Raw genomic sequence first — 72,089 nt, 5'->3', positions numbered from 1 at the left:
CTGGAGAAGACTCCTGCGAGTCCCTTGGACTGCAAGGCAAACAAACAAGTCAGGAGGAGATCAACCCTGACTGCTCTTTAGAAAGCCAGATCCTGAAAATGAAACTGAAATACTTTGGCCGCCTAATGAGAAGGAAGGACTCATTGGAGAAGACCCTAATACTGGGAAAGATTGAGGGCAAAAGAAGAATGGGACAAGAGAGAATGAGGTGGCTGGATGGAGTCACTAAAGCAGTAGGCGTGAGCTTAAATGGACTCTAGAGGATGGTAGAGGATAGGAAGGCCTGGAGGAACTTGTCCATGGGATCACGATGGGTCGGACACAACTTCGCAACTAACAACAATGTTAATATTGAACAAAATAAATTAATCAGAAGAATTCAGTCTTTTGCTTGACTTGAAAACTCTGTGGCAGGAACTTTTTCTACTTCTATGGATTTAATTGTAGTGACAGCTTCTTGAAGAGAAACAAATGAACTGAAAAAAGTAACTTAAACCCATAACAGCTGTAATTATCTAAAAAAAAAAGATAAGGGACCAAGGTTATACAACTGAAAGAATTAATTTTTTTAAAGAAACCCTTTAATATACAACTTTCATATATATATACTATAAAATATACAGTATTATAGTGCTTGACTTCTTTGTGTCTAAAAGTCAGTTTATTAAACTTCTCGTATTTTCTAGTACTGCTACTTGATATCAGTATAATAAAAGATTTTCACCAGGCACCACACAATTGGCTAAATTTGTATGTAGGCCAAAGATCACTCAGAAGATATATGGGATGTCATTTGATATGGGGAATATGTAAGCTATCCTATCTCTATGATACAAATAAAGCTCAAAGTCCTCCTCTCAAAGAAATCTCCAAATCCTAGTTTCTTCCAGCATTTGTGTTATCTTCTGGTTCAAATAAATCTCAGCATATGACCAGGCAAAGCCACCTAAATCACAACTGCCTCCTGAAGCTGATGAAATATAATCAGGGCTATCAATTGCTCTTTGTGAGCTATTATGAGGCCTGGCCTCAGGCCTGTTGCACTGAAAATTGTGCTTGCAGAAATGATTAAAAGGGTTAAAAAAAAACAGGAAGAGGTCTTTGAAATATTGTAGAGGCAAATCTTTTCCCAAATTGCAATATAGGAGTTTGTCAAAAGCAAGTCAATTTTGTTTAAACCCTTAGGAGAATTACCATATAGTTTTGCCCTAGTTATCAATAACTTTGAGCAATAATGTTGAGGTTCTAAATGGTTATATGTTTGATAGCTTTAGCTCAACTGAGAGCTTTAGCTCAAGTAAAACATGACATAATGAAGAAAGTTCTTAACTATGTTTTACAAGCAGAAATTCCAATGCTTAATTCTGCAGACAGGGACAGAATTTCCTGTCCAAACTGTAAATTGGTTGAAGCAATATTGAGCAAGTTGGAGCAATGAACTGCTTTATTTATTTAATTTATTTAATTTTGTCATAACAATATACACAAGCATAACAAGCATAACACAAAAGATTATATAATATATAAACATATATATGAGGAGAAACAAGATTATATAATATATAAACATATATATGAGGAGAAACAAGGTAGTATAAGCATATATATATAGGGGAAGAAACAATAGGACAGTAACAATAGGCACATTTGTGCTCTTATGCACGCCCCTTAGAGTCCTCTTAGGAATGTGGTGAGGTCAACAGTGGATAGATTTTTAATAAAACTTTTGGGGTTATGAGAAGAGACCACAAAGTCAGGTAATGCATTCCAAGCATAGATAATTCTGTTACAGAAATCGTGTTATCTGCAATCTAAACTGGTGCGGTTGACATTAAGTTTAAATCTGTTGGTAGCTCTTGTGTTATTGTAGTTGAAACTGAAGTAGTCATTGGCAGGAAGGACATTATAATGGATGATTCTATGAGCTAAACCCAGGTCCTGTCGAAGGCAACGAAGTTCCAAGTTTTCTAGACCCAGGATATCAAGCCTGGTGGAATAAGGTATTTTATTGGTTATGGAGGAGTGGAGAACTCTTCTCGTAAAATACCTTTGGACACGCTCAACTGTATTGATATCAGATATATATATATATATATATATAAAATATCAACTGCTTTGATATTAGGTAGCTTTATTTTCTCCTTATATTCAGTTCAACCATTCATGACTTGTTTGTTTATTCATGTCAAAAGCATTACAAATAAAATAAGGCATGCTATACAACATAAAATATAAAATACAAGATTAAAATATGTTAAACACATTTTGTCCAGAAACTAGCAACATTAATTGCATTCTATCATGCTGCCATGTCATGTGATGCAACATACAAAAAAATATGGCATATTTCACTTAATCCTCCAAAGAAAGATTGAAGGCAAACAAGGCCTAGGCAGAAGAAGAACATCATGGCTTCAAAATCTAAGGGATTGGTTTGGACAAAACTCTACAGCACTTTTTCGTGTGGCAGTTGATAAAAATAAGGTTGCCAAAATGATTGCCAACATCTGATGATGGATATGGCACAAGAAGAAGAATGCTTTCATGAAGTCTCAAGTATATATTTGACCAGTACACAAACGGCAGAAGGCACTGGATAGCCCCATTTGTTCAGGCCCCATTTGTTCTGGGTCTTGTTGTATCCATGTGTAGTCTATTCAATGATTTCCATACTTCCCAGCTTTCATCAGATCTAAGCGTCCACTCCTCCATTGATTCCATCCAGTTCGTTCTTTGTTGCTTTCCAGAGGTCCACTCTGCTTTCAAGTTTTTCAATGTGTTCCATCAACCTAAAAAAGTTTTTCCTGGGTTTTAATCTCTGATGAGCTGATTGTAGGCCATAGAGAGAGTTGTTTAGATATAGATGCTTTCAGCCTGTCTCTGTATGCTGCTGCTTCTCTGTGAACTGCAGGTGGGGCAATGCCAACTAAGTGGTAGTTCTTATTTACAGGTGTAAATTTAAGGCATCTGATAATAATTCTGCTAGCTTCATTCAGAGCAACTTGTACTTTGTCAGCATGTGCTGATTTATTCCAGACTGGGCAGAGGTATTCACCTGCTGAGTAGCAAAGAACCAGAGCTGTTGCATTAAAGGCCCTTGGTTCGGCACCCCAGGTAGAGCTCATTAATTTCCTCAGGATGTTGTTTTGTCCACTGACCTTCAGTGTAGTGTTAGTACACTACGCATGGTTGGGGCTTGGTATAATATCCTAATATTGGATCCTTCTAATATAGATAGAGTATCAGCAGCATCTTTAATTAAACTAACCATTGGTGAGCAAATATGCAAGCTCATTATAATGTAGAGGCTTTTTATTGGCTTTTGTGCAAAATTAGGTATTGTCCATTGTTTATCATTTCAAATATCTTTCTTAAGTTTTTCTTTTTTCAGAAAGGTAATTACTGTAGAAAAGCTATCTTTTCTATGAATTCCAACTTGCCTGCTAAAGAGCACATGAAATGTGCTATTTATTTGCACAAATATGTAACTCTAACTGCAAATAAAGTATTGCACAGAAGAAGAATGCTTCCATTTCTCTTATGCTCTTAATCTCAATAGTAGTTATATATCTGACTTTTTTTTTGAAAAAAAAGAAAGTTTGAAACTTAATTTTTTAAAAAGTTAACATACTCTTTATTCATAGTGTTTATATGTAGTGATTTTGGACATGGCAAACGAGAAGGAAGAAAATAGAACTCGAGCTTGGCTCTCGCCAGTTTAATTGTGACAGAGTGTACCAGTAGGATCTAGTGGGAACTTATTTTATTAGCACAGACTATATGAGATTACCAGCTAAGATGCTGAGGTAATACATTAGCAAGCTCTAGCAGGTGGTTGGGGTGTTCGCAAGGCTTTCACACTTGAATTGGAAATCTGTTTTGTGGCTGAGGTCATATAGCTCACATATTATTTAAATATGATTTAAATAAACCATTACATGGTACAGTATACTAAGTCACTCACTTATGCAGCTTAGAGGATTCCAAGGCACTGGATTTTGTGATATATATTTACTATCTTGGGGTCCTTGAATCTGTGCTGAATTATCATTTTTTGGCTGTCCTTGAGAAAGAAAAGGCTCAAGATTAAATGAGGTCCTATAGTTCAACAATTATCATTCTTCACTGCTAGTGAAAAATCTTTAAAGCTTTCTCCTCCTCGGATGCAAATTAACATCTTTTCTAAAACCAGCTTTGTCCTAGGAGCAGAAGGATGGAGGAGATCTCTTATTTGTTCAGTAGTTTAAAGATAGATGTAAGGAAAAAAAGTAGGATTTCCTGATGCAGGAACAGTTGCAACTGGCACACAGGATGTTTATGAACAAAACAGAATAATAGAGTTGGAAGGGACCTTGAAGGTCTTCTAGTCCAACCCCCTGCTCAGGCAGAAGACCCTACATCATTTCAAACAAATGGTTGTGTTCTATTTGCGAACAATGAAGAGGGTCCGAGGCTTGGCTTAATAACTATTTATTAGACAACTCTTAACAAACTCTCCCACTGGAGGCAACTGACAGGAACGAACAAAACGCTTCGCTTGACAGTTGCTTAAATATAGCTAGCTGTCAAGCTGTGGAACCAATCAAAGAAAACCCCCTTTCCCGCTCTTCACACTAGCCGTGCTTTAACCAATCAGCGGCGGCTAGCAACAGGCATGCTGTCCTCGGGTTGTATACCCGAGGACATAACACCCTTCACCCTCCGGATGGCGCATGCGTAATCTACGAGATATGCTTAGCGCCGTCGGATCTACCCTGATCGTCTTAGTTCCTGAGCCGCCGGTGCAGGAGTAGGAGGAGCCGGGCTGTTATCCGGCTCAGCGGGTGGAGGCTGCGCACGTGGATCGGGAGAAGGCCTGGGCGATGGTGGAGAAACGGGAACCGCAGGTAAGGCAGCCGGCGAGATTGCTACGGGATTTGAAATACATGTTGTGTCTGGCTAGGCCGCCGAGCCCCCGGAGAGATTGTCGGGTGTCGGAATAGCGATGTTTTGCTCTGGGCATGGGTCGGCCGGCACAGCTGATTTATATGGCGGCGCCACTGGCGTCCATCTCCCAGTTGGACCCTATAAGAATAGGGTCCGGTTAGTTGAATAATAGTGCCTGGGAGCCACCGGGTGTCAGCCCCAAAGTTTTCTGCATAGACCAGGTCCCCCACTCTGAAATTCCTATAGTTGGAATCTGAGTGCCTGGGTATATCGGAGGTGAAACTTGGATGCAAACGGTCTAGAGTGGTTCGTAAGCGCCGACCCATCAACATCTTGGCAGGGCTACAGTTGGTGTCTGGGCATGGGGTTGTATGTTGCGCCAATAAGTATTGGCATATCTTGTGGTGCCAGTTTGAGGGGCCCAGGCGGCTTAACGCTTCTTTAGCGGACCTAATGGCCCTTTCCGCCCAGCCATTTCCCACCGGGTGGAAAGGAGCTGTGGGCGCATGGTGGATGCCCAGCCGTGCCACGAACTGCTGAAAGTGCGCTGAGGTAAATTGGGCCCCATTGTCAGTGACGATGACATCGGGTAGTCCATGGGTGGCAAACAGGGTTTCCAGAACCCTGATGACGGCCCCTGCCGTGGGAGAGGGTGCCAGGGCAATGTCTACCCACTTCGAGTAGGCGTAGACTAGAATTAGAAAGGTTTGGCCTAAAAAAGGTCCCGCGAAGTCCACATGGACTCGCGCCCAAGGGGTTCTGGGCCTCTCCCAGTTCCTGACAGGGGCGGTGGCTGGCGCTGGTCTAGAGGCTTGGCACTGGGGGCATTTTGCCACCCAGGCCTCGATCTCCTGATCCATCCCCGGCCACCAAACGTAACTGCACCCTGGAGCCTTCATTCTCACAATTCCCGGGTGGGCGTCATGCAAACAAGTCAAGATGCGCTTACGCAAGTCGGGGGGGGCACTACTACCCGATTCCCCCACAACAGGCACCCCTTAAGGACAGATAGTTCTTGCTGCCGGTGGGAGTATGGAAGGAATTCGGGAGTTACTGGCCCTCGCGGCCATCCCCTTTTCACCCAATCGATGACCTTAGACAGGATTGAGTCCCTAGCAGAAAGACCTCCTATATCGGCAGCAGAGATAGGAACGTCCAAGTCCTCAACAAGGAGGACAGGGACGTCGGGGCTGGGTCACCATCTGTCATACGCAGGGGGCACAGCGGCTAAGCGCGTCCACATGCCCTATAGATTTCCCGGGCTTATACAACAGCTGGTAGGAATAGGCGGCAAGGAATTCCACCCAGCGGGACATGCGTGGGGATAGGATTTGGGGGGTTTGGCGGTCGCCTGCCAGCAACCCCAACAATGGTTTATGGTCGGTTACAAGATAAAAAAACCGACCATAAAGGTAGTCGTGGAATCTTCTGATTCCAGCTACCGCGGCTAGGACCTCCCGATCGAGTTGGCTATAGTTTTGTTCGGGAGAGGATAAGGTGCGCGAATAGAACGCGATGGGGGCTTCGGAGCCATCAGGAAGAAGATGGCTCAGAATGGCGCCCATGCCATAGGGGGAGGCATCACATGTCAATGACAGTGGCAGGCAGGGATCATACTGCACGAGAACAGCCGCCGAAGTAAGGGCATCTTTGACAGCCCGAAATGAGGCAGTCGCAGCATGGTCCCATCGCCACGGGGCTTTGGAATTTAACAGCTTATGAAGGGGTTCGGCTAACGTGGCCTTATGGGGCACAAAGATGGCATAAAAATTAAGGAGCCCCAAGAAAGCTTGAAGCTCTGCCTTGTTAGAAGGTGTTGGGGCATTCCTGATTGCATCTACCTTAGAGGGTGCAGGGTGGATTCCTAAAGAATCCACCAAAAATCCCAAGAATTCTACCTGCGGAACCCCAATATGGCACTTCTCTCTCTTTAGCTTTAGACCCGCAGCCCGGAAACGGCTAAGGACGGCCCTCAAGCGTTCGACGAGTTCTGACCAGTCCCTGGCTGAGATCAGAATGTCGTCAAAATAGGGCACAACCCCCGGAAGACCTTGGAGCAATCGCTCCATTAAGCCTTGAAATAGTCCGGGGGCTATGCTGACCCCGAACTGCAGGCGGTTACACTTAAAAGCACCCTGGTGGGTGACAATCGCCTGAGCCATGGCGGTTGGCTCATCCACCGGGAGCTGCTGATACGCCTGGACGAGGTCCAGTTTAGCAAATATTCGGCCTTGCCCCAATGAGTGGAGGAGATGTTGTACAACTGGGACTGGGTACGGATTATCCTGCAGAGTTCTATTTATGGTGCATTTGTAGTCAGCACAGATCCTAATGGATCCGTCCGGCTTCAATGGGATCACAATGGGGGTTTCCCAAGTAGAATAATCTATAGGTTCAAGGACTCCTTGGGCAATAAGTTTATCCAGCTCTTTGTCCACCCTGGGACGGAGCGCTAGTGGCACCCTCCGCGGCTTAAGGCACCTGGATCTGAGGGTCCAAATTAAATGAAATAGGGCGACCAGTATATTTGCCCAGATGGCCATCAAACACATCCCCAAACTCAGAAAAAATATTGGCTGGAGTATCCAGGACATTAGCATGGACTCCGGACACATCAAGATGCAGGGCAGCAAACCAATCCAACCCCAAGAGGCTTGGAAAGTTGTCCCTGACCACAATGAGAGGTAATTTTCCCGAGAAGGACCCATGGGCGACCCGAAAAACCCCGCATCCCACAGTAGGAATTCGTCTGCCCTGATAGTCCCTTAAGGAGATCTGACAGGGCTGAAGGCAACGTTTGGAGATGTCGGGCAGCAACTTCCGCAGCTTCGGCCACGAGATAAGTGATCTAGAGGAGCCGGTGTCAACTTCCATCGTAATTGGCACGTCTTCTAGATGGACCCTGAGGAAGATCTTTTGGGTGGGAATACCAGAGGAGGTGTGGTTGACGTCAATTGTTGCAACATCGTTCCGCTTGGGGGCAGCATGGCGTTCATTGCGGCGGCTTGGCATTCTCCTGGCACCACGTCTCGGCGCGGGCGGGGTCGAATATGTGCTTGGGGCGGGGAGTGATGCCCGGCAGACTCTCGATAGGTGACCCAACTTTCTCGCCTTTCTTAAATCTGTCTTAAATCTGCAATTCGAGCGGTTGTGGTTTCCATCACACCCGAGGCACATCCCCGGTTGTCCCTTCAAATCGCGATTCCACTCATTCCTTCGAGCTGCATTGAGGCGGCGCACACCTTCATCATCATCGGACGGCACTTTGCCATCCGAGTCTTCATGGTGGACTGATAGCAGCTTGATGGCAGCAGTGGCTCCGACATGGAACCGCTGGATTTCTGCTGACGACCGTTCCGACATTTCAGAGACTCGCGCCTCATCGATAGCCACCTGGAGCGTCAGTTCAGAGTGGGCTAGCAGACAGCGCTGTAACCGCAGATCCCTGAGCCCTGTAATCAACTGGTCTAGCAGCATGTCTTCCAAATCATGGAACTCGCACTGCATCGCGCAGGGACGCTATGAAGTCATTAATAGACTCACCCTCACCCTGGAACCGCTGTCTGAAAACGTGTCGCCGTGCCACGCGGGAGGGTTTCGGGGAGTAGTGGGCTTGTAGTTTCTCCAATAGTGTGTCCCAAGGAACGGAGGACACTGCTTGTGGGGCGGTGAGAGCCCTAGCCATCGCAAAGACGTGACAGCCACAAGAGCTGAGGAAATAACCACGCTTCCTGGCGCTCGAGAGATCAGATAAATTGTTTGCCTGCAGGAAGCATTCAAAGCACTCTAAATATGCTTCCCAGGCTTCATTAGCAGGCTCAAAAGGCGAGAAAGTTGGAATCGTGGTTGTCATTTTGGCAGATCTGTTCCTACCACCAATACAGAGACCGTCGCCTCACACAGAGCTCCACTCCTCGTCGCCAGTGTTCTATTTGCGAACAATGAAAAGGGTCCGAGGCTTGGCTTAATAACTATTTATTAGACAACTCTTAACAAACTCTCCCACTGGAGGCAACTGACAGGAACGAACAAAACAGAATGGAGTTCTGTTTCCCCTGCTGTCAACAATTTGGAGGTCTGATGGACTCCCAGCTTCAGCTCAAGGAGCAAATGGCATCTGTGGCCAGAGTGGCTTTTACACATTTACATGGAGGAGAGAAGCAACCTAGAACTAAGAGAAATTTCCTGACAGTTAGAACATTTAACCAGTGGACTGACTTGCCACCATAAGCTGTGAATGCTCCAATACTGGAAGTTTTAAAGAAGAGATTGGACAACCTGTTATGTCCTCGGGGATACGACCCAAGGAAAGCATGCCTGTTGCTAGCCGCTGCTGATTGGTTAAAGCGAGTTTGACATCCTTGGAATAGAGTGAAACTGAAACTCTCCAACTCTCTCTACTAAATCAGAGTAGAGAGAGTTGGAGAGATTCAGTTTCACTCTATTCCAAGGATGTCAAACTCACATCATCACGGCAGGGTCACATGACATATCAGGACTTTCCCCCTTTGCTAAATTGGGCATGGGCGTGGCCAACAGATGACGAATCTGGCCCGCAGGCTGGGAGTCTGACAGCCCTCCTCTATTCCTCCTCATGCAGGCACCGACAACTTCCAGGTGTCATGTTAGTATTTTTATTACATTGCCTGTTTGGCAAAAAACTAAGATACATAGCTAGGCATTATTAGGATACTATTGGCGCTTGAAACAGATGGCCTTTCCCAGCTGTTTTATATAGATGTTAAAAACAAGTGAGAAGAATGGAGAGCATTAGGACATTCCACTGAATGGAAGTCTTTGGTCAGATATTTGATCCCCTTAGAAAAAAACCACCACCAAAGAACACTGCCCCACTCAGAACTGGTCCAAAAGTATGCCATGGTTGATGACAGCAAAAGCCATTGAGAAGTCAAAGATGACAAGAAATGTTGCACTTTCCTGACACTGTTATTCAAAAAGTCATCAACAAATAAAACCAATACAGTTCTATGCAAAAAGCTGATTATCGTAACTCCACATAATCTGCTTCTTCTGGAATCCTTTTAACTTGCTCCACATTTGAACTCCACCATTTCAACTGCCTGTTTAAAGTTTTGAAAGATGCAAACTTTGAATAAATTTTTGTTACATACTGTAAGATACTAGAATTCTATCAATGGGAATATAAAATAAAATTGATGGCAGAAGGACATAGCTGACAACTTTTATTATTTTTATCAGAAAGAGTAAAAGTAAACAAAAGAATCCATGGTATTGAATGCTGTAAGACTGACAATATTCGGAATTGTGTACAAATGATCAACATATTGCTGAAATGTATAATTTTTAATTGAAATTTGAAACAGACCAAGTGAAAAAATGTGTGATAAACTGAGCTAAAGTTTTTAATTGCAATATATCCGAATAAGAGAATCACAATGTAACTAAAGTAAATGATAAATATATCATTTTATTTATAAGTGCTGTAAAGAAGATCAGAAGCTACCTTCTTTATGTATATTTTTCTTTCCTTTCTTTTTGCACTTTAACTTTCTATTTTAACTTTCTTTTTATTTTTTTTCTTCTTTCTCTACTTTAGCTTGTATTAATTTTTAATCTTATTTTTAATACTTTTAATATTTTTTAAACTTTTAAATAAAATTATATTTCAAAAAATCATTTTGTACCAACCATATCCATTTATACATCATCATCATCATCATCATCATCATCATCATCATCATAATAATAATAATATCAGAGTTGGAAGGGACCTTGGAGGTCTTCTAGTCCAACCCCCTGCCCAGGCAGGAAACCCTACACCATTTCAGACAAATGGCTATCCAACATTTTCTTTAAAATTTCCAGTGTTGGAGCATTTACAACTTCTGCAGGCAAGTTGTTCCACTGATTAATTGTTCTAACTTATATCCTTACCAAAAAAGGAGACTTAGAAACTGGTCTAAAGTTGTTCAAAGTTGTATCATGTTATGACCTCTTGAGCAGGATTCTTTCAGATCCAATGGAAACACCCCTTCACCAAAAGAAACTCTGACTATTGGTCAGGTCTAATCTTCTGCCCTATTTGGAAATCCTAAACTAGCCACAAGATCCCAGGATGTAGCTGAGGAGTTGAATACTGTAGGATACTACCTATTATAGAAAGTACTGTTCACTTCTTTGAGAATCCTAGATGACTTCACATGATATAGAAGTCATTTGCACTGACAATGAGCAGCTAGAATCCAAGTTCACTCAGATCTGGATGGCTTTATCTGCTCAACTGCTACAAGAATTCTTTATAGTAGCCTTATTCTCCTTTTGTAGGATGGAATGTGTCACTTGGCTGATGACATTCCATCAGCCAAGTAATAGAAGCAGCAAAATATTTATTTAATTTACTATATCATCATTGTGTATGTTCAAATGTGAACATGTAACAAGGACCGTTTCAAACGACCATTTGAAATGAGTTTTCCTACAATAGCAGTTTAAGCATCTCGTTACTGCTGTTTCACCTTCCTAAATACTTCAGAGAATGAAAAAACTATACAGCTTCTCAAAAAGAGAGGAGAGGCTGCTGCAACCCACAGTTGCTCCAAAGGCATGGCTGTCCTCCTCTTTAAGCAGGAAGCCATGGTCTCACATGAACTGACCATGAATCCTTGAAAATTTCAAGGAGCCTAGGACAGAATAATCTAACTCTAATAGATTCTTCCTTGCTGAAGAGGTGTCTATGCCCGATGGAACTCCACAACTATCAAAATGTGATCCGTCCATAGCCAGGCTAAGATCAATGCGTCCCACTGTTAAATCACATTGTATCTTTCCTAAAAGATACTAGATACTAGGAACTGTGTTCCTGTCAAACAGGCAACAAGTGGTCAAAATAGGCAGCGCCCTATCAAATCCTGCACCTGTTAATAGCGGTGTCCCCCAAGGCAGCATTCTAGGACCAACACTCTTCATATTATACATAAATGATCATATTATAAGTAACTGCGTTCTCTTCGCCGATGATGTTAAATTATTTAACACTACCAACAATGCTGTTACCTTTCAAAAAGATCTTGACTTTGTGTCGGAATGGTCAAAAAATTGGCAACTCCAAATCTCAACCAACAAATGCTCTGTCTTACACATTGGCAAAAAGAATCAGAACACAAAATGCAAGCTAGGTGGACATGACCTTGTAGATGATCTCACTCTGTCAAGGACCTTGGAGTACTCATATCAAATGATCTAAGTGCCAAAGCCCACTATAACAACATCACCAAAAAGGCATTAAGAGTTGTAAACCTAATCTTGAGTAGCTTCTTCTCCGGTAAGATTACACTACTAATCAGAGCATACAAAACATTTGCTAGACCAATTCTCGAATACAGCTCATCTGTCTGGAACCCAAACTGCATATCGGACATTAATACAATTGAGCGCGTCCAGAAATATTTCACAAGAAGAGTCCTCTACTCCTCTGCTCGCAACAAAATACCTTATGCCACCAGACTTGAAATTCTGGGTTTAGAAAATTTAGAACTACGCCGCCTTTGGTATGACCTGAACATAGCTCATAAAATCATCCTTCTGCAATGTCCTTCTTGTCAATGACTCCTTCAACCATAACAATACATGAGCACACAATAGATTCAAACTTAAAGTGAACCACTCCAATCTTGATTGCAGAAAATATGACTTTAGTAACAGTTGTTAATGCCTAGAATGCACTACCAGACTCTGTGGTCTCAACCTCAAATGCCCAAAACTTTAACCTAAGACTGCCTACTGTTGACCTCACCCCATTTCTAAGAGATCTGTAAGGGGAGTGCATAAGAGCACCAGCGTGCATACTGTCCCTGTCCTAATGTTCCCTTTGATTATATTCATTTCATGTATTCAATTCATGCTTATATATATTATTTAATATGTATTTGACAAAATAATATATGTATAAATATAAATATAGATCCAATATGTGATCCTCCCCTCACCACCTAAAGTGTGTGTAGTTGCTCAATAATTTAGGTAGGTCTATTGTTGTCAGAGTGGCCATGAATTCTTGGGCAACTCCAAACCTCTCATTAAGGAAAGACATATTGAGCTCCCAAACCTATGAGACTGAAAAATTTCACTCCTATCCCATAAAAATTAAACAGACCTGACAGGATGCCAATGTGGAGCATGGAGAGCAATACATACGCTACAAACAGATATGCAAACAAAGTCTCTGCAGAGTAGGTCCTGTAGAAACTCATGGATAGTTGCTGCATTACATACACACACCATCACCTCTTGGTATCCTTTGGCTAGGCAGACCTTTGAAAGATGGCACACCTCCGCATCATGTTTCAGTGATGCAGGCCAGTTCTTCCCTCCAATCCATAATTAAATTAAGTCATGGATGAAAACAATTTCATTACAAATGAATTTTGCATTGAATAGTAACTGGTTAAGAAATACAAATATACTTGAAGAAATGTACATAATAAAATATGCATGAAACATAAAACAAATGTTTGTTCAGACTTTTGTTAAAATTGCAAATACATTATACTTTAACATTTTTGAGTTATTGTAGAATACTGCTTGGAAGCCTGTGATAAACAATAGTTTTTATGATAGAGCAACAGTGGTTAATGTGATGTTCCAACCCCATTTTGATGACCCACAAAATTATATCACATAAATTTGGTATCAACTAGACTTTTGGTGGGGCAATTTTTTGGCATTGGGAAGGAAATGTTAGGCAATAAGATTTAACATACTTATTTTCTGTTAAAGAACTTCCTTCCTTCTCAAAAACTGAAAATCAAAGTTTAATCTTCAGTTTTCTCCTCCTGGGATGACTTTCTATGATTGATCATGCCCCATTGCCCTTGGAAGCCATAAAAAATGCTCACTTCTAATAGAACTTTTGATATCACTTGATTTACTCTATAAATGGTCCCAGCACAGCTCCTATTTTGTAGTACATTACTTTAGCCATGATGAAACTCAACAGGCTATACCTAAACGGCCTATTAACATGCAGCTTTTCTGCACAAGATTTACAACTCCAGCCCTGCAAATAGTGTGAATTAATTATCTATTTGCATAAGCCTAACTATTCGGGTCCAATAAATTCAGTATTTTCAGATATTGAGGAAGTATTACTCCAAGGGCTCCAATCACAATTGGCATAACACCATTGTCTCAGTGTTCAATCTCGAAATCCTGGAGTGTCAGGGTTTTTTTTTAAATCGCTTTTCTTGAATATTAGCATCACCCAATATAGCAACATCAATGAACAGACTTGCTTCTTTCAATTACTATTATATCAGGCATGTTATGGTGCCTGTGTTTCTGGATTTAAGGTCCCATAAAATCTTAAGCCACTCATTTTCAAAACTTTCTCAACTTTCTCAGTGGTTCTAAACATAACAGAAAACAGAAAACAGAATTGGAAGGTACCTTGAAGGTCTTCTAATCCAACCACCAGTAGATTTTATACTATTTCAGACAAATGGTTGTCCAATCTCTTCTTAAAAATCCCCAGTGATAGAGCACAACTATTGCAAGCAAGCTGATCCACTGGTGAATTGTTCTGTAAGGAAATTTCTCCTTTTTTTTTTTTTTTTTTTTTTTTTTTTTATTCAAAAAGTTTTTATTAGTCAAAAAAGGTTTATACAAATACATATCAGGTATGGTAAATTTTCATTTTTCTTATCTAAAATAAGAATTTTACTCAAATTTTTTAACACATACAACAGCCATAAGGCAAGCAGGTGACACGAAGTAGCTAAGTTTGCAAATTTTAAATACGTAATAAAGAAGAGTCAAGAATAAACAGAATATCGTACAAAAGAGAATAAGGAAAACCAACACAATCCCAAATATCTTTATCACTTCCTAGTTTTGGATCTCAGAACTCTGGGTTCAGCCTGACCCAACTCCAGGGCCGCAACAGCGGCAGCCGCTTCAGCCCCATGATCTATAACCTCCCCTTCTTCAATTCCTGGGTCATCTGATTCCAGGAAGGCTTTGTGTTCCTCCACATAGGCCGTAGCCTCCGCAATTGTACTGATTTTTTTCGTAATGCCCTCCCGGAAAATCATCAATCCTCTGGCATCAGCCATCTGAAGCCCACTCCTTCTGGTACAATTTGCTTGACAAAAATAATATTTCTTTCTTTTTCACGCACCTGTCTGGGAATCTGCCTCAGAATGGCTATCTCCTGCCCCTGTAAATCAGTGCCCCACTCCTATGTTTTCTAAGAATTTCATCTCTCGTCTCTCTTCTCACAAATTTGACATGAACCTCTCTGGGAACTGCATGCGTGCGTGCATATTGCAATTAACTCTATAAACTCGATCCACATCCCAATTCATGAAATCAACACCTCTCCCAAGAAATTCTCCCAACAATTTAGTCACAACATCTCTCAAGTCTTCTTGGTCCACTTCTTCCAAATTTTGAAACCTAAGGAAATAAGACATTTTATCCATCTGTAGTCCAAGCACAGCATTGCCTGTCGTCTCCTCTCTTTTCTGCACTGCCCGCATCTCACCCTCCAAACCTTCCACTTTCTGCTTGTTTTCTGCTGAAACTTGTTGAGTATCCTTTAAATCCTTTTGGATAGTCACAATTTCTGCTCTTATTTCATCCAATTTCTTGTCCATATTAGATAACTTTTCCAAAATTCTCTCCATCTCTCCAGCAGTTGGTCTCTGACCTTTTGCCATTAAGGAAAAAAAAATACAAAATCCTCAGGCAGGCACGGTATCCTTGTAATTTCCTCCGGATCCACCAGGGGGCACTCACAGGAGCAACGAGTCCAGAGTACAGTTAGTCAACCAGGAAGCCGAAGGGAAGTGATGTCATCAAAATTCTCATAGGAAATTTCTCCTTATTTCTAGGTTGACTCTCTCCTTGATTAGTTTCTATCTATTGTTCTGCCTTCAGAATTTTTGAAGAATAGGTTGGCCTCTTCTTCTTTGTGACAGATATTGGAAGATTGTTATCATGCCCCCTCCCAGTCCTTTTCATTAAACTAGATCCAATTCCTGCAATCATTTTTCATGTTTTAGCCTCCAGTCCCCTAATCATCTTTGTTGCTCTTCTCAGCATTCTTTCTAGAATCTTAAATCTTTTTTATATCATGGCAACCAAACTGGATGCAATATTCCCACTGTGGTTTTATCAGGGTATCATAAAGTGGTACTAATAATTCATGTGATCTTGATTTTTATCCCTCTGTTAATGCAGCCTATCCTCTTCCCTCATTTAACTCCAAACCTCTGGCAGTTTCCAGTGAATAATTTTGCCAACTAGGTCATGACACTGTTTATAGTCAGTTTGTGAATATTTGTTGTAGCTACTGATCAAATGGTCAATTGTCTCATCCTTTTTACTACAGAGGCGACATTTACTGTTCTTTGTTACATGATGAATTTTTACTTTCATGCAATCAGTCAGCAGAAATTATTCTTGAATCACTAAAATAAAGCCTCTAGTATTTTTCTTTAATGCTCCTGATCTTAACCAGATCCATGTGAGGTTTTTATCAGCTTTTCCTTCCATATCCTTCAATTATTGACTATGCACTGTTTTTTCTTCCAATTAACAAATCAGTTTTCAATTACAATTTTCTAATTCCTGCTCTTCCCCAGAGCATGGGCTGCCTCAGGGATAAGAGAGGCCCTGGCGGGCCTAGCACATGCCCAGGCCCGTGCTGCAACACTTCCTTAGCTCCCACGTGGCCTGTTCCTGCCCCAATAGGCGCCCACTTCCCATTTCACGAGGTCCCATACCTTCTGTTATGCATTTGAATTCTTGGAAGGAAATCTGGGTGGGAAAAAGCACATTTCTAATTGGCTGGTGCCTTAGCCCAAACGCTATATATGTTCTCCTATTCCAGTTGCTGGGTTCTCACAATAAACTTAAGAGCTGTTGTTACTGAAGTCCTGTCTCCTGCCTTCTTATTTTGCGAACTCAACATTGGCAACAAAGTTGGGATAAGGCTGCCAGAGAGACCAGAAAAGAGCTGAATTGGATTTAGCTATCAAATCCAGCCAGTTAGGGTGACTATGATAGGAAGACGCCGAACATGTCTACCTACACGCCGCCATCGCCATTCGACCCAGCCAGAGAGAAGAGGGGGTCATACATGGCTCAATTTGAGTGTTTCCTTGAGGCCAACGATTTCCAAGGCCTCTCTGATAATCGAAAGAGGGCATTCTTTCTAAGCCACTGTGGACTGGAGGTTTTTGACACTGCTGAAGCCCTCTCCGAGCCGACGCCTGTCCAGTCTGTGCTGTGGCAAGTACTGCAAGCAACACTCTGAGCACACTATGCCCCAATGCCATCGAAATTTGTGCAACGATACGTGTTTCGCCAGAGAATCCAACGTGAGGGCAAGCCGATCAGTGTCTACATGACTGCCCTGAGAAAATCAGCCATGCACTATGAGTCCCGAGACCTCGAGGATGCGCTCATAGAGCAACTAATTTGTGGAGTGAGAGACATTCGATTAAGAAGCGACTTCTCGCCAAAACAAACCTAACGCTCCACTCAGCCCTGGATGAAGCCAGGGCTCACAAACTATCCTCCAAAGCTGCTGAGACACTGCAGAGACACTGCAGAGAATCGCTATGACCGATAATGCATCAAAAACAGTGCCAGTACATAGCAAGGAAGCCAAACCCGAGAGTGACGGCGAGATCGAAGAAGTATTCCAAACTGAGAAACTGGAACAAAATGAGAGAGCGAGAGCTGTGCTAGTTGCGGGGGAGCCCATCAGAGACAATCCTGTTGTTTTAAGGACGTCATCTGTAGACGTTGTGAAAAGAAGGGGCACCTAGCATGCATATACAGAGCCATGCAGCCAAGTTGCCAACAGCACAGAGTGGAATTCAAGCCAGACAATCTGCAGCATTTCAAAACCGAAGAGCTTCCATTGGTCCAGCCCAAAAGAGCATGAAATTGAATCAAACCACCGTAAGATTAGGGCAATCTTCTGCCAGCCCAGAGATGGAAATCTTCACAATTGCATACATCGAAGACGTTCCATATAAAATGGAAGTCGACACCAGGTCATCGATCACCATCATGTCCTGGGACAAATTGATCACAGCCATCCTGCACATTGCAAAGGGTCAGCTCAAACCTCAAAGACGGTGAATCCAAGATTATCAGGGAAACCAAATTCCCATAAAAGGAATTGCAACAGTTCGGGTCATCTATGGCCAGCACAAAAGACGCTGTGAAAGGACACTGTGAAAGGACACCTTCCCAGCCTCCTGGGTCTTGATTGGTTCCGGGTCCTGGGCATGGGAGTCTCCAGAGTCCACATCATCGGGTGCAATCTGAAGGAAGAGCTACTGCAGGAGTTCCATGACGTGTTTAAAGACAGCCTGGGCAAGTATGTGGGGACCCCTATTTTGTTTAACTTAGATCCTGCAATTGTCCCAATACGACTAAAGGCTAGGAGGATCCCATTTGTCCTTAAACTGAAAATCGACAAAGAACTTGATAAATTAGTGCAACAGGATCAGGGAATTCTCAATAGGCTCCCCAGTATTCGCAAGAAACTATGGGGAGGGACAATTCTTGATATTACAGGCCCAAAGTCATACAAAATTGACATGGGCGATGGGAGAGACTGGAGAAGGCATGTTGACCAGATTCGAAACAGATTGGCAGCCAAAACAGAGTTCCAACAAACAAAGCAACCAGGCCCTGACTACCCTCTGTTTACACCAACAGCTAACTCAAGCCGAGATTGGTCGGGGGACTTATCTGAAAGTTGTGAGGTCCAGCGACGCCCTCCAGTCCTACCAGAAGTCACCGAAGAAAAGTCCGCCCATAATCCAGGTCAGAAAGGCCAATTGGAGGAGCTGGGAGGAACAGAGAGTCCCTCCGACTAGCTCGACTCCCCACCTAGAAATGAGTTGCGCAAGTCAACCAGGCACAGGGAATGCCCTGGTTACCTGCGTGACTACATATGTAAATAGTTTGTAAATTTTAGCTAAATGTGTTCTTGGAAGGGAAGAGTGTTATGTATTTGAATTCTTGGAGGAAAATTTGGGCAGGAAAAAGCATGTTTCTAATTGGCTGCTGCCTCAGTCCAAATGCTATGTACGGAGGACTGTTCTTCTATTCCAGTTGCTGGGTTTTCATAATAAACTTAAGAGCTGTTGTTACATAAGTCCTGTCTTCTGCCTCCTTATTTCGCAAACTCAACACCTTCCTCCCCAATCCCCATGACGGAGAGCTACCTTTTTGGTAGAGCAGCCACTCTGCTTTGCAGCCTTCCCAAATCACGTTCATGAAGGAGACCTGGCCAATCTGCACTTTGGCCTCTCTATAAAGTAAGGAGGCTGCATGTCATCATTCTGGAAGTAGATACCATTTCGGAGCAGCTACAATTTTCTGCCCCTGCAGCAGTCATAACTTCAGGCAGGAGTTGTAACTCCCTTCATTTGATGCCATTGTAATTGCAAACATTTATTTAATCTAATTAATTAATTAATTAATTAATTAATTAATTAATTAATTAATTAGTAAAAACATTGAAACAGTAAAAAAAAAAATAAGTACAGCAATTTCAATTGAAAGATGGTGGAAGAGTTGCTGAATGAATGATTGTAAGTCAAAGTCTACCTGTTTTATTATTGATCAGTTCAGGGAATTTTCCAGACAATGTAGAATACAGGCAAGACACTAGTTTGAGACTAAATGACTCCTTTTTTGCATTCAACAACATGCATTGGGTCACATTAAGGCTTTTCTTTAGAGAAAACTGCACTAACTGAAGCAATATAATTACTTTTGTGATTATGTCAGAAGTTGCAGACATTTAAATATTGGATTGTCTTCTGTCACAACATGATTAGATTTTGAGGCAATCAGTACAAAGTGGAACTTGGTTAAGATAGTTCCCAAAATAAGAAAGAATAGTGATTTTTAAAATCTTCCTTAAAGAATATGTCATCTAGAATAGAATAGAATAGAATAGAATAGAATTTTATTTTATTTTTTATTTTTTTTATTGGCCAAGTGTGATTGGACACACAAGGAATTTGTCTTGGTGCATATGCTCTCCGTGTACATAAAAAAAAAAAGATACGTTCATCAAGGTACAACATTTACAACACAATTGATGATCAATATATCAATATAAATCATAAGGATTGCCAGCAACAAGTTATAGTCATACAGTCATAAGTGGAAAGAGATTGGCGATGGGAACTATGAGACGATTAATAGTAGTGCAGATTCAGTAAATAGTCTGACAGTGTTGAGGGAATTATTTGTTTAGCAGAGTGATGGCCTTCGGGAAAAAACTGTTCTTGTGTCTAGTTGTTCTGGTGTGCAGTGCTCTATAGCGTCGTTTTGAGGGTAGGAGTTGAAACAGTTTATGTCCAGGATGCGAGGGATCTGCAAATATTTTCACGGCCCACTTCTTGATTCGTGCAGTATACAGGTCCTCAATGGAAGGCAGGTTGGTAGCAATTATTTTTTCTGCAGTTCTAATTATCCTCTGAAGTCTGTGTTTTTCTTGTTGGGTTGCAGAACCGAACCAGATAGTTATAGAGGTGCAAATGACAGACTCAATAATTCCTCTGTAGAATTGGATCAGCAGCTCCTTGGGCAGTTTGAGCTTACTGAGCTTACAAAGTTCACTGTGGCTTAATCAGAGATATCTTTAAAATTGCAGCCATGTAGAAGAAACCTCATAGATAATAGAATAGAATAGAATTTTATTGGCCAAGTGTGATTGGACACACAAGGAATTTGTCTTGGTGCATATGCTCTCAGTGTACATAAAAGAAAAGATACGTTCATCAAGGTACAACATTTACAACACAATTGATGATCAATATATCAACATAAATCATAAGGATTGCCAGCAACAAGTTATAGTCATACAGTCATAAGTGGAAAGAGATTGGTGATGGGAACTATGAAACGATTAATAGTAGTGCAGATTCAGTAAATAGTCTGACAGTGTTGAAGGAATTATTTGTTTAGCAGTGATGGCCTTCGGGAAAAAACTGTTCTTGTGTCTAGTTGTTCTGGTGTGCAGTGCTCTATAACGTCGTTTTGAGGGTAGGAGCTGAAACAGTTTATGTCCAGGATGCGAGGGATCTGCAAATATTTTCACGGCCCTCTTCTTGATTTGTGCAGTATACAGGTCCTCAATGGAAGGCAAGTTGGTAGCAATTATTTTTTCTGCAGTTCTAATTATCCTCTGAAGTCTGTGTTTTTCTTGTTGGGTTGCAGAACCGAACCAGACAGTTATAGAGGTGCAAATGACAGACTCAATAATTCCTCTGTAGAATTGGATCAGCAGCTCCTTGGGCAGTTTGAGCTTACTGAGTTGGCGCAGAAAGAACATTCTTTGTTGTCCTTTTTTAATGATGTTTTTGATGTTAGCTGTCCATTTGAGATCTTGCGATATGATAGAACCCAGAAATTTGAAGGTTTCTACTGTTGATACTGTGTTGTCAAGTATTGTGAGAGGTGGAAGTATGGAAGGGTTTTTCCTAAAGTCTACCACCATTTCTACAGTTTTGTGTGTGTTCAGTTCCAGATTGTTTTGGTTGCACCACAAGGCTAGTCGTTCGACCTCTCGTCTATATGCGGATTCGTCATTGTCTCTATGTGGGAGATATACTTCAAATTCTTTTAGAAACATGGTTGGTGCATCTAGAAAATGAAAATAAAAATTTTCTACAGTGGAACTATTCCACACTGACTTTGTTGACAATGCACCAGGAGTTTATTCACCTAGAATTAAAATGTGACAGAACTTATTTAATTCCCCATAAATCAAGGACCATTTATCGAAAACATATTTGATTTCCAATTGTTATTATATTTGTCCTGATCCTTTCAAATGGTATATATTTGTCTGCTTTACTGTATCCATTAAACTCCTATCCTTTAGGATTCCTTGTCTATTTTAATAATCACGTTGTGGTCTGTCAGCAGCCTATAGAGCTGGCAACCGAGTTGGACAGCGATGAGGCTGAGGTGAGGCCAGGGCCACCGAGAAGTGAGGTGTGGACTCCAGAGCCTCCAGAGACTGATAATAGTGAGGCAGAGGAATAGGAGGAGCCTGTTCCTAATGCACGCATGAGAAGAGCTGCCAGAAAACAAGAGCCGTTCAAGCAAAAAGGACAACTCGGGAGTATGGCCAAGAGATGATTGGCCCCTCCCATAAGGCTTAAAATAGACCAGCACTGACGTTTGAGCTTTGCCGGAAAACAACATTGGTAGCTTCGTCTTCTGCTTCCTCTATGTCTTGCCTTTATTTTTGTGACTTGTGAACGTTTGCCAAGAAACGCCTTTGGCAGTTTTCCTAATTGGACCAAGGTTTGCGAGAGAACTGAGGAATTTGTGTTGGGAGGCATTTGTTTTAATTTGAGTTGAACGACGCTGGGAATGAAGTAATTCTCAGATGTTTGAATAAAGTTTGTTTTTTCATCGACTGAGTTTCTTACTACCTACCTGGGCCTGGGTCACAACAAATGAGTTCAATCCTCTGAACAATAGAACTGAATAACTGAAGGGCAAAACTTAAGGATTCTTCAAAGTAATAAAGAATAACTTTATTTAACTTTCATATCATTTCATTTCTCTGTCTTCATTAATTATTCAATTTTAAAAATAACAACATGAACTCATGAGTTGATTTGCATTTAAGGCAGGTTGTGTTAGAATGCTAAAATATGCATGTATTATAGATTTGGGGGGGCATTTTGTTAAATTTTAATTTTAAATTAAAAACACTAAATGCTTTTTTTCCTTATAGACATGCACATGCACATCTACAAATTCTTGATATTAATGTATAGATTCCTATAGCTCCAAAAATAATTTGTATTTTCTGAAGATATATGTTTACTGTCAAGTACTTTGAAATAATTGAAGTAGAAAACTGAGTTATTATAAAAGCAAACCTCAATTTAGCTTTTGGGTTGCTTTTATTGGGACACTGTTGTTAGCTTCCAATTGCTCGTTTATCAAAACTTTAAAAAGTATTTAATTCTTTAGTTATAGAATCATTTCTAATGAGAATTTTAAAAATGCTTGCCATAAGCATGGATGAATCCCACAGTTAAAATCCACTAATTTATTTTCCATTTTTAAAAGCCAACTTTTCCTTCCCTTTTGAAGGCATTAGAGTAACTCTGGTTTTCAAAAGCGTCCTTTCTAACCTATTTTGTAGCTTTTATCTTTTAATTTTTATTATTTCTTTAAGAAAAAAATAAAACTTTTTCATAAATTAACTTTCATATTTTAACCCAAAAGTTTAAATGTGACTCTGCAGATAAATTGAAATTACATCAAGAAACCATTCAAACAGGAGGAAAGAACACTTTTTAAAGACAGAAAAGTAGAAGAACATATGAATAACAACTGATGAAGGGAAGTTGAACATTCTACAAGCATCAGCTGTTTAAAAGTCCTTGCAGCATATATGAACTATAAATGGCATAGCCATTGAAACCCTTTAAGCCAAAATATCACATTGGTTTAGAAATTATAATTGCTTGATGTCACCGAATCTTATGCAGTAAAACTTCCAGCTGGGTTTTGCCAGATGTGACCTATATTGTTTGTCATGAATGCCATTTAATATTTGACCTTAATTATAACATCTTCTGTACATAAATGAAGGTTTCCCACCTGGGTTACTATACTCACACATCTTTGTTTTATTGAATTTACAGATCTGATTGGCTGTGGGATCTATGCAAACTGCCATTAAAGGTAGTTCTCAACCTTCAGCCACTGGGAACAGAATTTCTGATGCTAAGCAAAGTGGTTGTTAAGTAAGTGATGCCGGATTTTATGACTTTTCTTGCCATGGTTAAGTGAATACTGCATCTGTTAAGTGAATCATGAGGTCATTAAGGGAAGCTGGTTTCCCCCATTGACGTGCCCTATGGAAGCTGGCTGGGAAGGTAGGAAATGGCGATCACATGACCAAGGATGCTGCAACCGTCATAAATACATGCCAGTTACCAAGCACCTGAACTTGGCCATGGGAATGCTACAATGGCTGTAAGTGCAAGGATCAGCCCAAAGTCAATGGCTTTCAATGTCATGGTAACTTCGATCACTACATGGCTGTAAGTTGAGGACTATCTATATAGAGGTTGTTTAGCTCTCATTATTCACCATTATGCAACAGCAAGCATGGATGCTTGCAATGGGTTAGACCTGAAACTGTTTTAAAACAATGCAACTTCCAATGATAGACAATGGCACCAGCACATATAAGAAATCTGAAATACTCATTTTATTAGATTCATATAGCTGCTTATCTCCATACATGATTCTGGGCAACAATCAAAGTTAAATGGATGGGCTGTAACTTTGAATGGCTGCTAAACAAATGGTTTTTAAGTTGAGGACTACCTGTGTCAAAGTAGAGAGCTGGAAGAGTTTTTTTAGACAATTAAATCCAATCCCCATTTTAGTGTCAAATTATAAATCAAAGCATTCCAAGCAAAGGTCTCTGCCTGTCTCTGTCTGAAGACATGCACAGCCCCATTCACTGTCTTGGGGCCCTCTCTCAAAATTCTCTTACTATTAGGAAATTTTAATGAAAATCACAAAACGTCTACATTTTTAGTTATTTTCTTAATATTTAAAGTTATATTTTAGGGTGAAGGTTTTATTAGACTCCTCACTGATTGGTTTAAAATACAGAATATGTACATTAAGCTTTATAGAGTTATTTTTAATTTGATCAAACAATTACACCCCTCAATCTCATTTGCCACTCTAGAAAATAGAAAAGATGAAGACAAATGACGAATGAATAAGTAAACATAAATACCATGTTTATTTTACCTGAAAATAAGACCAGGTCTTATATTAATTTTTGCTCCAAAAGACGCATTAGGGCTTATTTTCTGGTTAGGTCTTATTTGGGGGGAAATACGATACCAAATGCATCCATCTGGCTGGCAATCTTAACTCTGGCTTATTTTGGAGGTAGGGCTTATATTAAGAGCATCCTGAAAAATCAGGCTAGGATTTATTTTCCGGTTGGGTCCTATTTTCAGGGAAACAGGGTAAATTTAGTAAAGACATGTTAGGGGAAAACAACATGACTAACTATAAAATCTTATACTGTAAAATATCCAGCAGGGAATGGATCACAATCATGTTGCTCCAGGGCTTGTTGGTGAAACTGATTTTCAAGGGTTGAATAAAACACCACAGGATTGGAACCATATGGATCTCTTCATTTCTATTACTCTTGAGGGCTTGAATTGAACAATAAAGAGGCATGTTTCTGAGGTTCTACAAGATAGCATTCTTAACTGAGAGGACATCGTATGAGTTTGCCAGATCTCATGTTTGCTTCTCATATCTGTATTGCATGCAATACACACAATTCTCAAAATAAATGCAGCATACAAATAAAATGATAACTTGTTATTGGAAAATAATGGTTATAATAAACTTTTTCAATTTATTACAGGCCAGAGACCAGAACAAATAAAAATTCTCAGTAGATATACAATTAAAAATTCTAGTATAAAATAATAAATAACAACTAAAATCTATAATAAAGTCCAGTCTGTCAATTATACATGGCCTAACTATACTACAATTACAATCCATACACTGTGTGGCCCATTGTACATTCAACGCTAAAAGAGAAAGGGGTTATAATAAACTCATCACTGTTGCATTTCTAAAGACTGGAATGGTACAGGATCGGAGCTGCTTCCTAATAAAGTGTTGAACCTAAATTAGAGCAAGAAAATGTTGACAGAAATACTTGCTTCTATTGATGCAATTTTGTCATTGGCAGGAGTATAATATTCATTGTCTCTCCCTTTTTTCTGTTATGAAGTTAATGGGTGGTTTAAAATACAAAATGGGTACATTACACTTTGTGGTGGCTTATGTGCTTACTGTATTATGCATTTGGGAAGAAAAAAGTAAAAATGAAAATCAGTATAATCAGCTGTTTGACAGCAAGTGGTTTTGCTACCAAATTTCAGCAACATAATCCAGAGGGTTCTTTGAGGTGGGTTTTTCCCCCCCCTTTTGCTTTGCAAAATGGAGATTAAGATTCATAAGAATGTTGCAGATCACCAATTCCTGGTATTAAAGGATAGGAGATGCTGATCTTGGTGCTGACTTCATTGTCCCTGGGCCAAGATCAAGATATGAGATGTTTAGGTCTCACAGTAAATAATTAAAAGTGCTAAAGTAGTTATGGAATTCCTTAATCAGCAAAATGGGGTGGCACTACCCCAAACAGACCCTGTGCGTAATCTAGGAGTTTTCCTAGACTCACGACTCCTGCTTAAAGAGCAGGTGGTGGTCATGGCCAGAAGGGCCTTTGTGCAACTGCTGGTTGTGCGCTAGTTATGCCTTTTCCTGGACCATCAGTCCCTGTTCACAATCACTCATGCCCTAGTCACTTCCCGTCTTGACATTGCAACATGCTCTACATGGGGCTGCCCTTGAAGAGTATCCGGAAGCTCCAGTTGGTGCAAAATGCAGTGGCCTGGGTAGTTTTGTGCAGACCCTGGTATGCAAATGTATCACCTCTCCTGTGAGAGCTGCACTGGTTGCCAATTTGCTTCCGGGTGCAATTCAAGGTGCTGGTTGTCGCCTTTAAAGCCCTTCATAGCTTGGGATCAGGTTATCTGAGGGACTGTCTCTTGCTGGTTGCCATCAGAGTGAGGAGCTAGGGAATGTTGTGGGTCCCATCCCCGAGGGAGATACATCTGGTAGGACCCAGAGGGCCTTCTCCATCGTGGCTCCCTCTCTCTGGAACATCATTCCCCCAGAGATTAGAATGGCCCCTGCTCTAATACTCTTCTAGAAGGCGCTGAAGACCTGGTTCTGCCAGAGGGCCTGGGGAACCAAAACCCAATGGCTCGTGTAATCTGCAGTCACTGGGACGGGGGATGGGAGATGGGGGTGATTTTGTTATATTGCACACAGGCGCCTAACTTGCTTGTGCACAGCGTTCAAAATACAGCAATTTGAAGCTCAGCTGCTTACCTTCTAAGGCAGCCCCGTATGTAGAACACCAGAGGCACAGAAATTAGCTGTGCTGCATGAATCAGCTGAGCTAGAAAGAAGGAAATATAGGACAGGATAAGGCGGGTGCGGGTGGGCGGGGCCAGTTCACCCAAACTGGTCTAAACCAGCAGCAGCCCACCACTGTCTGTAACAGGCATGAAATCTAAATTTTTTTTGCCACCGGTTCTGTGGGCATGGCCTGGTGGGCATGTGACTGGGTGGGCGTGGCCAACATGACAACACTCATGTCTGGCTTTCTTTCTTTCTTTCTCTCTCTCTCTCACACACAACACACACACACCTGGTTTGAGCAGCGGCTGCTGCAGGAGAAGGAAGAAAGTGTCCCCAGTCATGGGCTGGATGCAGGCAGCGGGACCCGAGGCGGACGGGAAGTCAAGGGGCCTGGGGGATTACTGGGAAGGCAGCATGTAAGGCACTTAAGCATGGTAGGGCTTCAGGGAAGGGAGTACTACTCCATCTCTTCCTCCTCGCCAGCAGCATTCACTCGGTCAATCTCCCTGCAAACTTGGCCGATGCTTCCACACCTCCGCATGCTTCCTTTCCTTTCCCTCCCCCCATGACCTTCCCACACCTGCTCAGCATCTGGTTCTGCAATAAGGCAGCCATGGGAATCACCAACCCATCGGTGGGCACTGGGAGCCCAAGAGGGGAAAGCTGCATTTACGAGAAGGGGGACGGTCCTCCCTTGTTTATGGAGCTCGACTTTGCCAGACTCTTCTCTTCTCTGCCCACTCTTAACACCGCCAATGCCGATGCTGCTGGGAAACCAGCTGGACGCGGCCGAATGAGGCTTGCTGTCTTGCCACACTTACTAGAAAGTGCCTAGGATCCAGGCTACGGTCAGGATCACAATGGTATTAGCCCAGATCCATCTCATTGCAGGACCTCAGGACTGCCTTGGAGCTCCGAGTCAGCTGAAAAAAGGTTAGTTCTTGAGGAGACGAGAAATGAGAATGTATCATTTCTCGTTGGCAATTCCCACAGCTGCCTTACTGCAGAACCAGATGCTGTGCAGGTGTGGGGAGGTCATGGGGGAGGAAAGAAAAGAAAGCATGCCGAGTTTGCAGGGAGATTGGCCGAGTGGATGCTGCTGGAGAGGAGGAAGAGATGGAGTAGTAAAGCAGTGGGGGGGCAGCATACTCCCTTCCCCGAAGCCCTGCCATGCTTGACTGCCTTCCACGGGGGCTTCCGCTTTCCTGCCTTTGCAAGCTGGCCACCGGGATGCCGGAAGGAAGTTGGAAGGCAGGCAAGCATAGCAGGACTGCGAGCTATGGATCGGTTTGGGGGCGTGGCCAGCCAGCCATTGCTCCCGGTTCGGTGAACCAGCCCCAATCTTTGCTACCTACTCCCCAATCCAGTCCGGTAGCATTTCACCCCTGGTCTGTAAGCTGCCTTGAGTCGCCATGGCGAATAGGCAGCAATATAAATTCAATAACTAAAGAAATAAATAAAATAAATAAAAGAGTGTATTATTAATAAGTAGAGTAGATCTCTTAATAATGTCCATTAGATCACTGAAGGATTCTGAATTTGCAGTTGTTTAAAATTGATCTTATTTTAAATTATGCTACTAAAATGATATCTGAGAGTAGAAGAATAGTGTGTATGTGAACATACAAAGGATGGGTATGCATTTATAACTTTAAAGAGCCTGGAATATCCATTCTATATCAGGATGGTCATAAGTCAAAGCACCCACTTGACCGGCTCAATTTTTTGACATTTCTTGTGGCAATCATTCAGTGAACACAAGGCTGTAAAGCAAATGTCATGATTGTTAAGTGAACCCATTATGTGCAATAGGAATTTTTGCCAAAAACCAGAAGCAAATGCTGGTTTCCAGCAAAAACTGTTGTGAATTGTGATCATGTGACCATGGGATGCTGTGGGGCAGTTGCCAAGCACCCAAAATGCAATCAAATATTGGTAGGGGGGGCAGAGGGCCATCAGAATTTTGAATCTGCATTGTAAATATCTTTGGGAGGGGGGGCTTCGTTGCTAAGTTGAAGACTATCTCCATATATCCTAATGATAGTATTATGAACATTTCCCCCCCTGTAATTCTAGGCCAATTTTGTTAAGGGACTGTTTTGCCTTTCTGTTGGGTTTTTGGTGCTCTCTGAAGTTGGCAGCTTACCTGCACAACAGGTAACATCATCAGAGCAAGGGAAAAGTGAGTGTTGGTGGCTGTTTATATATATGACCTTGCCCTGGAAACCTTGGCGGGGGTATGGCTTCCTCCTTGATGATGCCTTGATTAGATTTCCTTCCTTATTGTTTATCTGGTGCTATTTCCTGCTTCTCTGGGTGTTAGGTGCTGGAGGGCATGTGTTGAAGGCTGTTTCCTTCCTCCCTAAACTTTTGGTTGTGTCTTTTAAATAGCATCTCTATGTGTTTATTGATGTTTGGCTTCTTATCATAGAAAAAGACCATTATTTCTAATAGAGGAAAGACATTCAGAAAATATAGTTATAGCATGAAATAACCACACAAAATGAATACAACCAAAGGGAACATTGGGACAGGAATGGTAGGCACACTGGTGCCCTTATATCCAAGAGCATAACCAATTCTGGTCTTGAGAGGCAGGGCAAGCTGTTTTTTGAATCTTGAATTTGTCTGTCTAATGTCAGACAGAGTCTCTATCTTAAGTGCATTGAAACCTTATTCATCTATATCACATCTCACCTGATACGGATGCATAAACAAAAAAATATCAGAATCAAACTTACTGACTGAGAACTTTACAACTTCTTGGAAAGTATTTGGTGTAAAAATTACAAAAATTGTGAAACATCAGGAAGTTTGACTGAGACATGGAAAATAGAAAAATATATAGGTGGCTTTATCTTTTTTCAAGTATTCCTTAACTATTTTTAATGAGAAATTGATCATAAGAGATATGTATTGCAGCTGCAGACTCCTACCCCAAATTTCATTATAAGCAATCAAGAACATCTTTATAACACAAAAAACTGCACCACAAAAAGGTTTGAAGATATTTGGGCTGGAAACATTCGGAAAACCGCTGGATGATTGTATAGAGAAAAGTAGCAACAAGGGTTTTTTTGTACTTTTGATAAGTTAACCCTATTGTAATAATAAGATAATAACAACACACTGAAGTCAAGGCTACATCATGACAGTGAAATCCAAACATAGAGAGGAAATAACACTTGAGCAATTAACACCTGAGAAATTCCAACTATTATATAGATAGCTGAAATAGTGGACTGGACTCAAGCAGAATTAAAATCCCTGAATAGGAAGATCAGAAAACTAATGACAATGAATCATGCCCTTCATCCACATAACAATGTTGATAGACTCTACTTACTGAGGAGTGTAGGCGGGCATGGAATATTACAAGTATGCCAGATTGTTGAAGAAAGAAAATAAAAGCATTGGAATAATACCTAAGGACAGTACAAAAGAAGTAATGAAGTTACTACACCATGAAACTTACTGAATACCAAATAGACCAAAGTGGCCTATAAAAGACCAAATGAGAAAATGAACAGACAAGGCAAGGCAAGTACATTAAAAAAACAACAACCAGCACACAACATAGATAACAATTCCTGGCCCTGATTAAGAGGAGAAAAATTGAATAATCGGAAAAAGGGGCTAATTTTGGCTCCACAAGCCCAAGCCCAAGCCCAAGCCCCACCAGTCAATTGCAAAAGGCAGTATGGAACAGGTTACATCCTGTGACTTTTAACATTAGTAAACAACATCTGTTTTTTCCAGATTCTTGGGAAAGATTCAATTGGAAGACAAAATTCCAAATCCAGTCTAAATATTTGGCTGACTCTGTGACTATATTGCTTATCCCAGGTCCTTGGAAAGGACTTGATAGGTAGACAAAAATGCCAAATTAAACCTAAATTGATGGCTGACCATGCAACAAACTATACTTAATACATTAAACTTGTGTGCCACCTAACACTTAGTGACTCTGGGCAGCGTACAAGAAACAAAGGAATTACAATAAACTATAAGGGGGGAAAAGATTTTGAATAAAGTGAGGAGACTTATTTTTCCTCATCAAAGATCTGGGTGAAAAGCCAGATTTTTCTAATCAGAAAAGTGGAGGTTATCCAGAACTTGGTATGAACCTTGTCTTTTATTTTGTTAATTAATTAATTATTTTGTTTATTTTGTTAACTAAAAGGCTGTATTATATGAAAGCCAGGGTGGTATGGTACTTAAGGTAGTGGACTAGGCCTGGAGACACCTAGTTTCAAGTGTATCTTCAGTCATGGAAATTCATTGGGCGATTACCTTACCAGGCTGTTTGTATGGGTATGAAACGAAGGAAGATTCCAATGTAACCTTTCTTGATTTCCTGGGAAAAAAGTGAGATGTAAATCAAACAAAGTAAGTAAATAAATCAAGCAAACAAACCAGAATCCTGGATAATGTTAAAAGAAATGCTCTTTTAAGGTACCAATATAATTTATATATTATTATATGAGTTAGTCAGTGGTGGGTTGCTACTGGTTCACCCCGGATCAGGTGAACCGGTAACAGCAGCGGCAGGAGGCTCCGCCCACCTGCCTGGATGCTTCTAGCATGTGCAGAAGCTTCTGCAGATGCACAGAAGGATTGCGCATGAGCGCGCACATGCCCATGAGCAAACCGGTAGCGACGGGTTTTGAAACCCGCCCCTCCTTACAGTATAATGTCAAACTGGCGATTGTTACTACAGTGGAATCACCACAGTACTATCAATAACAATTCTAGGAGACAATGCTAATACGTTGTTTTAAACAGGGTACTGTTTTTCCCTATCATTCTATATTCCTCAAGAGTTTTATCTTGTATATAGATTGTGTATAAAAGCACCACTGAACCCATGTGCAATATACCGATTGAGTATAGATTTTTAAAAAGGGCAGCTGAGTCTTTCCTTTAAATGCATATGATTCCACAAGTATATAGATTTTGTTGGATATGCTAAACTTCTTATCAAATTACAGTACTTGAAGCAGCATTTGTTTTATTATCAGCTTGCTCTTACTTTTAAGACTAAGAAAAAAGGGCTTTTAGACTCTGAAATAGATTGTCATTTTGTGTGTAATCATTACAAGCCTTAAGAAAATCAGGAAGGCCTATATATTTTTGTCCGCTTTTTCCTCAGATATGTACCTTATTACATTAGTTTTGAATTTGGTATACTGTAAGGAAGGATGGAATTTATTAACTTTATTAGTTGTTTCATTATTAGGAATATTTTTTTAAAGAAAAGCAGTCTAGAAATATTTTTAAAACCTACAAAAGGGACCAGTCTTTTTCATAACCAATAGCTAAATATAAGATTAACTTCTCTGTTTTAGTGGAAATCCCATTCAGAAAATAGCAATGAACAGGATGGGAAAAAGTGTTATATTCTGTGAGCAACAGAAATAGACTTTACTTAGTCAAAACATGTAAGAGCTAATCAATAAACAAGTAGTAAGAGTGTATAACTATATTAAGATTTTAAAAAGTGTGTTGCTATTTCCATATTTTAAATCCTTACCCCACTTCAGCTTTGATGACCGTAGAGCCGTGATGGCGAACCTATGGCACACGTGCCCGAAGTGGCACATGCAACCATCTGCATGTAAGGCTGTACACCGCCCTGAGTCCTTCGGGAGAAGGGTGGTATAAAAAATAAATAAATAAATAAATAAATAAATAAATAAATAAATAAATAAATAAATAAATCTCGCCTGGCAGGTGCAGCATCACCCATTCGTCTTCCGAGTTTCTGGTACGCATGTGTGTGCGATGATCAGCTGGCCTTTTTGCATGCGGCAGTGTTGGAAACTAGAAGTGCATGCATGGCAGAAACCCGAAAGAGTAGCTGACTAAAACCGAAAGTTTATTTTCGGGCGGGCGCATGTGCCCTGGGCAGCTCCTCTTCCAGTTGAAGCCCAGGCACACATGTGCAAAACGCAAGTGTGCACGGGCGCTCCCTTTTTGGCATTTGGTGCCAAAAAGGTTCACCATCCTGAGAATCTCCCAACCTGAGAATCAAAGCTGAAATGTGCAAATAAATCAATGTTCCTAAATACATTCTCTGATTCAAAACAATTGTTTGGGAGTCCTACTCCTGAAATTGTGGATTTCTGAAATAATCAGCCCAAGCATTCTGAATGAGATGTAAATCACTACAGGTAAATTTATGTGAATTTGCTGCCAAATGCAGCTAATGTATGTGAGGTTGGGATGTTAAAAAAAACTCCAACCCCCAAGAACTAAACAGTTTTTAGTTCAGAAAGGAAGTGTGTGTGTGTGTGTGTATGTGTGAATTAACTGAGCTGAATTAAGATCTATTTCGAATTATTTTCAATCCGAGCCGTGCCCTGAATGATATCTACACTTGAAAGTAAAAAAAAATCTAGTCTTCCAATAGGGGTTACTTCCTTGTTTAGTTAACAATACGCCTAAGCACGCCTACCCAGAAGTAAGCGTTCATCAATTTAATCGGGCTTATTTCAGAATAAGTGCGAATAGTATTGCATCTTTAATTTTGCACCCTGATTTGTCTAATATTGACACGCATTCATATATGGCCTTGACATCGCCTGGTTTTCATCCTCGCTACATTCCAGCCCGAAGAATGCAGGCGATTGAAGATCTCCGGGACAAAAGACAAATGCACACGTGAGTTCCCTTTTCTTTGCCTTGGCATGAATGGCGAAACTAGCGTCCTCAGGGAGTAAGGTGGGACCAACCGCAAGCTCAGTCAGAAGGCAGCGAAAGAGTTAAGGGGGGGAGGAGCTTGCTTCGCGCGCTCCCGCCCGATCAACTAGACTAGAGAAGCTTTCGCGCGCTCTTTGCTTCGGCAGCAGCAACAGTAGGACGGGCTACTGCGCGCGCAAAAGACCCCGACTGGCGGGTACCCGTTTCCACCGTGTGCGCCTCTCGACAGGCAGAGAGGTTTTGCGGGCGCGCGCTGCCGGGAGTTTCATGTCATTAGATGGGGCTGAGGCGGAGCGGCGGCGTCCACTGAAGAGAAGGAGGCTGTGGGTGCGCGTGCGAGCGAAAGGAGAGGCGAGGCCAGCCAGCAAGCCCAGCGGGCCAACCCACCGGTAACTGCCGGTAACTGCCCACCTTCGTAGCTCTGGAGAGAGGCTTTTGGGGCAAGCGAGTGCCCTCCCCCCTTTTTTTTCCTACGCGGGGGTCGGTAGGAAGAGGGGGAGCAAAAGGTCCTGTCGTGGCGCACCCTGTGTGAGTACCGTGCCTCTGTGTATGGAAGAGGGCGGAGAAGAACCGGGCAAGGCTCTTGTGGGACGGGAACTGGTTCCCGGCGAGGAGCCTACCCCGTGACTCTCGCTTTAGCCTGCCTTGGAGCGAAACTGGTGGCGGCCTCTTTGGGCGTTTTATGGTAGGGGATTAAGGCTCATGCAGGTATTTTACTCGTGGCTCGTAATGGGGCATTTTGCTTCTTTCTCCACCTCTTCCGTGTCCCTTCTCCTCCCAACTCTGGGCTGTCTTTTTTCTTGCCCAGATTATCTCCCAGGGGGATAATCTTTGTTTCCCGCTCGGGATTATCTCCTCGACCTCTGCGGGATTATTCTTCTTTCTCCCCGCCTCTTTTCGCAAAATTTAGGGGCGGTGCGCGAACAGATCGCCCCCTCCCCTTTACTTCAGCGATTATTGCGCGCGCTCTCCCCAAAATAGGGGTCCGTCTTTCCATTTCGGATGAAAAACACATATTCTGGTTCTTATCTCGGATCCCTTTCCTTGTTGCCTGTAGCTGCAGTCCGCATTCAGTTGAGTAAAGGAAAAAAAGGTGGTGGCGCTGATTGAAGAGCTGGGTGGGTTGTAATTGCCTCGGTAGTGCTGTCACCTCGCTACATTTGGAGCTGGGAGGGCGGGAGGCAGGAGAAGCGCAAGGATTGGCCGCGAGAAGGGCGATTTTTTGGGGGAGAAGATAGGTAAGTGTTGAAGTCTGCCAAATGCAGGAAAAACGTACCGTCGCACTTCACCCTTGATAGTAAAATAGCCATTTGGACTGCTAGAAGCGAAACGAACAAGGAATCGCACGATGTTCTTTGGCATCATTTTTTATTCACGTCCATTGTTACGAAACTCAAGACTACCTCTTTATTTTTGGATTCAAACTCTAGAAACGTCTTAGTGCTTTCTGCATCAGAATAATTGAGAGAGTTTACTGAAACTCAACATGTGAATGAAAGACTGCCTGGGTGTCATTTGTTGTTAGTAGGGGGTCAGTCCTGAATAGAATGGACTGTACTTTATGGCTTCCAGCCAACTGGTCACTACTATTGCTGAAGGGGGGGCATTGTTTCAATTATTGCTGTGATGACACAGTGTATATAGGATAATCTTTAACTCATGACAGAGCAAGTGGTAGTAATCTGCTAGTGTCATCAACAGCCTTTTGCTTTCACCTTTTGGAGGTAAGCACCAGGAATTTGCCTGCTGGTACTGCAGAGTTTGTAATCAATTCTGCAGTACAGGGTTACATCCATCAATTAAAGTTCATTTTATTTGACTTTGGGAAGAGAGGGGCCTTAGGCAACTATAAATAGACCTTTGGACTAGGCTGTAATCAGTAGAGGAAGACAAGTAAATTCTAGTAACACTGTATCTGTGTCTTGCAGAGATGACTGTCATAATGTTTCTACCTTGAGTCCTGACTTAGATGCATGTTATAAGTTATTTTAAAGGACAAGCTATTATTTGGCGATTTCTCTGAAAATTCCTCAGTTAAAACCCTTTTTCAACAATTTTAACCAGATTTGGGAATTACAGACAGGATCAAAATCTGAATTTGGTGCATTCAAAATCTTGAAAAAAGCATATCAATGAGAGAAACTCTAGAATATTCAGTACATACTGCAGCCATCTGTTCATTTTTCACCTCTCTTGTTTACAACTTGTGGCTGTTCAAAATTATCCATTTATGTGAACTCTTTACAGCAGAAAGATTTTGTGCCTTGAATCATAGTAGAGATAACGTACTTTATTATGCTATTCTTTGTATTCATAGTTCAATATTTTGGTACTTAATTGACTATCAAATTATTTAAAATTTTAGTGTTATGTGTTGATTTTCAATTAGAATTATAGCTTGGATTAAGACGGATTTTAGTAGTTACAGTAGTTAACATAAAGATAGATGAAACTTTGAAGAAATTGATTTGGTTGTGTGCATTCATTTGCAATTGTAAAAATTTTAGATGCCAAAAACTCTCATGTGTTTTGCAAAAAATGAAGAAAAGGGTTTTTTTTTGTCCTGTATTGATAATATGTTGATTTTGTGTTTTCCTTAATGTCCTCTTTCTTTTCACTAAAAGAAATGACTATGTGGAAGAAATAGCAATGTCTTGCTTGTTAGCCCTAATGCCTCTAATTAAGTGTGTTGGAACTTTTGCCAATGGATTGCAGTGTTAGATGTGCAATTATGCAAGAGATTTAACACTATTTTAAGGTCTGGGTTTTTTGGAAATATTTTTTTTTTGGAATTTTTATGAAATAGAAAGTATCTGTTCTTAAGTATTATGACCATGAAAGGACAAATAGAAAATGGCTCAGTTTCATTAAGCTAGCTGTATGTAGAAAGAAATCAAATTTCCCATCGTGTAATTATAGTTAATGTTCAGAATCCACTGTTACATTTGGATAAGAATTAAATCATTGCACAAATGAATAGTTCCCAGCATGTTATTAATATGCAGCTGTTGATTGCTACCAAAATAATAAGCAAGGCTTATAAAGGGAAGATAAAATTTTGTATATGAATATATGGTATAGTGTATACATATTCAAATAATTTTCTTGACAACTGTATGGACGTCATTTACCATTCTTCCATGTAGCCACCACTGATTTTAAAAAGTTAAATGTCTGGGATCTGGTTAATATTTTGATGGGAAATCATCAGTAAATCCCAAGATGCAGACCACATTCTGAAGCTGTAAACATTTTTGAAAGGCATAATGGTAATCCACTTGTGCCAGAAAATTACATGGTTGCTTTCATGACATCACTAGAAATCAAACTAAACTCGAAGGACACTAATAAACACTAAACTTACAACCATTTGTTTAGTAATAATTCAAATTTACAACAGCACTGGAAAAAATATTCAAGACTGTCCCTTATATTTAGAATCATTACTGCATCCCCATAGTCAAAATCCAGGTGCTTGGCAACTGGCATGTATTTATGATGATTGCAGTATCCTGGTGTCATGTGATCATCATTTGCAACCTTCCCAACCAGGTTTGGCTAAAGTCAATGTGGGAAGGTGGAATTGCTTAACAACCATATAATTCACTTGACAGTTGTGGTAATTTGCTTAACCATGGGTAAATGGTTGTAAAATTGAGTGTGACTCACTTAGCAAGTACCTTACTTAGAAGTGGAAATTTTGATCCCAATTGTGTGTCTAAGTCAAAGAATACCTGTAGATACATCAATTCTAGTTCTCAGTTTCTGTGGCCTTGATTTGCCCTTTACAGAGACATCTGAGGGAAGGGCCAGCAACATAACAATGGTGGTACAACCTGGTGATAAAATCTCTGCCCCTTTTAGATATCTATTGCATACATATTAAAAGGGGCAGGGGGTTGCATGCTGTATCTCATCCACTATTTAGCCTCCTTGGCTTTCTGCCATATATACACCTGACTTCATGTCTGCTTTTACATTGTAATTCTGTCCTATATATGATGTCATGTATAAATAGAAGAACATGGTATTTCTTTTGAGATACTTTCATGAGTTGCTATCAGGAAGGAGCGCAGAGAAAAAGGAGTTGATTCTCTAATCTGCTTCTTGATGTCATCTGGTTCATCAACTGCTCATACATTACTAAGTAAGAATCACTAAGTAGGAGAAAACCTACTTCAACATGCTTTCCCCAGATTTTAATACCAGTATTGTTTTATCATCTCATGATATCTTTTACTAGTAAAAAGTTTAGGCTAGTGGAACTATATTGATGATAGGAACAAAAGTTTGGTTTCCCCAAGACTCTGCATTAGTCTTTACAGAAGGAAGAGGTTTAGTCTTTACAGGGGAGAAGAGCCCTGGGAAGGAGGCAATGGCAAACCACTGAAGAACTTCACTAAGAAAATGTTGATGAAGATTCTCAGTCATCCAGTTACAGTTGTCTGTAGATTGAGTCATGGCAACTGGACTTCTTTTTTGCCAAAAAACCTGCAAGGACCAGCCCAGGCAGCTGTCAAGAGTCAACACTTAAATTGAAGGGAATAACAACAACAAAAAGTATCAATGTGTTGTAGCATAGAGAGAGACATTTGAGGTAAAACATCTCTCTCTTTCCCCAAAATTCACATTTATACTTTAAAAAGAAAAGAAAATGACTACAGCTGTGAAGCAATATTGTGCTTATAGAAATGAATGTGAGCAAAGACTGGCATCTTTGTACAGGTAGACCTCGGTGAGTAATAGTAATTGGGACGAGGAACTCGGTTGCTAAGCAACATGGTCATAAAGTCCAATGTCGCATGTCTATTCTGACCTACAACAGTTGCAGTCATTAGGCGAATCCATGTGGTTAATAGGGGCAACATCACATGATTGCCACTTGTAATCTACCGATGGCTTCCCCATTGATTTTATTTGTTGAAAGCTAGTAGTGAAGATTACAAATAGTCACAAATAGCAGTATAACAGGGTTTAAAGGGATCTTAGCGGTTTTCTAGTCCAACTACCTGCTCAGGCAAGAAACCCTATATCATTTCAGACAAATGGTTGTCCAATCTCTTCTTAATAGCAAATGGTGATTGTGAAATGCTGCAACCCTTGTAATTGTGAGTCAATTACTAAGCCACGATTAGTGATCACGTGACTGTGGGGACACTGTGACAGCCATAATTTCAAGGATAAATTTTCTTGTTCAAGATTGTAATAACTAAATAGTTTGCTGCATAAATGATTGTTAATGAAAGATTAAGTCTAGAGATCTGCATGTTGGCATTGTAAGTAACAAATAATGCCACTGTGGTACTTTTATTAGTGTTATTCTTCTACAAACCTACAATTATATAGTGCAGTGGTATCTAGGTACTCATTGTTAATTGATTCTGGGAGGTGCAACGTGTTTCAAAAACAATGAGTATTGGACCAATTTTTCTCAAAAGGAATAATGTAGTGAGTCACAAGGCAGCTGACACCAACATGTTCAAGGTTGTGTGTTGAGTCCCAAACAAATGATGAGTATCGGGACAAAAATTTTGGATCAGACATGTTGAGTACCAAATTCGATGATTTTCAAAGCAATTGAGTTCCAACATACTACCATATGTATTTGATTTTATGTTTCAGGTTTACAACATTTTTAAAATATAGTTACTTAGTCTAGAAATTGAAATAATAAATAAATAATAAATAAATAATTACTTCACATTTGTGAATTTTGTGCAGATATGCTAACACAGAGAACTATATTAATGTAGTTAATCTATGCATCTTGAAGATGTTCCAATAAGCTGCTAGTGTTAATAAAATTAATTGATATGATAATTTTATAATTTATTTAAAAGAAGCCATTATAAATTTTTACCAATTCTAAATATATTTACTTGCATACATGATATGTTTCAACAGAATATCAAATGAGCATACTTAAGAGAAAATCCTTAGATTAAGTGTTGGTTTAACATTTTTGTCTGTCAAACATCCATTTAAAGATAAAGAAAAGAATTATGATCTATAAATGAGTAATGTCCATTGTGTCTTGTTCATGAATTTCCCAAATAACTAATTTTGGAAGGAAGAATTATTTGAAAATATATGAGATATGTGATCACCATTTGCAATCTTCTCAGCTGTTCCAATAAGCAAAGGAACTGGAGGAAGCTGGATTCACTTAACAAACCTGTTATTCACTTAATAACTGCAGTGATTCACTTAATCATGATTAAAAAGGTTGTAAAATTGGGCACAACTCACTTAACTGCCTTGCTGAGCAATGGAAATTCTGGTCCCAACTGTAGTCATAAGTTGGATTTATTCTGTGCATGTTTTCATTTGTTTGCCTACAAACCATCTATACAGATCTAGGGTTAGTCTGCCTGCATTTAATTTAAAGCAATTGTATAGCTATCCTAGTCAAGATAAAGTAGAAAATCCGTATTACTTAGTAGCTATGTTTATAAGAATATTGTCTGATAATTTTGCATGGTTGGCTTGGAAAAAACTACCAAACCATGATTTGTTCTGTATATAGGGAATAGAAACAATAAATGATTGCAAGGAACAATTTATCTGAGAAAACTTTTCCTGTAAAGCATTGTAGCAAACTTTGAGGAGCAAATTGGTTATTCACTGTTTAAGCAAATGCAAAACTGAGAAACAAAGATATCTCAAAGCTTGTTAAGGGAATAAAGTATATTCTATTGTTATATAGAAAATGTTGATGTAGGAGAAGAACAGGCAGAGCTAAGGGAGCAGAGTTAAGTGCATGAACTCTATGGGAATGTAGCATGGAGGAATTTCCAATGTCTGTTGATTTAAAACAAACAACTGGAAATTGGCAGGTGGTGCTTTGTGTCCAGGGCTTGAGTCCTTAGGGTATATAGAAATCCACTTTTTAGTTATGCTACTGATTTGTGTTCACATTGCTTGACTGCCCTGTATTTTAAATTTTGTAATGTGTACAATTGTTTTTATTACGTTTTAACTGTTTGCTGCTCAAAGTCACCTTTTGAGATAAGTGGCCATATAAATTGGATAAATAAGTAAATCTCTCCAAATTTGCTTGATCACAGTGCATTCACATAACACAATAATCTAGAAAAAATGTGGCCAGTGGTTTTCAGAATATGGCAATAGATGTGATCAGTGTATTATTTATTAATAATTAAGAAACCAGCTTGTCATTTGGTGGAATGGGAAATAAAATACAAATAGAGGTTACGTTCTTCCTTCTATTTTGCTGATTGAAATAATTTTACCAATTTTCAGGTTTATGTACTTAGCAATCTTTGGATGAATTTTCACATCCAGTGGTAAGTCTGGGAGTATTATTTTCCCTTTCATTATTTTCTGTGTCTGCTACAGAGAGCAAATTAGCATTCATGAACTGCTTTGGTAAGTATTTGCAAAACAGACTAAAGGAGATTGAAAAAGCTGCAATGATGCATAGTATGGCTACTGTTCTATTTCTATTTTCTTCCTCATTATTATTATCTTTGATATAACTTACATTTTTTATAAAAAAGTTATTTCTACGAAGCAGAGAAAGAGTAAGTCATGTAGTTTCCCCAAAAAATAACCTTTATGACAAAAAAAAAACCCAGTTGTAAAGGCAACTTTAGATTTTCTCATGTGCAATGTAAAGATGTGTGGATCAGTAAACATCATGACTATTTCATTATTCCCTCTGATGGAAAACAGGTTAATCTGTTGATTTATTGTATGTTTCTTAGTTATGTATTTGTGTATGTTTCCATTCTTCTAATTGTGGACTATTTGTCCTCCTTATTTTTTGCATGCTACTCACAGCTGCTGTCCTTCACATTATCCCCATATGCCTATCAACATGGAAATGAAGTACTGTATTGCCATTCAAATCATTGGGGCTTCAGCTACATCCATTATTTTAAACTACAGATAAGGTCAGACCCAAGCACAAAGCAACAAAATCCAATCAAGTCCAATCCTTTATTTCAGGGTGGATAAAAATAGATTATTTTTTTAAATAAAAAAATTGATTTTTAAACTTTAAATCAGATTTTTTATTTTTATCAAATTTATTTTAATAAAATGCTTTTGGAGTAAAAATCTAAAGATACTTTTCTATTTAAGATACATTAATAATTTAGTTTATTCAGCATGAAATGGAGCTTAGTTATGTAGCATGAGGTGGTAAAGGTAAAGGTTCCTCCTGCATATATGTGCTAGCCGTTCCTGACTCTAGGAGGCGATGCTCATCTCTGTTTCAAAGCCAGCACTGTCCGAAGAAATCTCCGTGGTCATGTGGCTGGCATGACTAAATGCCAAAGGTGCCTGGGATACTGTTACCTTCTCACCAAAGGTGGTCCCTATTTTCTACTTGCATTTTTTACATGCTTTCAAACGGCTAGGTTGGCAGAAGCTGGGACAAGTAACGGGAGCTCAACCCATTACGCGGCATTAGGGATTTGAACCACTGAACTGCTGACCTTTCCATCGACAAGGTCAGAGTCTTAGTCACTGAGCCACCCCGTCCCTTGCATGAGGCTGTATATTCTGCAATATTTACATTTTTGATAAACTCGTTTGGTGAATCCAAGCTCTGCAGGCTGAGATAACGTGCACTGCATTGATGCATTCACACAATTTCACAATAACGAGATAAATCATAAAACCAAGTTCAGGAATATTCCTTTATCCCATTGTTTTGCAAATCTATGTACACTAGAAACTGTATAACTGTTTGAAGAGAAATACATCTGTACCACCAGGCTCTTAAGTGTGAGGAGGAAGGGCAAGCAACAAAAATGAAAGTGAAACATTCTAAGAAGCTTATAAATATAATATTAAAGAGCACATGTCATTTCAGATCCATCATGACAGAGCCTGTTAGTGGACATCCACTCACCTGCTGCCTGCCACGTTTCTCATCACCTTGTATCACTGACGCATCACCAGCCATCCCCATTAAAGTGATTGGGACTATTGGTGAATCAACAGCAGATCAGAGGAGAAGCCATTGCCAGACAGAGATGACAGTTGCTCTTTAAAAATTGTGATTTAAATCGAGTTGATTTAAATCAACTCGATTTAAATCAAATCCACCCTGCTTTATTTGCTTAAACCTAATGGACAGAATCTTTGAAAACTGCATCTATAACCTTCTAGCCTACTAGGTACATCTTGAGAGATTCTAGGGTAGCCCGAACCTCATCCCCACTGCCTTATCCAGCTTAGGGCTGTGTAGTCTCTTAATTTGGACACCCTCCCCACCCCACCCCGGGAAAGTTCTGTGTTGCCAAAACTCCCTCCCCCACCATCAGCTGCTTCTCCAGGTGCACATTTCATTTATTTATTCATTTATTTATTTATTTTATTTATCAAATTTTTATACCGCCCTTCTCCCGAAGGACTCAGGGCGGTGTACAGCCTAAATAAAACACAATATATATACAATTAAAATCCAAATTTAAAATAAAGCATATTACAAGAAGGCCAATGTATAAAAATTTAAATTTAAAATTTAAAAAATTTAAAACCCCACCACAATAAAACCCAATTTAAAATGTTAAAAACCATTATGCCAGTCCAGCTTGAATAAATAAGTATGTTTTTAGCTCACGGTGAAAGGTCCGAAGATCAGGGCACTTGGCGTAGGCCAGGGGGAAGTTCATTCCAGAGCATCGCTGCTCCAACAGAGAAGGCCCTACTCCTGGGGGCCGCCAGCCGACATTGTTTGGCGGACGGCACCCTGAGGAGACCTTCTCTGTGAGAGCGTACTGGTCGGTGGGAGGCATAAGGTAACAGCAGGCGGTCCCGTAAGTACCCGGGTCCTAAGCCATGGAGCGCTTTAAAGGTGGTAACCAAAATCTTGAAGCGCACCCGAAAGACCACAGGGAGCCAGTGCAGACTGCGGAGCAGTGATGTTACATGGGAGCCACGAGCGGCTCCCGTTACTACTCGCGCAGCCGCATTCTGGACTAACTGTAGCCTCCGGGTGCACCTCAAGGGCAGCCCCATGTAGAGAGCATTGCAATAATCCAACCGAGACGTAACCAGAGCGTGAGTGACTGTGCATAAGGCATCCCGGTCAAGGAAGGGACGCAACTGGCGGACCAAGCGAACTTGGTAAAAGGCCCTCCTGGAGACGGCTACCAGATTTTCTTCAGGCGTCCATCCAAGAGGACGCCCAAGTTGCGAACCACCTCCTTTGGGGCCACTAACTCGCCCCCAACAGTCAGCTGCGGGTGCAGCTGACTGTAACGGGGTGCCGGCATCCACAGCCACTCCGTCTTGGAGGGATTGAGCCTGAGTCTGTTTCTCCCCATCCAGACCCGTACGGCTTCCAGACACCGGGACAGCACTTCGATAGCTTCACTGGGGTGGTCTGGGGTGGAAAAGTACAGCTGAGTGTCGTCAGCTTACGGATGATAACTCACCCCGAAACCACTGATGACCTCGCCCAGCGGCTTCATATAGATGTTGAACAGGGTAGGCGAGAGAATCGACCCCTGAGGCACCCCACAAGTGAGGCGCCTCGCGGACAACCTCTGCCCCCCTGTCAACACTGTCTGCGACCGGTCAGAGAGATAGGAGGAGAACCACCGATAAACGGTGCCTCCCACTCCCAATCCCTCCAACCGGCGCAGCAGGATACCATGGTCGATGGTATCAAAAGCCGCTGAGAGATCTAATAGGACCAAGGCAGAGGAGCAACCCCTATCCCTGGCCCTCCAGAGGTCATCCACCAACGCGACCAAAGCCGTCTCCGTGCTATAACCGGGTCGGAAGCCAGACTGGAACGGGTCTAGATAGACAGCTTCATCCAGGTGCCAAGGGAGCTGCCATGCAACCACACTCTCAACAACCTTTGCCACAAAGCGAAGGTTGGAGACTGGCTGATAATTCCCCAAAATAGCTGGGTCCAGGGAAGGCTTCTTAAGGAGGGGTCTCACCACCGCCTCTTTCAAGGCGGCGGGGAAAACCCCTTCCAACAAAGAAGCATTTATAATCCCCTGGAGCCAGCCTCATGTCACTTCCTGAGCAGCCAGCACTAACCAGGAAGGGCACCGATCCAGTAAACATGTAGTTGCATGTAACCTCCCCAGCAACCTGTCCACGTCCTCAGGAGCCACAGAATCAAACTCATCCCAAATAACCTCAACAAGACGCGTCTCCGTCATCTCGGTTGGATCATCGCAATCTTGGTCCAAAGTATCCCGAAGCTGAACGATTTTATCGTATAGATAACTGTTAAACTCCTCAGCATGTCCTTGCAAAGGGTCATCCCGAACCTCCTGATAAAGGAGGGAACGGGTCACCCGAAACAAGGCGGCCGGGCGGTTATCTGCCGATGCAATGAGGGTGGAAACGTAAGAACGTTTCGCCTCCCCCATTGCCACTAGGTAGGTCTTAGTAAAAGACCTCACTAGTGTCCGATCAGCCTCGGAACGGCTAGACCTCCAAGTGCTCTCTAGGTGTCTTCTCCGGCGTTTCATCTCTCTCAGCTCCTCGGAAAACCAAGGAGCCAATTGAGATCTACGCCGGGTCAGAGGCCGCAAAGGCACGACACGGTCCAAAGTCCTAGCTGCGGCCTGTTCCCAGGCCGCAACTAGTTCTTCAGTCGTGCCGTGGGCCAGATCCTCAGGAAACGGCCCGAGCTCCGTCCGGAACCTCTCCGAGTCCATCAGGCGCCTGGGACGGAACCAACGCATTGGCTCCGTCTCCCTGCAGTGGTGGGCGGCGGTCCGAAAGTCTAGGCGAAGTAGAAAATGATCTGACCATGACACCGGTTCCGTCACTATATCTCCTAATTCCAGATCATTAACCCACTGACCTGAGATAAAAATCAAGTCTAGTGCGCCTCCCCCAATGTGTGTAGGGCCATCAGTTACTTGAATCAGGTCCAAGGCCGTCATGGAGGCCTGGAACTCCTGAACCACCGTTGATGACAAGCCGGCTGATGGCAAGTTGAAATCCCCCAAGACCAGAAGTCTGGGAATCTCAACCGCCACGCCAGCAAGCACCTCTAGTAGCTCAGGTAGGGCTGTAGTCACGCAGCAAGGAGCCAGGTACGTGATCAACAGACCCATCTGATTCCGATGGCCCCACTTCACAAGGAGGGATTCACAACCAGCTATCTGAGGTACAGTGGACTCCCTCGGCTCCAGACTCTCTTTAATCACAACCGCCACCCCGCCACCCCTACCTTGGGCCCTTGGCTGATGGAATGCGCGGAAACCCGGAGGGCACAGTTCAACCAGGGGTACACCCCCCTCAGTGCCCAACCAGGTCTCCGTAATGCCCATAAAGTCCGCGGACTCCCTCTGAATAAGATCACAAATCAGGGGAGCCTTATTAACCACGGACCGGGCATTGCAAAGCATCAGCCTCAGACCCAAGCTCTGGGGATCCGGACCATCCGGGGAACGAGTAAAGACTGAGGGGCCGGAGCATGTGATCGCTTTTAAACATCGAACACGTGCTCCCGAAGAACGATACGGCCCCTTGCCTCCGCCATATCTGCCTCTCCCACTTACCGTACAGATGGCATGACATTCTCTGCTCTGAACACTCCCCTCCCTCCCTGTCTTCGGACCAACTAAAGTAATGCCGTGAGCGCACGCTGGGACTGGACATACCCTCCCCGACGGGTTTCCCCCAACACCCGCCCTTACCCTCCCTACCCTTAAAAATTCCCTATTTAAAAATCCCCAAAGGCTCTTTTTAGCCGCATGCCACCTCTCGAGATTCCAAAATCCGTCGTCAAGGTAGGCCTTCAATAATGTAGAGGGTCATCATATTTAATTTCTCTAAGCTTGAACTGAGCAGCATCAAAATACTCTTGCATAAGCATGGTCAAACATTGGAATGGAAAGAACCTGCCCTCTGCCCGCCCCATTCCTTTGCTCCTTTAACCTCTTTCCAAAGTATTTCACCAAAACAATAGCTCAGTGATCCCATTTATTGCTAGGTTAGGAATATATCATTTAAAATGGTGTATACTTAGTTGTGATTTTGAGTTAGGTATCTGTAGTTAAGATCAAGGTTTTTCATAACCACTTCATAAGCGCATGGCACAACATAGGAGAACAAACACATCAGGACTGGATTCAGCAGTCCACCTGCATTTAAAGGCACAGGCCATTTTTTTGAAGACAACAGGGCCTCTGGTGGCTCAGCAGTCTGTCTGTTATTAACACAGCTGCTTGCAATTACTGCAAGTTCAAGTCCCACCAGGCCCAAGGTTGACTCAGCCTTCCATCCTTTATAAGGTAGGTAAAATGAGGACCCAGATTGTTGGGGAGCAATAAGTTGACTTTGTATATAATATACAAATGGATGAAGACTATTGCTTAACACAGTATAAGCTGCTCTGAGTCTTCGGAGAAGGGCAGGATATAAATTAAAAAAAAAGTCCACATTTTGGACAAAGGACCGCTGGTTTGAAAGAGGGATAAAAGAGGCCATCTATGTCAAAATTGAACAGAGCGGGTGGGATACGACATAATTTATCTCCAATCTACAACACAGTCCTTTCAACAGTTCCAAGAAAGCGTCACACCCATTTGTACAACTCAGGTGATCCTGATGACACAGATAAACCTCAAGGTGACTTTAGCGACTCGCTAAAAGAATGCAGATGACCAGCTGTCTGCAAGGAGTGTAAATTCTTCCATTCCCCACCATCCAGTCAGAGCTGAAAAAGCTTTTTGGAGAAGCGAAATGTCTTCAAAGAAAAAACCAGAAAGTCCAGTTCCCTCTTGAAAAAGCACCCTTGGGTCTAGAACCTTAAGTAAGGGTGAACAAGAAATATGAATTGTCAGATGATTAATCAAGCAAATGGTTAAATTAAAAAGAAAGCTTGAAATAGAATTGGGAAGCAATCATATGTTACTCTATTTTATGTAAAGAATGATTTTGTGTCCTAAGCTTAAATGCTATTACAAAAAGTGAGTCTTGGAGCTTCTAGTAGAATTGCGAATGTGAGTACTAGAAATTATGGCTCTAAAATATTGTTGAATTTAGAAGAAGGACAAGGTTTTTTGTTTTTTTTTTAAATCATTTTTTATTAACAGAGAGTGCTGTTAATTGACCTTTGATAATAGCTTTATTATTACAGCTATGTGGCATAGTAAGATATGGTTGAAGGGCAGCTTATATAGATTGTGCACAAGCTGTATAATTAGATGTACAGCTGCCATTCCGGAATTCTGAATTACTAAAATCTACATTTCAGCCTATACCTCTCCCCCAATAAATGCAGATATTTTTTCAAGTTTAGAGAAAGTAAAGAATACAGTTCTATATGAGTTCAAAAAATAAGTCCTGTCCTTTTATATGAATTTGAACAGGATTAAATGTGTAGAATGAATAAAATAAACCTTCGAATTTCTAATAAGAGTTTACAGATCATGTAAATATTATGATGTACTATTTTTACTAAAAAAAGAAAACCCACAACTGCTGGAATTTGGGGTTCAAACTTTAAAATTTGCCACTTATTTCAAGATTTGCAAAACTAACTGATGCAGCTAAGAGTGAGAAAATATTTGTCTTGGTATCTGTTTCCAAAAAATATTTGTCTTAGTATCTAACTGTTCATAGTTATCTTAGAATCAATTGTCAGTTTTCATAGTAGTCAGCGAAGTCATTTGTTTAAAAGAATGTGGATTTATAAACATAGTGAAGACATCTTATTTTTAAAAAGTATTTCTGTTTTATTTTTTTTCATTAGCTGGTAATCTTTTGAAACTTTAAATATTGTTTTCTCCATTTTAAGGTGTACTTCTTTGCATGTCTGAACTTTTAAGAAAAACTTCAAATTGGAGAGATTAGTTTTCTACATTCTTGTCTACAATTGTTGGGATTTGACATATCATTTTCTGAACTAGTAGTTAAAAGCTTTTGGAGCCACTTAACTCAAAACTGCAGTTACATGATTTTTGAAACTCTGCTGTTTCAGAAGTCTTAAGCTATATAATTATATGACGTAAGTAGGAGTCTTAGTGTTGATGAAGCTTTTGATAGAAAACAGGACCATTTTATTCTCTAACATAATTGTAATTCCCTGTTTATATAGTTTCCCTGATTAGCAGTAACGGTAGGTTTAGCTAGAAATTAAACTATACATTTGGACTTATCCTGGATGATGAACAGCTTTTTCAAAAATCTCACCCTGAATTATCTTCTCAGAAATCCAATTATTGTGAGTCTCAGAGCTTCTAGTAGAATTTCAGGTATGTATGTTTCAGAAATTATCTGTTCATACTGTAAATACTGTTGAATTGAGATAAATGTTTTCAATTAGCACAAAAGAGGATGCTGTAAATTATGACATATTAAGTTACAGTTGAAGGGCAGCTTATATACATTGCACACTTAACCATATAATTAGATGCACAGCTGCTTACACTGATGATTCCGCTCAGTTAGATAATGAAAAGTCTCAATAAGGGAGAATATTTGTAGCTTCAGGTTGAAATAAAAAGACTGCAAGCAAACAACTGAGCTCACCAAGGATTGCATAGTATTAACACTTCAATATATTCTTGGAGCCCAACTTAAAACAATGGACTCTGAAGCAGAATGGAGGGATAGCAGATATAAAATAATGGAAATTACACTGGGAAAATAACCATTTTGAAATAGACGGCAAGTTTTTATTGGGTAGCCCTTCTTTGAAAAAAAAATATTAATATAAACTTGGATTTTAAATTTTTTCAGCTTGTGAATATGCTAAATAGAGTGTGCTTGAATATGCTTTTTGAGCAGACCAAATTAAATATGCAAACCTCTTCCTAAAGAAGTTATACAGAAGATATCCTTTCACAGCAGCTTGGTAAAGAAGACTTTTTTTATCCCCATATAATTATATAGACTGATAAGTGCTGCCCTTGAGTGAATTCTAATGCATAAAACCTTACACCTCCACAGATAGATGTATAATGATATGAGGTTTAGATAGTAAAAGTTTCATCAATGATGCTGGAAGTCTTCAGAAAGCCTTGAGGATACACTTATAGGTAACTCTAAGCCAGTGTTGGTGAACCTATGGCATGCATGCCAGAAGCGGTACACGAAGCCATTCCTGGGAAGAATGTGAAGCCTTGCTGGCTCCTATTCTGCGTTCCTGTGATCACATGCGTGCTGATCATCTGGCAGTCACATGTGTGGGAGTGGCGGAACCCGGAAGAGTGGCATTCCAGCACACATGTGCAGGCCAGCACCCTACCTTCCAGGTTGACATTGCACACGTGTGATGGCCAGCTGTTCGTCGGGTGTGCTTCGATGCCGGTATCCAGGTGTTTGTGTGCCGGTTCATGCATGTGCAATGGACCACCACTCTTCCAGGTATCGGCACGCCTGTGTGCGTGAAGGCCAGCAGGGCCGTGCATACCTCACGGGATGGTTTTGTGTGCCACTTCTGGCATGCAGGCCGGCACATAGGAACGTCGTAGGTTCACCATCACAGCTCTAAGATATGATTTTTGAAACATAATTTCCTGATTATTCCCTGGTAGATTAGTTTGAAATGTTGCGAGACCATGAAGAAACCAGTTACACTCCGCCCGCACCGTTTGACCCGGCTAAGAGAAATGGGGGCGTATATGACCCGTTTGAGCTTTCTAAAGCCAACGAACTGCAAGGAGTTCAGATAACCGAAAGGGCTTATTTCTTAAGCCACTGCGGTCCGGAGGTCATTGATATCGCGGAAGCCCTGGCAGAGCCAACGCCGTTGCATCGGTGTCGTGGCCAACTCTACAGACTTTACTAAAAACCACGCCGCTGCGCCGTCCAAATACGTGCGGTTTGAATTCGGAGGCGAAGGCAGATGGGCGAATCCGCCGGTGACTACATGGCCGCCCTAAGCGTCCAAGGACTGCGGATACGCGACCTGGGCGAGGTGCTCCTCGAGCAACTCATCCGAGGTCAAGACATCCGTTTGCGGCGGCTGCTAGCAAAGCAACCTAACGCTGGCCACGCTCTGGGCGAAGCCAGAGCACATGAAATGTCACCCAAGCGGCGAGACACTGCAAAAGCCTGTCCACAAAGGCGCGCGAAGCAACCCAGTGCACCAGGAGGAGGTTCAGACGAATCCGGCGGTGAAGATGAGGAAGGGTCTGCGCAGCAGCGACAAAGGGACGAGGCGAATCACGGAAGCTGGTGGTCAACACCAGCGTAGCGCTGCAAGTTTAAGGCAGCGACGCGGTGTGGGAAGAAAGGGCACCTAGCTCAAGTTTGTCGGCGGCCCAACCTTCCGCCGAAAATTCAAATCGGCCAATCAGGCGCGGAATCGGCAAGGCGACCCGCGATTGGCTCAAACAAAAAGGCGGATTCAAACCAAACAACTGTGGTCATAGGCGCGCCTCGACCAGTGGAGAAGAAGATCTTCACCAGACCAAAAATAGAGAGTACGGTGCGGCTCGAAGTAGACACGGGATCAGCGATCACCATCATGTCCTGGGACACTTTGGCGAAGTCACTGCCGTCAGTCGCGGCGCCACCTGCAAGCACAACGGCTGAGTCCACGACTACCAGGGAATCGCATCCCTGTTCGAGGACCACCTCCGTCCGAGTCAGTCGGTCCACACAAGAAGACCCTGCCCATCACGATCGTTGAAGGAACCCTGCCCAGTCTGTTGGGACTAGACTGGTTTCGTGCCCTGGGCATGGGAGTGACTGGCATCTACAGAAGTGACTGTAACCTGAAAGACATTCTCTTTAACGAGTTCAAGATGTCTTCAAGGACTGCCTGGGCAAGTACAAGGGACCCCTATTTCCTTCAACTTAGACCCCAGGTAGCTCCCATTGGCTTAAGGCGAGGAGAGTCCTTTGCCCTAAAACCAAAAATCGATAAGGAGCTGGATAAGCTCATAATCAGGGATTTTGGTGCCAGTCGATCACGCAAAGTGGGAGGCGCCAATCGTCACCCAATAAAACCAGACGGGTCAATTAGAATTTGCGCTGACTACAAGGCGGCGCTTAACAAAGCCTTACAGAAAAGCGCTTACCGGTTCCGTGGTGCAACATCTATTGCACTCTTTGGGGCAAGGCAAGTCTTTGCAAAGTTAGACTTGGCCCAAGCCTACCAACAACTGCCCGTGAGCGCCCGCTGGCGAAGCCCAAGCGATTGTAACGCACAGGGGCCTTCAAGTGCACCCGATTGCAATTTGGGGTGAGTGTGGCACCAGGGCTGTTCCAAAACCTAATGGAACGACTTCTGCAGGGGCTCCCAGGGTAGTTCCCTACTTGATGATGTCCTAATTTCAGGGAAAACATGGAGGAATTGGGGAGGCGTTTAAGAAAGGTTTTGGGCATTTTCCGGACAGCGGATTAAAAGTCAAGGTAAACAAATGCCAGATAGGGTTGAATCCGTCGATTTCTTGGGCTACGGATAGACAAGAAAATTCACCCTACTGAGAGCAAGGTCAAGGCAATTAGGAAGGCTCCAGCGCCCAAAAACAAAGCAGAGCTGCAGGCATTCCTGGGGCTAGTGAATTTTCTGCGGTCTTTTTAAAGAACAAAGCAACCGTTGCGAACCGCTGCATAGAGCTCTTAGGAAAAATACTGTTTGGTCTTGGGAAAGTCGGAAAATAGGGCTTTTGAAGCAGTAAAGAACCTGCTCTCAAGTAATAGCCTGCTCATCCAATATCACAACTCATTGCCCCTAGTGCTGGTTTGCGATGCCTCCACTTATGGGGTGGGGGGTGGACTCAGCCATAGACTTCCAAGCGGCACAGAAGCCCCTATAGCTTTTACTCTAGAGCGATGTCCTCCCAGAGAAACTACAGCCAATTAGATAAAGAAGCACTAGCCATTGTGTCAGGGGTTAAAAAATTCCACGAATATGTCTTTGGGCGGGATTTTGAAATCGTGACTGACCACAGACCGCTACTAGGGATACTGGCTGGCGACCGCCCAACGCCTGTGGCACTTTCGCCACGCTTGACCCGATGGACTATTTTCTTAGCCGCTTATTCGTACAAGCTGCAGCATCGACCAGGAAAAGAAGTGGGGCATGCGGACGCGTTAAGCAGATGCCCACTACCAGGGCGACCGAAGACCCCACTCCGGGGACGCCCATCCTACTTATTGACTCGTTGGACTCTGGCCCAGTCACATCTAAGGAAGTGGCTCGGGCATCATACCGGGACATTATGTTAAGGACTGTACTCGGTTGGGTACAAAGAGGGTGGCCCGCTGCGCCGGCGAGCGTTTCAAAGGAGTTTGTTAAAAAGCGAGATGAGCTCTCGGCTCAAGGGGTGCCTGTTATGGGGTGATCGTGTAATAATTCCTGATAAATTAAGGGAAAGGTATTGGACCTCCTCCACGAGGCCACCCAGGGATCGTAAGGATGAAGGGGCTAGCTAGAAGCTATGTGTGGTGGCCACTCATGGACTCAGAGATTGCTGAGAGGGTAGGAAATGCCAGGCTTGCCAAGAGTCAGACCTCTACCCCCAACAGCCCCAGTCAGGGAATGGGAAAAGCCCCAAGGGCCCTGGTCAAGAATCCACATTGATTTTGCTGGCCCTTTCCATGGCCAAACTTTCCTAGTGGTTGTGATGCATTCTCTAAATGGTTGGAGATCATACTCATGAAATCCACTACGGCCGAGGCAGTAATCGCAGCCCTCGCCACCTATTGCAACTCACGGGTTGCCTGACACTCTGGTGTCCGACAATGAGCCGCAATTCACGGCAGCCCAGTTGAAGAATACTTGGCAGAGGAGGGCATCCGACATGCCCTCTCTGCGCCTTTCCACCCTGCGTCGAATGGCCTTGCAGGCGTTCCGTCCGGGCGCTAAGGAGGCGTGTCAGGCTCAAGCCAGGTGACTGGCAAACAAAGATAGACTTCTTTCTGGCCGTTCAGCACAGAACCCCAAGCACTGCTACAGGCAGAAGCCCAGCGAATTATTGATGGGACGGAAACTCCGGTGCCCACTTGACCGTTTGAGTCCCCATTACACCAGAGGTTACAAGGGGAATAGACAAAACAAGGGAATTGGGCATAGGCGACAGTGTGGGCCCGCAACTATGGGGACGGCCCAAGTTGGCTCGACAAATAATAAAAGCAACCGGCCCAAAGTCATACTTGGTAGAATTACAAGACAACCGAGTATGGGCGCCACATAGATCAGATAAGGAGCGAATAACTGAACAACCTAAGCCACAGGAAACAAATTATGACCCCTCCTTATTTGAACCCACAGCTGACCATGACCGGGGGCGCAAGACTTAGCTGAGGTCCCAGAGTTCCAGCGGCGCCATCAGGTTCGAGGAAGCGACAGGAAAATTCAAAAAGTAATCCAGGGCGGATGGCCAAGAAAAAGAATCTGCAAATAATCCAGGGCCCGATGGCTAGAGAAAGAGCTGGGAGGAGAAAACAGACCCTCCGACCAGCTCAAAACACCACCAGAACTGAACCGCGAGGTCTGAAAGAACTAGGAGGCGCCCAGGTTATTTGCGTGACTACGTGAAAAATAACATGTAAATAAAATGTAAATAGAGGCAAAGTGTTTTCTGGGAGGAGGAGTGTTATGTATTCATGTTTGTACCTTTAAATATTTGAGCGGAAATCAGCACGTTGCTGATTGGGGAAACCTCCAGAACTGTATAAAAGGAGAGGTTTTTCCCCCAGCCAGTTGCTGGGTTCACCCTATATTAAAGAGCTGTTGTCACTACCCTGGTCTCCAGCCTCGTTACTTCCAGGACTTAACAGTTACACTACGATTTAACATGTCAGAATTATTTGGAATATTTTTAAAATTTAAAAACTACAGGTTATATTTTCTAGAAGCTGATATATTTACACAAAATTCTGTATAACATACTACCTAGTTTTTCAAAGAGTAGTAATATTCTTCTTTTAGTCAAAAAGTCCTAGTTTTGGTACATATCTTTTGGAAAAAAGAAAAAGAGCATCAAACTCTGGAAAGTTGCTGCTATTTACTGAAAAAATCATTATCTGGATTGATGAAATGTCTTTTGTAACTTGAATCATGAAGTCTATTTACCTGTCTATTATAGGCATATTCATATGATTTCCTGGTTGACTGCCTTTAGGTTGCAGTTTTTTAATGTAATGGGTGATCATAACATGTCCTAAAATAGATTAAAGCCTAGAGGGAATTTTGACCTAGGGGTAATTCTCAGGCTTCACATCTTGTGACAGAATAAAAACAAAATTGCCCATTTAGGGTGAGAATGCTGCTTAACAGGAGACTTAGTGCGTACTTGGATGACTACACTTACATAATTAGAATCACAGTACAGGTGGTATATGAGTAATAATCCTACAAAAGATTACTTTTTCTGTGTCATATTTTCTAAAGTATAGTAACAGTTTTTGTTGCATTGCAAGATTTCATCCCACCTTCTGCATCTGCTGAGATTTCTGTAATAGCTTATAAGATGAAAGATGTCATAATTACAATGGATTCTTAGCTATGATACCAAAGTCTTCCTTTCAAGGGAGTTATATATGTGATTGAACACTAAGCATTTTTGCATTATTGTAGGGTAGGGATGTCAAACTCACATAGTCATGTGATATTATCGTGACTCCCCCCCCCCCGTTTGCTAAAATGGGGGTGGGCAAAGTAAGCGTGTGTCACATCTGGCCTACGGCGAGTTTGACACCCCTCTTGTAGGATAATTGTTTGGAATTTAATCTGGACAAATATAAACTAAATGATTAGGCTGCATTAGAATTATAACTAGATAATTTTGAAACCTTGGTGTAATCAACATCATTACTATTTTTAATTGGAAGAGTTTCAGTGCTTATGTAGTAATATCTGTGAAGTGATAATTTACAATGACCACTGTTTTCATACTTTTTGATTATGACTCTTCTAGCAATGTTGCATTATTGAAATATCTCTTCTGTTTGAATGTACCTCAAAATGTATCATTTCCTTAAAATTATAGAGCTACTAGTTTGAGGGGAAGCATGGAAAAGACAGCTACAGGTAGTCTTTCTTACTCACTTGTCTTATGCAGCAACTGATCAAAGTTACAACAGTGCTTAAAAAAAACTTGGCAGCCAATCCTCATATGTTCAGCAGTTGCAGTGACCTGCAGTCAAAAGATCACCATTGGTATGGCAACTGACTTACGACATTCAGAGTTAATAGTGAAGGCAGAGGTAGTAAAATCATAAGTTGTAATCATGTGGGTTTTTTGCTTACCAACTTAATGACCAAAGGACAAGTATAGACATAAGCCTATCACAGTCATATGCTTTTTTACTTAGCAACTGGGTAGTGCTTAGTGGCTGAGTTACTGATCCCATTTATGGTTGCTAAGCGAAGATTACGTTCCGTACGCACTCCAAATGGGATAACCGTTATTGTCAACATATTGTGTTGCATCTTTATTTATAGATTGTTGATTGAAACATTTTTATTCTTCCTTTAAGGGATCTATCCATGGAGCTCTCTTTTTGCTTTCTCCTGTAGAGCATGCCCTGGGTGGAATATCTGAGAGATTGATGATCCCAGCACTGATCACCAGGAGTCATTGTATGTTTATTCTGTTCTCTAGGCCTGTTTCTTAACATCTGGGGAGAAATTTATTTTTGATGGGTAAGCTATCATGTGCCTTCTTCCATATTTGAAAGTTGATAAAGGGAATAACTATAGTTTGACTTTTGGAAAATTCTTATAGTGCTTGTTGATGTAATGCATACCTGTAATGCTGTATGGGATACAATCAACATAAGCTTTTATGCCAATAGAAAAGGAAGTCCTTCTGAAACCATATAATTTTCTATTTAATAGGTGTGGGCTATGAAAAATGTATTGCATCTATCGTATATCAGCAAAATTGCATTGATTTTTGCTGTATTTCTAGACTCAGTTCAGGGTATTGTTAGCACTGGTAGAAAAATCAACAAAAGAAATGTTTCAAATGATGGAGAAAGGTATATACAGGTTGTCCTAAACTTACAAGAGTGACCATTCAAAGTTACAACAGCACTGAAAAAAGTGACTTATGACCATTTTTCACACTTGCGACCATTACAGCATCTCCATGATCACATGATTTACATTCGGATGCTTGACAACTGACTCACATTTATGACGGTTGCAGTGTCCCAGAGTCATGTGAACCTTTTCTGCCAAGCAAAGTTAATGGGGAAGCCATTATGTTACTACACAGTTAACAACTGTGCTACTAATTTAAGAACTACAGTGATTCACTTAACAAATGTGGCAAGAAAAGTTAAAAAATAAAGCAAAATGAAGCAAAAAGTTATAAAATTAAGCAAAAAATTAACAAATTTCTCAGAAACAATTTTGGTCAATTGTTGTCGTAAGTTGAGGACTACCTGTACCCAATTGGTTTTTCTTTTTACTTGTGGCAAACAACGGTCTTTTAATTCCAGTGAATAATAGCAGTATCGCTTAATCTTTTACTCCCTTGATGAATTCAATTTCTAGTCCCTTTTTTCCAGAAACAAGCCAATCTATTAGTTGAACATTGCTGAAGCTGCAGCAGATGATTTGCATTTTAAATCTCCTGCAAATAACAAAAAGATGCCATAGAGTAGCCCCGTCTACTTTCAGGATGCTAGAAGGGGTGGAAGTTCTCACTGGCCCTGATTATGAGCTGTGGGCTCCTGTGCTACAAAATACAGGACAATGTTTGGTGGAATTCTGAACTTTTTGTGAAGTCAATGCAATGTATTTCTAGATACACAGTACCTGCTATAAAAGTGTTATTTACTATTTATTTCAATAATTTGTGAATCCTCCAAGCGGGTGGGTGGCCAGGGTTATTTTACCTGGATGGCCAGATTTGGATGGCCAGGGTTATTCTACCTGGATGACCAGATTTGGATGGCCCGGATTATTCTACCTGGAATGGTATTCTACCTGGAAATTCTGAAAGACAAAGACCAAAGATCTGGATAGGGAATATTGGTGTATGGAAATCTAATTATCTCTGGCTTCCTGATATTAACATTGTATCAACAAAACTGGCTAGACCATTCTATTCAGCTAGGTTTAGAGGCACTGAAGAATGGAAAGAAACTGGCTTTTATTCTTGAATATAATCCAGTGACAAAATAAATTATGGAATCTAAATTTGCTACATATTGAAAATGTTCAATTCTTTCAGTTCCTTTGTTGTCATAGAGTTCCAGATTTTTGACAATTCTACTAATGGTTTTTGTGGTAAATTATCAGAAAGCATCATTTATCAATGTTTTTTGCCAGCTTTAACAAAATTAGCTGAGGTTTTTCTCCCACCAGCACTCTGCCATTAAATGGGTATTGTTCCCATCTATATATGCATGCATGTATTTACTTACTTATTTATATCCTGCCTTTTTATTTTTATCAGTCTCAAGATGGTAAACATATCCAACACATCTTTCTCCTCATATTTTCCGCTCAACAACAACCTTGTGAGGTGAGTTGGGCTAAGAGAAAGTGACTGGCCCAAGGATACCCAGCCGGATTTCATGCCTAAAACAGGACTAATCAAATTGATATCGGAACCTATATTGAATTATGCATTCATATCACAGTCTAAAGATGTATTTGACTTATTACTATTTATTAATTTGTTTAACAAATTTATATATCCATCCGTCTCATGAAAAGTGACTCTGGGCCGCATACATCAAATAAAAAAGTAGAAGTATAAAAATAATCATTATCTAAAACCATTATATAATAATTATTTATTAATCAAATTTATATAACTATCCATTTTGTGGAAATTCACGCTAGGTGGCATGCAGCAATCTAATAAAAGTAGAAATATAAATCAATCATTATCTAAAGCCACTATAAATTATTTTAAAAGCATTAAACATACAGGATTCATTAATCAAATGTATTTGGCTGCCTTACTCAGGAAAATGACTTTTTTCCAAAGATTCCAAACAAAGGCGATTATTTGGCTGTTGGTTTAGTTTTTGGAATATGTTGCCAAAGCCAATAATCTGGTAAGATTAAAAAAAAATAGACATATCTAGAGCACATCTTGTTTAGTGACCACAATTGGGACTGACAACTTGGTTGTTAACCAAAACACTTGCTAAGTAAAACTGTACAGTACTTATGAGTTTGCTTTAGATTTCCTTGGCTTTATAGACCTGCAAAGGAAGTAAATGTGAGGGCTAGTCACAAGTTACTTTTTCATTCCTATTGTAACTGCAAATGGCTGCTAAATGAGCCAGTTGCTAAATGAGGACTATCTGTATTTGTTGTTTACCAAGATGGAGAGAAAATACAAATATCCGCAACAAGTTTTTAAAACTATACATTTTAAAAGTTACGCATATCAACCACATTTTATCAAATTCATTGCTACAATGTCTTAGACGTGGATTATACTGATTTATCACATTGAAGTACATTTGTCAAGTTTAGTGGATGTTAAATTAATAAGATTATTTACATTCCATGAAACCTAGCTGAATGTGGCTCATAACTGAAAAATTCATGGGAAGCCACAGGAAATACCAGAAGCAATAGGCTAGATTTACAATAGACAAAACATTGAGAAAACAATGGTAAACAATTTCCATATTATTGTCAAGAAAAAATAATGGAATTTTACTCCACTCAAGAAAAATTTGCTCAATTCAGCAGGATTTTGTTTAACTCCGAAAATTAGTTTTTTAAGGAGTTCTTGTTTTTGTTTTATAGAGAAATAGTTGTCAATTGTTGTTAGTATAGTAGGTTCTAGTTTCTTAATGACATCAGACTGAAATTATTTTTATTTCTAGTTGTAAATAACTGGTAATTATTTATATCACAAATGTATACACACACACATATAATAGGGCATTAAAAATGAATGAAGAATGTGAACATAATGGTTTAGGATAATACATACTGTACTGTTATGTAGGAAGGACCTTGGGAGACTGGGCAAAGAGACATTGGCAAGGAAATGGTCAGATAACAGACAGCTTAGCCCACAATTGGATAGTGGGTGGCGGGATAAGAGGCTTAAAGGGAGTGTGCCTCCTTTAAACAGTTAGGACTATGGTCATAACATTATTCTGTAGCATAAAGTGACAATTAAGGAATGAGTCCTCCAAGGCAAAAACTCATAATGACTTTTGAACCAGACTCTTAGTTATGCACAACAGAGGAAGTTGAAATAACCAGAGGAATTCTGGCCTTCTTGACCTCAGCTGTAACACTTAGCAAAAATAGTTTCAAACTTTTCCATAGAATTCAAAGAGATATGTTGATGTCATTTGGGTAGTTCAAACTAAGTAGTGGAGAAACAATGGAGTGGCTGAAGTTAAAACCTGGTATTTTATAAATTAGAAAAAGAGAGGACACCTGGTAACCCCTTTCTTCAGTGTTTTGAATTTCATGTCCTAAGGTTTGTAACTACCTATGGCTAATAACAAGGGATTGTAGAAGATTCTTTGGATAGTTGAGGCCAGAATGAGGTTTTATTGAGGAAGGAATTGCAATATTTGTTCTGTTATTGATTATACTGCTGTTTATTTTTTGAAATGCATCCTTTTAGTTGACTTTTATATATAGTGCTCTCTTTTTATATGTCCTGTTGATGAATCTTTGAAAGTTAAAAAAATGAAGTACATCATGTAAATATCTAGCTTGCCTATTAATAATATGTACTGTCTGGCACAAAAAGAAAAAGCTTAATTCCAATATAACATAAGGTTCTGAAATCAGTGTAAATAATAATAAGCATGTCCAACGTATTTTACTGGGAACAAAGTGGAACTGGCATTATGGTTTCATCTCAGTGTATTTGGATTGGGATTGGGCCAATAGTAAAACCTGTTACAAGACAAAAACATGATTTGATTTCAGAATCATCCCTCATTTACAGATTCAGTCCTTGGTATCTCCAGATAAAACAGGAGTAGAGCTACTGCCTGCTGGATTAGGTGGGCCAAAAATCTGATTATAAGTCCCAATGTAGTGTTTCATTACTGATGGTCACATTTTATAAACAATTGTCATAATGCAAATAATAACAATAAATACATACCGGTACATGGTTCAGTCTTAAATCATTCTTTTCTTTGAACAATTTTTTTAAATTAAATATAAAATAACAGAACAGGAAAAATTTGTGGGGAGCAAATAAAGAAAAAGTGACAAGGAAAAAAAATGTGGAATTGACTTCTGATTTTCTTCAGGACAGACACAAATATATAGTTCCTCTTATTCTTATTTATTTATTTATTTATTTATTCAAATTTATATACCGCCCTATCTCCCGAAGGACTCAGGGCGGTGTACAGGCATTTAAAAGACATATAAATACAATATAAAACAATTAAAAAACTGATTCTAACAAGCCCGTAAATTTAGAATTAAAATATCAAATAAAACCCAATTTAAAACCAATAATTTAAAATCTAGCTCAGCCCTGCACAATTAAATAAATCGTTTTAAGCCCATGGAAGGTCCGAGGTCCGAAAGCTGACGAAGTCCGGGGTAGTTCATTCCAGAGGGTGGGGGCCCCACAGAAGGCCCTTCCTGGGTGTCGCCAGGCGACATTGCCGCTACCGACAGCACCCTGAGGAGACCCTCTCTGTGAGGCGCACGGGTCGGTGAGAGATATTCGGTAGCAGTAGGCGGTCCCGTAAGTAGCCCGGCCCAATGCCATGGGCGCTTTAAAGGTGGTCACCAAAACCTTGAAGCGCACCCGAAAGCCACAGGTAGCCAGTGCAGCCTGCGCAGGATGGGTGTTATCACGGGAGCCACGAGGGCTCCATCTATCACCCGCAGCCGCATTCTGGACTAACTGCAGCCTCGGATGCCCTTCAAGGGAGCCCCATGTAGAAACATTGCAGTAATCCAGGCGAGACGTCACGAGTGCGTGAGTGACCGTGCATAGGGCATCCCGGTCCAGAAAGGGGCGCAACTGGCGTACCAGGCGAACCTGGTAGAACGCTCTCCTGGAGACGGCCGTCAAATGGTCTTCTAGAGACAGCCGTTCATCCAGGAGGACGCCTAAGTTGCGGACCCTTTCCATCGGGGCCAATGACTCGCCACCGATGGTCAGCCGCGGATTTAGCTGACTGTATCGGGATGCCGGCATCCACAGCCACTCTGTCTTGGAGGGATTGAGCTTGAGCCTATTTCTCCCCATCCTAAGTTAAATCAAAAACAAAAACATGTAAAATGTACAAATTAATCAAAATAACATTAAAATATATATAATAAAAATAGCCTTACTCTAAGTTTAAACATAAATTTAAAGTATAGGTTTAAATAATATAAGTCTAATAAGAATAAACATACCCAATATTAATCATGACAAATCTAATCACCAAGTTCTAAAATCAATTTTTCATTTTTATCTTTCTCAAGCAAAAAATCCAAACATGGTCCACAAATAGAAACAAAGCTATTTTCTGAATCCTTGTTCTTCAACATTTTTATTCATGAAGAGGGGAAGGGAATGGTTATTAGCTTTATAAATGATACAAAATTGCATAATACTTTAAAAAAATAAATAAAATTCAAAACAATTTTGATACTTTTTGAAAAATGGGCTAAAAGAAACAATTAAATTTAGTATGCACAAATGAAAATGGTACTTAAGAAACTGAAATTAAATGCACAGAGATGGGATGCATGATATATGATTTTGTAGTAGGACATATGAAAAGGATCATGGATTTGTAGTTGATCACAAACTAAATATGAATAAATGAAGTATAACTTCAGAATTGTGGGAATAATACTGGTTGTTCCACAGTGGTATTCTTGTTATCAAACATTGGGTTTAGTTTTGGGAAAGGATTTAGATAAAACTGAACATATGCAGAAAAGGGCAAAAAGGATATTCAGGTATAAAGAAAAATTGAAGGCAGTAGGAATGTTTAGCCTTGAGAAGGGAAACAGACTGGGAATAGTCTGGTCTAGTGGTTAAGGCACCAGACTAGAAATCAGACACTGTGAGTTCCAATCCCATCTTAGCCATGAAAATCAGCGGGATGACGTTGGGCCAGTCCATTTCATGTTTCTCAGCTCAATTCAGGGTTGAAGTGTGTTGGATATTTTTTCTGCCTTGAACAAAACAATATAGGCAGGATTAAAATAAATAAATAAATGGGTCCTTTGTGCTCTCTGAGCTTGATTGTTTTCTTGCAGACATTTCATAAATTATTTTTAATTTATTTAAATGTAGATTCATAAATAAATACAGGTAGTGTTTGTGTTCCAACCATTCGAAGTTACAACGGCACTGGAAAAAGGGACTTATGGACCATTTTTCACACTTATGTCTGTTGCAGCATCCCCATGGTCATGTGACCAAAATTCAGATGCTTGGCAACTGGTTCGCATTTATGATGGTTACACTGTCCCAGGTCATGTGATCATCTATTGCAGGGGTGTCAAATTCGCAGCCTGTGGGCCGGATGCATCATGCGCTGGCTACACCTACCCCATTTTAGCACGGGGGCGGGGGGGAGTTGTGATATGTGTTGTTGCGATTTTGACACCCGTGATCTATTGCAACCTTCTGTCAAGCAAAGTCAATGGGAAAGCCAAATTCACCTTCTTTCTAACTTAACTGTGGTGATTCACTTAACAATTGTGGCAAGAAAGATTGTAAAACAGAGCAAAACTCACTTAACAACTGCCTTGCTGAGCAACACAAATTGAGCAAACACAATTATGGTCATAAGTTGAGGACTGTAAATGGTGCTCTTTAAATAACTTGAAAGAATTATTACATAGAAAAAGGTCAAAAATAATTTTCTTTCTTTTCTTGATGTAGGTAAAGCTGGTTTTAAATAAAGCTGGTTTTAAATAACAAGAAGGAAGCTAATGAAATGTCCTTTGGTTAATATAGAGGGTGGATTTCTCTCATCACTGGATGTATTTAAGCAAGGCTAGAGAAGACCAATAGTTTAAACATTGTGGCATGATTATCTATTTGTTTATTCTAAAAATAAGTCTGTTCCCTATTCAGCTGAGTTATGGAAATAAAAGTTTATTGCTTTAAGTGAACTTTGAACAGGAACAGTGAATTCTAGTTTACGGCCAATACGGTGCCATTACCCTAGAACAGTGTTTATTAATTTCAGGAACTTAAAGATACGTGGACTTCAATTCCCAGAATTCCCCAACCAGCGTAAGTTGACAGAAATTCTGGAACTTGAATTTCATGTATTTTAAAGTTCCCAAAGTGAAACATAACTTTATTGGAAAGAATTGATTTCTTTTCCCAACCTTGTGTTTTCTAGAAGGGTTGAATTGCAGTTCCCAGAATTCCCTGGCAGTGTGGCCATCCACATAATACAGATCCTACTGTAATCAGATACATCTGCATAGAAGCAGATTATGAAAGAATACTAGTTTGGGAATATATTTTCCACTGTCTGTGATCATCTATATAATCATGTGTTTATGTCTTGTTGCAGCTTTCCCCCCCCCCATTTTTTTCCCTTTTTAGATTAATATATGCAGATAATGTTTTTTACTTGTTACAAATAAAAAATGTATTCTGAATATTGAACATTTTTTTCCAAGTTTGCAGCATTTGACATCCAGGATAGTAAACTTTAGGGAGCTGCTTTGTTCATTATTCTGTTACCTCAGAGTTCTCTATAAATTTATATATTGTACAAATGAAGGTGAGAAATATTTTGCATGCATCTTTTTGAATTTGCCCCCAACTATTAAAACAGTTCTTCTGCCGTTTATTGGCTTTAATCTAGATAATGAACTTGAATTTCTTGCTACTACCTACACAGCTGCTACTCTTCATTTTTTTTATTAATAAAAGTGCATTGTGTTCCTGAAATTTTAGTATGGTTGACAATCTTGGCTTATCAACTAAAGAAAAAATGCTGTCAGAATTCCTGAAAGCATAATGCAACTGTCATTAGCCTCCTACACATGCTTTTCAAAGAGAGCTTGTTTGCTAGAAGGAGATGGGGATGCACTGATTGTACAATGTGGTTATAGCAACGTTTTTAAAAAGCTTTCATTGTATGATACATGTTTATTTTAAGAATGGTACCACATAGTTAAAATTTTCTACTTAGTAACATTTTTCCAGAAAATATTTTTCCCCTTTTAAGTGAGGACATATTAAGAATGTAGGTGTTAGTGTTATTTAATGAATACTATTGGGAAGATAATGTGTAGTGGTTCATGAGTTCTTGAAACTCTGTTTTTGAAGTAGTCCTTATGAGCACTATTGTAGAAACTTTTATTTTTAACAGTCTTGTTATTTCCTGTTTGATGTGCTTTGTCTTTTAAAAACAGTAATTAATTTTTCCTCTGATTGCCTCTGTTCACTACAGAAAGCAAGCCTAGGGATGTCTGCTATATTCAATTACTGTGCTTTGTTTCCAGTGATGTCATAATTATTTTTAATCATTGTTAAAAATTAATGCAAGCAATAGCGTACATTAATGCACATTAAATCATTATTGAGGATCAGTAACTACCATTCTGGTCCAGTGCTTCTGCCTTGATCTCTTTTTACACAAGCACTTTTTATATGTGAGTTGCTTTATTGCACTTACACATACATACAAAATTAAATACACTTGAAGGATAAAATTAGTGTTATAGGTAGTCCTCAACTCATGCCTGCAATGTGGACTGGAATTTCAATCATTAAGTTGTGATGGTTGTAAATCGAGGATCAGACCCAATTTTATGACTGTTTTTATGGCAATCATTAAGAGAATCAAGGTGTCGTAAATCTGAAACATGGTTGTTAAGTGAACATGGTTGTCAAGGTTGTAAGTGCGAACCTATTCACCTGAAAGGGTGTTTTTTTTTGCCAAAACCAGCAAAAAACACTAGAAATGGCAAAAAATTGTTGCAATCACAATTGTATGATTACAGAATCTGCAATTGGTCATAAATGTCGGTCAGTTTCCATTATTCAGTCATGTGACCATGGGAAGAGGATGCAACATTTTGCAATGGCACTTTATGGGTTGTAAAGCACCTTTTCTGAGGCAATTATTATCTCCAAACAGTCATTAAACCAGACAACTGGTCTTAGCAGGGGTGAAATGCTGATTCGGACCGGATCACCCGATCCGGTAGCGATGGCAGCGGATGGTTCGAAGAACCGGTAGCAAAATTCCTGCCCACCCACCCCCACCCGCTCCAGCTGAGCCGCATGATCATCAGAGGGTTTTGTTTTTTTTTACTTTTAAAAGCATTTTTTCTTCGCCGAAAAAATGCTTTTAAAAGTTAAAAAAAGCCTATGATGATCGCGCGGCTTAGCTGGGATCGTCAGAATTCTTTAAAAGCTTTTTTTCCTCTGGCGATCCCAGCAGAGTTGCCTTATCATCAGAACCCTTTAAAAGCATGTTTTCTACAAGCTCTTCGGCTGAAGAGATTGTAGAAAAAATGTTTTTAAAAGGTTCTGGCGATCAGGCAACTCAGTTGAATAAATCAGAAACCTTTAAAAGCTTTTTTCTCTCTGGCAATCCCAGCTGAGTTGCCTGGTCATGACAGGCTTTTAAAAGCATTTTTTTACAACCTCTTTGGCCAAAGAGGTTGTAGAAAAAATGCTTTTAAAAGAAAAAAAAAGTTGGCCACGCCCACCCAGTCACATTACCCCCCCCCACACACACACATCAAGCCACGCCCACAGAACCTGTAGTAACAAATTTTAAATTTCACCCTGGGTCTTAGTCAGGCTACCTATAGTTACTAGCATTTCCACCCCTTATATTACAATAATATACAATTAAACCAGTAGTATTGAAATTAGAAACTGTGACTTGAGTAATGGAAGTATGGAATCTTATCTCAGCATATAGATCTACACCCTAATATAGGTTATTTACTTTTATAATATATATTTCAATATCTTTACTTTTCAATAAATTGTGGTTTATAAAGGAACACATAGGTTGCTATGCATTAATTGGCATTTTTAAAGGATTATATCCTTTTACATCACAGGTGTCAAACTCAATTGCATCACGGGCTGGTTCGTGACCTATTGCGATGTTTTTGCCTTTGTGGAGCCGGGGTGGGTTTGGCCTGCCTGTGATGTATCCAGCCCACGGGCCACCAGTTTAACAGGCCTGTTCTACATGCTTAAACAATTCATAACTGTCTTATGTATATTTAGCTCTGTCTAATAGGCAATGAATGGAAACTGACAGGATTAACTCCACATTTCTACGATATTTTCCATCCTGTAAGGAAGCTACCACATTTTGATATTTTTCTATCTCAAAAGTAGGTGAAGAAATGGATGAAAAGCCATCTTCCATTCCCACTTTTGTGAATGCTCAAGTATTTGTCCCATATACAGGTAGTCAACTTGCTTAACAACTAGAATTGGGAACAGCAATTCCATTACTAAACAATGCAGTCATTCTGTATAAACATCACTGCCATGGTCATGAGAAGACTGGTTATAAAGTTATTTTTTCAGGGGCATCATAAGTTTGGTTGCTAAACAGGACAATCGTTAAGCCAAAACTACTTGTAAATTTGTTAGCTTTAAGGTGGCCAAAAGGTTTCTTACTGTTTTTTTAGTTGTTAAAATCTCTCTCAAAACCAACATTAAAGGAGAAAATAATTGGTGCTTGGCCTTTAAGTGGCTGGTCACTTTTATTGACAATTATTTTAATTATTTACATATTTACTATAATAAGTCTGAAGTATTTTACCTGTGTTTCTTTTCAATAGCAATGCAGCAAGTTTTGGATAATCTTACTGATTTGCCCTCATCATCAGGAGCTGAAGAAATAGACCTTATTTTCTTGAAAGGAATTATGGAGAATCCTATTGTAAAATCACTTGCTAAGGTATAAAATATTTATTTATGGCAGTTAATTTCCAAATGGTCAATGCACTTTTTCGTGTACACTAACTAGCCCCTTGGAAATCCCTGCTGTATCAAATGAGGAGAATTGACTATGAAATAATTTTCAAAAAGAGGGTAAGCTGTGGGGGACTCCAGAACACCCCAAGAGTGTACTGCTGTAATTCAGAAGCAAACATTATTGAATTGTAACAATGTGATTGTAATCTGTTCTGGGGACTCCTAAATAGTTTTTAAATTAGGAAGAGGAAGTGATCCTACCTGGAAAATGTTTTTTTTCCCATGTCCACCCTAACCCCCTCCCCCAAAGTATTGCTAATAAAATAGCAACCCTAACCCCTATATGATAGTGCCACATATCAATAATGACTTCTTATGAACTTTCAGAGATATGGGATTGAATTATTGGGCCCAGCTCCATAGACTTTCCTGGTATCTAGTGTATTAGGTAATATAATCTGATATGCAAGAGAGTATGAAGATTGAAGATACGTTCTTCTGATCACATAGTGGATCAGATGTGGGCCCTCGAAACGTAATTATTTTAATTGCTCTGGTAATTGTTGAGCAACAATTAAATATCCTTAATAGCAATAGTATTTAGCTTATGTACTGCTTCACAGTCCTTTACAGCCTTCTCTAAGTGGTTTACAGAGTCAGTCTATTGTCCCCAACAAATTGGGTCCTCGGAAGGCTGAGTCAACCTTGAACTGGTGAGAATTAAACTGCTAAACTGCTGGCAGCCGGAAGTCAGCTGCAGTACTGCATTCTAACCACTGTGCCACAACAGTTCTTAACTTCATCTTCTAGATTTCAGTAAAAATTCATTAATTAAATTCATTAATTTGTTCTTTCAAAAATAGCATGCAAATAGCATGCAAAAAGATAAAAGAAGGGTAGCATGGTGAGTTATAATTTGAAGTTTCAATATTGTGTTTTTTCAGTGCTCAACGTCTGACCACAATTGAGCCTAAAATTTATGTTGCTAAGTGAGAAATTTGTTAAGTGAGTTTTGCCCCATTTTCTTGCCACATTTATTAAATGAATCATTTCAGTTGTTAAATTAGTAACACAGTTGTTAAGTGAATCTGGTTTCCCCATTGACTTTGCTTGTCAGAAGGTTGCAAAAGATGACCCGGGGATACTGCAACCGCCATAAAGATGAGTCAGCTGCTATACATCCAAATGTAAATCTCATGACCATGGAGGTGCTGCATTAGTCATAAGTGTGAAAAATGGTCATCAGTCACTTTTTTCAGTGCCGTTGTAACTTTGAACAGTCACTATCTCAACTGTTGTAAGTTGAGGACTACCTGTATACACTTAATAGATGAATGGCAGTTTCTTCTTCAAAAAGGGAATTATTATTTAGGTAATCCTCGACTTATAACATTCATTTAACAACCATTCAAAAAGTTACGGTGCAGCTGAAAAACGTGACTTATAATCACCCTTCACATTTACACCTTTCACAATGTCCCCACAGTCAAATGATCAAAATTTGGGTGCTTCGCAACTCGCATGCATTTTCATTCATTGCAGTATCCTGAGATCATGAGCCTGCCAGTTGCAACCTTCCCAGCTGGTTTCAACAAGCAAAGTCAATGGGGGAAGCCAGACTTAACAAGTTAGCAATGCAGTAAAAAAGATAAAATTGGGCATGACTCACTTGATGACTGCTATGTAGTGAATTTTGTTCCTAATTGTGATTATAAGTCAAGAGCTGTCTACCCTGATCTGATGAAAGGATGATCTGAATTTAGGTTGCCCCCATCTTTCTAGATATCAGACAGAAAAAGATAAATGGGGATTTTCATTACTATGTTCTTAGTTACAGTCCAGCTGAAGGCAAACTTCTGGGGAAAAATCCTTTTCCTTTTGCTAATTTGGATACAATATGTGTGATTTATACTTCCTTGGTCTCATTTACCTTGCATTAAGTTTTTAGCCTTATCAAATAATGCTTCAAGGCTTAGGAACTGGTGTCCCTATGCACTTTTTAAGCAAAAAATGGTAAATAGTAAAAGTAGACACCGTAAGGAAGCAGATGTAAAATAATAATGATTCTAGTTTGCTAACTTGATTACCCTAAGAAAAACACCTCATGTCATTTCATGGTGATACATATATTTCAATGAAACATTTTATTTTGTAATATATTTAGGCTTTATAACATAAACATTACCTGTGGTGAGAATGTCTGCCGGAATCTGAAGCATAATTGTGCCTTACTATTTCCAAAAGGCTGTGTATTAACCTTATTATTTTAGTTCGGTTACTAGGAATAAAAACAACAATTCAGAAAAGTATATTTGCATGCTTTATGTAACAGAAGTTCTATTTTTTTCAAGGGTCCTACAGCAAAGATAAAAATCCTAAATTACACTATATGAAATAACAATTTGCAAAAAGTGCAATATAATTGGTCTACCTAGTAAGTATTGTAAAATCAGTGGTAAATCAAACACCCTTTTCTTGTTAGTATGTCTTATTCTATATTTTTCATAGGCTCATGAACGATTAGAGGATTCTAAACTTGAGGCTGTGAGTGATAACAATCTGGAGCTGGTCAATGAGATTCTTGAAGACATCAGTCCATTAATAAATAAAGATGAAAATATTGCTGAATTAGTTGGTATACTAAAGGAACCACACTTTCTGGTAAGTATATTTTCTAGTCATAACAATTAAATATATTTTTGTTCAATTGCTGTAAAACATATGAAAATAAAAATGAAATTTTTTTTTTTTTTTAAAGACAAGACTTCATGGTTCAGCTCTAAAAATGATTGTGTTAATGTTAGACTGAGGTTGATATAACTTCAGATGTGTTTGGTCTTGGAGTATAAATATAGTTTGATTATTAACTTTAATTATCTTTTCTATTTAATTTACTTCAGGTTAGAGCAGTGAGAAGTTGCCCTATTAATATTGTAGGACCATTCTGGATTGCCAAGGAATAGCCTTCACATTATTCTGTGTAACGATTGGCCAATTAGAGCTGAAAAAAATATGTAATAATGTATCATCTCATCCATTCTCTATTTACAGTCACTCTTAGAAGCTCATGATATTGTGGCATCAAAGTGTTATGAATCTCCTCCCTCTAGTCCAGAAATAAATAATGCTTCGGTGAACAATCAGATAGTACCAGTAGATGCTATTCGTATACTTGGCATTCATAAAAGAGCAGGGGAGCCTTTGGTAAGTATGACTTTCCCCTTTCCTTTAAACATGAAATATATTTGACAGATTTGCATAATCTATCTGTGTTGTTTCTTTAATTAAAGTTATAAGATGGTAAAATATTTCTTGAATAGACACTAAAATTTAAACGTAGTGGGAGAGGCATAATTCTTTAAATATCTGTTTTTATATATTGAGACAGTCCAGTGCTTTTGTGGGACTGCAGGCTTGGAGTGTGTGAGTGTATATGAAAGAAGAAACAGCCAAGTTCATTGAAAACACTAATACCCTGTTTTGTCCAAAATAAGACATCCCTGATAATAAGCCCAATCGGCCTTTTGAGTGCATAGCAATAAGGCCAAGTGCTTGTTTCAGGGTTCAAAAAAAATACAAGTCAGGGTCTTATTTTCAGAGAAACACGGTATGCTCCAGGGAGAAGAAATGCTAAAGACTTGCTTTCATATCTCTATGCATGTTCTTCAACTAGTAAATAGAATAGATGAATAAATTTGTTAATAAGTTAGATAAAGATTAAAATAATTGTTCAGTAAGTTGAAAATGTGAGAAATCCATGTTTATAAGTCAATTCGTTGAATGAAATCCTCTTTTGCTTTTGGATTTCAGGATCATAACAGTGTACAAGTTTTAACAGCTCTTATGTAATGTCAACTAATAAGAAATCACAGTGTTAAGATTCTAGTTCTGAAATGGGTATAAATGTTTCAGAGATAAACTCTGATGCCCTTCAAATGTTCATTTAGGGTGTGACATTTAGGGTGGAGAATAATGACCTGGTGATTGCAAGAATCCTTCATGGAGGAATGATAGACCGACAAGGTCTCCTACATGTAGGTGATATCATTAAAGAGGTTAATGGTCATGAAGTTGGAAACAATCCAAAAGAATTGCAAGAACTCCTGAAGAGTATTAGTGGTAGTGTCACTCTGAAGATTCTTCCTAGCTACAAAGATAATATTGTTCCCCAACAGGTTAGTAGTACTATCCTTGATTTGAAGCTATATAGTGATGTTACTTTGTTTCCTTTCCTAGGACTAATCAAATATGTTAATTAACTTAGCTATAGTCATATTTAAGGGTGACAGCTGTCTGCAGTTAATATTTTGCTAAGAGCCACTTAAAATATGTATGTAAATGCACTGCAGTTACACATAATTGTAGGAATTTCATTCAGAATGCAAGCATTATAAAGCTTCAGCTGACTACAACTCAAGTATATGAAAAAATGCACGTTACTGTCTATTATTATTATTATTATTATTATTATTATTATTATTATTATTATTATTATTATTATTATTATTATTATTATTATTATTAGATTTGTAAGGTAAAGGTAAAGGTTCCCCTCGCACATACGTGCTAGTTGTTGCTGACTCTAGGGGGCGGTGCTCATCTCCGTTTCAAAGCGAAGAGCCAGCGCTGTCCAAAGACGTCTCCGTGGTCATGTGGCCGGCA

General features: G+C 40.3%; 1 protein-coding gene across 10 annotated transcripts; it reads left to right on the top strand.

The window, feature by feature from the left end:
• The first annotated feature begins 33,606 nt into the window (after positions 1-33,606).
• On the top strand, positions 33,607-71,701 carry LOC131198906 (protein PALS2-like). Of its 10 annotated transcripts, XM_058184152.1 has the most exons (7): positions 33,763-34,065; positions 56,062-56,227; positions 57,993-58,061; positions 67,292-67,410; positions 69,936-70,088; positions 70,479-70,631; positions 71,375-71,701. In XM_058184152.1, exons 4-7 carry the CDS (start codon positions 67,294-67,296, stop codon positions 71,684-71,686), a joined length of 735 nt encoding a protein of 244 aa, XP_058040135.1. In that variant the 5' UTR covers positions 33,763-34,065; positions 56,062-56,227; positions 57,993-58,061; positions 67,292-67,293; the 3' UTR covers positions 71,687-71,701. The 10 variants fall into 10 exon arrangements, with proteins under 10 accessions (XP_058040140.1, XP_058040135.1, XP_058040132.1 ...); XM_058184149.1 differs by lacking the exon at positions 57,993-58,061 and having other exon boundaries at positions 56,102-56,227; XM_058184148.1 differs by lacking the exon at positions 57,993-58,061.
• Positions 71,702-72,089: the final 388 nt, after the last annotated feature.

This window comes from Ahaetulla prasina, chromosome 4 (genome assembly GCF_028640845.1).
Source record: "Ahaetulla prasina isolate Xishuangbanna chromosome 4, ASM2864084v1, whole genome shotgun sequence".
NCBI classification, from domain to species: domain Eukaryota; kingdom Metazoa; phylum Chordata; class Lepidosauria; order Squamata; family Colubridae; genus Ahaetulla; species Ahaetulla prasina.
The sequence above is the reverse complement of the archived record's forward strand: the minus strand, read 5'-3'. Positions and strand labels throughout refer to the sequence as shown.

Coding starts and splice junctions, on each gene's coding strand:
- LOC131198906 (XM_058184149.1), top strand. Junction 67,411..69,935: donor TTGTAAAATCACTTGCTAAG/GTATAAAATATT, acceptor TATTTTTCATAG/GCTCATGAACGATTAGAGGA. Junction 70,632..71,374: donor AAAGAGCAGGGGAGCCTTTG/GTAAGTATGACT, acceptor ATGTTCATTTAG/GGTGTGACATTTAGGGTGGA.